At 41.4% G+C, this 70,847-nt stretch overlaps 4 protein-coding genes across 5 annotated transcripts; 3 read left to right on the plus strand and 1 right to left on the minus strand.

The window, feature by feature from the left end:
- The first annotated feature begins 10,064 nt into the window (after positions 1 to 10,064).
- On the plus strand, positions 10,065 to 19,124 carry LOC311496010 (neuroepithelial cell-transforming gene 1 protein-like). Its single transcript, XM_084555731.1, has 12 exons — positions 10,065 to 10,426; positions 11,705 to 11,771; positions 12,022 to 12,081; positions 13,454 to 13,561; positions 13,647 to 13,814; positions 13,926 to 13,988; positions 14,088 to 14,184; positions 14,284 to 14,360; positions 15,101 to 15,358; positions 15,472 to 15,642; positions 15,750 to 15,936; positions 17,600 to 19,124. The coding sequence occupies exons 1-12, from the start codon at positions 10,281 to 10,283 to the stop codon at positions 17,926 to 17,928; spliced, it is 1,731 nt and encodes a 576-aa protein (XP_084411857.1). The 5' UTR covers positions 10,065 to 10,280; the 3' UTR covers positions 17,929 to 19,124.
- A 3,758-nt stretch (positions 19,125 to 22,882) lies between these two features.
- On the minus strand, positions 22,883 to 27,171 carry LOC311496058 (ankyrin repeat and SOCS box protein 13-like). The gene is made up of 6 exons (XM_084555797.1): positions 26,945 to 27,171; positions 26,071 to 26,270; positions 25,813 to 25,963; positions 25,089 to 25,223; positions 24,513 to 24,704; positions 22,883 to 24,428 (listed from the first exon to the last, which is right to left on the minus strand). The coding sequence occupies exons 1-6, from the start codon at positions 26,985 to 26,987 to the stop codon at positions 24,280 to 24,282; spliced, it is 870 nt and encodes a 289-aa protein (XP_084411923.1). The 5' UTR covers positions 26,988 to 27,171; the 3' UTR covers positions 22,883 to 24,279.
- A 2,144-nt stretch (positions 27,172 to 29,315) lies between these two features.
- On the plus strand, positions 29,316 to 48,209 carry tasor2 (transcription activation suppressor family member 2). Of its 2 annotated transcripts, none has more exons than XM_084555267.1 (22): positions 29,316 to 31,292; positions 31,602 to 31,750; positions 31,928 to 32,023; positions 32,107 to 32,179; positions 33,499 to 33,590; positions 33,686 to 33,823; positions 34,103 to 34,236; positions 34,338 to 34,354; positions 34,506 to 34,605; positions 34,696 to 34,790; positions 34,903 to 35,009; positions 35,298 to 35,370; positions 35,460 to 35,531; positions 35,659 to 37,872; positions 38,529 to 39,282; positions 39,441 to 39,915; positions 41,035 to 44,895; positions 45,250 to 45,372; positions 45,460 to 45,613; positions 45,710 to 45,815; positions 46,655 to 46,836; positions 47,052 to 48,209. In XM_084555267.1, the coding sequence occupies exons 1-22, from the start codon at positions 31,259 to 31,261 to the stop codon at positions 47,135 to 47,137; spliced, it is 9,135 nt and encodes a 3,044-aa protein (XP_084411393.1). In that variant the 5' UTR covers positions 29,316 to 31,258; the 3' UTR covers positions 47,138 to 48,209. The 2 variants fall into 2 exon arrangements, with proteins under 2 accessions (XP_084411393.1, XP_084411394.1); XM_084555268.1 differs by having other exon boundaries at positions 38,967 to 39,282.
- Positions 48,210 to 57,669: 9,460 nt separating this feature from the next.
- taf3 (TAF3 RNA polymerase II, TATA box binding protein (TBP)-associated facto) lies at positions 57,670 to 64,528 on the plus strand. The gene is made up of 7 exons (XM_084555841.1): positions 57,670 to 58,038; positions 58,487 to 58,729; positions 59,497 to 61,340; positions 61,416 to 61,498; positions 61,892 to 62,165; positions 62,298 to 62,404; positions 63,566 to 64,528. The coding sequence occupies exons 1-7, from the start codon at positions 57,873 to 57,875 to the stop codon at positions 63,678 to 63,680; spliced, it is 2,832 nt and encodes a 943-aa protein (XP_084411967.1). The 5' UTR covers positions 57,670 to 57,872; the 3' UTR covers positions 63,681 to 64,528.
- The last annotated feature ends 6,319 nt before the right edge of the window (positions 64,529 to 70,847 follow it).

Here is a 70,847-nt window from a genome sequence, read left to right on the forward strand (position 1 = left end):
AAATGCTATTTAGATGAAAGATGAGAAAATATAATAACAAGATTTATAAAGCTGTTAAATGAGTAACTGAGCAAAGCTTAATACATACAACAGTAATTTACTAGCATTGTTAGCAGGTTTAGCGCTATGTACAGGAAGATATATTTTACATCTCAGTGGTCACAGAATAGCCACAATAAACAGAGTACCAGCTGATGACGGCCCAACAGGGCATCTAAAGGATGAATACAAGATGATGTGACAGTAACAGTTGCTATAGCAACATAACGTTCAACAAAAGCCAACAGAGATTATCAGACTAAAGTGACATTTTGTTTTCACTTTATCACTCAGTTCTGTTGGCTGAATGGATTTAATTTGTCCTGTTTGAACTGCTGAGTCCATACTCTATATCGCTCTACTACTGCAGATAGGATGTCATGCTTACAATAATAACTGGAACACTGTATTGCCGCAGTATGTGTCCATGTTCTTAGCATCCTCTCATCTCACAGCATTTAGATTTCTCTGAAGGACACAGGCCTTTGGAACTGGGAGGTGATGAATGGATGAATATAGGTGGAGAGCGTATTATAATAGAAAAAATAATGTAACATCAAGAAAAGGAGGCGTGTACGTGTAGTTGTGTTTGTGGCCAGTATCTCATTCCACAAAGAAAACCCATCTCTGTAACCTGGACACCTACTCAGTGTTCTCAGAAACACCAAAAAACATAAAGACTGCTGGCTGCTTTATTGTCTTCATCAGTGTCACATCACAGCTCTTCGCTGGATCCTTGTTAGAAAATTAAGGATTTATTGCTCCATTGAAGGGAATCTATTCATCTCTTTTGCTGTTGACACGGGAAGCGTACATATGGCTTTGCTAAAAAAACAACAAGAGCTGCACGCACGTTGATTTAATCGCAGTTTAGACGGCTGAAAGATCCAAGTGTCAGTCCCTTCAGAGCGTCACATACAGTATGTGTTCAGATATCTTGTATTTAGCTACATTTGGAAGGCGCTGAGTTTGTCGTTATGCAATCCTGTCCTTTCTTTGGCGGTGCTATAGTGATTGTTACCAAGGACGTAGCGATCTGAAGCGCGCAGACTACTCGATTAGAACTGTTGCATAACTGTTTTTTGTGTGTGTTTTCTCTTGCTGCCTTGCCCACCGGACCCAAGGGTGACTGTGGCGCCTGATGGTATATAACCTCAACAGTCTCACAGGATACAGGTCATGTACACAGTAGGTGCAACAGATTCCACTTGTTACACACAGAGACATACAGATGCCATGCATCTGTTTTTCCAACATCTTGTCTTACAGGTAGTGCTTAAATAGACATTTCAAATTACATCCTATTTTCTTCATACGGGGAAGAAAGAGTATGTTTCTGACCTGTCTTCCCACCCTGTCTGTACCAACATCTTGCATTCGTCCATGCAGTCAGTGCTCAGTGACCACCTTTCCCAGTCCCATCCAACCACCCATCAGTTCTTTCTGCCCGCCACCCAAGACCCTAGCTGGCTGCCTCTCCCATCTGCTCATACGCTTCATATCATACATGACCTTCTTAATAAAAGAAAATATCATAACATAAATGAATGAATGAAAATAAACCTGTAAGCCAAATCTAGTTTTAAACGTGCTGTCACAGCTTTTGACCATGTGGGGGCAGCAGAAACAACTACAAACAAAATACTGACTAAACTTCAGCTGTTGAGGCTGTAGCGATATCACATTATTGCTAATTAAACGTCCAGCAGAGGCAGAGAAACATTTTGCAATTTGAAGTTATTGTTTTTTTGGTCAACTGAAGTCTGAAGTCTAACATTGTCTCCTTTTAGGTCCTTTTCGGTCCGTTTCGGCCCGGGTCTCCACCAGCTCCTCTTTAGTTGCTAAATGCTAAATGCTAAATGCTGCTAAATGCTCCGCTAGTTTCACCAGCTAATTAGCGCTACAAACGACCCCTTTCACACCCGCTGTTTTGACCATTTCGACGTTATTGATGCGGTTCTTGTCCAAAGATAAATTGAAAAATTAACACCACTTTCAAGTCTGTAAAGTAATGCTAATCTTTGCTTAGCCTTATGCTACTTCCTGCAGTCTGCTCATTGTGTGCAACATCACTGTGATGACAAGACTGTGAGCTGCCTAAAAAAATGATCTAGCTTGTTTGCCCAAGTGGTTTCCACTAATGAAACTGTTTTATTTCTATGTGAACTTTAGACACATTTTAGGCTAGATGTTCCTCTCTGTTCCATGCTAAGCTAAAATACTGTTGTGTTTCATTTCTGTTTCATTTAATTTGGTAGAGTTGCAGTTAACTTATTTAACTGATTTACTTGTTGTAAGGCTATTTACTGTCTACTTCTTCAATGCTAAGTCAGAGCTGATCATGGAAATAGCAACTTTTATTTCAGACTTTTTCAAGTAAGTACCTCTTATTCATAGAAGATGATATTGTTCATTTTGGCCTAGAGTTGTTTAGCTACTACCGTTTGAATTTGAGAATGTTTTCTTGAGTTGGAAATTTCAAAAACAGCCCACGGTTTACAGGGTTTACTCAAAACAACAACTTCAACAACAGTTTTTCAAAATGCGCTGCTTTAATTTCACTTCTTCTTTATGGTTTCCAAACAGATTCAAAAGCAAACACACTTTCAATGCTGTTTGGTTTTTCGATACAGCCCACATTGTGTGCAAGTAATACTGTGTAATTATGTGTTCAGCACGCTAGGTCATGACTGCGAGAGCTGCAGTGAAACAGCCTCAGTACATGTCATGTCTCCGTGGTTTACTTAGAACAGAGAGAGAAGAAGAAGGAAGAACATCGGGTTGAAGAGAGGAGGGAGGTTTTCAGTCTTTCTGAGTCTAAAGCAAAGTTGTCCTCCTCTGACGCAGCTGCTGAAGATTAGGGATTGTAAAGGATGGTCAGGATGCTGGATTGCGAGTGAAAGGCGACCGAGGGAGCAACAGGAAAGATTCCTTGCGATGTTGTGGCTTCAGAATCACATACAGCTGGATGGATGGAGGTTGAAGTTAAAAGCAGAGCGAGTTATAGCAGGTGAACGCGCTCTCTTCGAGGATGCTGGATGGCTAACAGCTGGATCAGAGTGCCGCTGTTGTTACAGTGATGGGGAGGAGGGTTTTTGCGGTGAGATTGGGGTGAGAGGTTGATGTGACTCAGCCCAACAGCCACTTCCTTTGGCATCTTCAGGATGGACAGATGAAAGCTGGAGAGGGAGCGAGTCATCGTGTGGCCAGCTTACTCACCATACAGGAACTGGTACTGGGAAAGGAAGCACGTGCTCGGTGAAGGGGGCTGGGCTTATGCGTGCATGTCTATGAGTGGACCATGCGTTTGGTCTCTGACAGAGGAACAATTATTCCGCTTCCCGTAACACCAGAGGAATGTGGGGTGAGATTCCTGCTCTGTGAGTCGTGCCCTCTCACCTGCCACCTCCATACGGATACAATTTCATCCGTCCCCTTTCCCCCTCAGCCGGGGAATTTCCCACTTGGTGTGGTTACACTCATGGAGGAAGTTACGGAGCCTTGTTTGTTTAAGCCACATTGTTCTGTTAATAAAGGGATTCTTCATTTTATGGTTACTTTCACAAAATTATGGCTCTGTTTCTCAACCTATTTGGTTATTTTGAAGGAAATCAGGAGTCTAATTGGCTCTAAAATGAGGCAAACCTCAGAAAAAAAAACATTTTAGAGTTGGTCATACACAAATGTGTAGCAAATAAATCAAGAGGATTACGTGGGTTATGTGTGTAAATAGAGTAATTGCTTGTTGGTGCTGGGGAGAGTAAAGATGCTTTGTCATGCTGGGTACGTAATGTTTGTGTGTGAGTGAGCTCTTAGGCAGCAGCTAGTGTAAATTATATTTGCTGCACGGGTAATTATCTTGTGGGAACATGTTTCTAAAGTGTGCAAAACATTCATATCTTCGCTGTTTGCACCCTCCACAACTTACTGTAAATATAAGTATGAATACAGAGCCGTCTGTCTGCATGTGTGTGTCTGTGTATGTGTGTGTGGGAGCTCATGTTGACTCACGGTTACAGTAATGGCTCTGGCAGAGCAGTGGATGAACAACTCACGCTGACAGTAAAGAGCAGAGAGAGAGAGAGAGAGAGAGAGAAGGAGAGAGAGAGAGAGAGAGAGCAAAAGAAAGAGGCAAGAGGGCTGAGCTCTCAGTGGCATCTCCATCTCATAACTCCTCTGCCGCTCAGTGTGTTCACATAAACACACACACAGAGAGGAGACAGCCCTGAGGACTACAGCACCTGCAGAACACCATAACACAGGACACTTCAGAGCAGCACTGGACAGGACTGTCTGGGCGTTTACTCGGAGCAGCAAGTGTAAAATGTCGCCAGGGAGGAAATAATGCATCGCACGGTAGGCGTCGAGGCATTCGCAACAGGTCTGTGTTTGTTTTTATCACTAATGTCCATTTTATTTGTTATTCTGTAATATGAAGACAAATGTGTCGTTTCACCACAAGCATTTTATGTGTTGTCTTTGTGCTACTTTGCATAATGCTTTGGGATGTTACAGAAAATGACGTAGCAGTTTCACTTTCAGTGTATTTTTGAACCACAGTCGGTGACCTGTAGACATGCTCAGGAGCCGCTGATATCTTCAGACAGGTTTGAAGCTTCGCACGCATTTTGTTTCATGAATGGCAGTAACTGGACAGCTCTGACACAAACAAGATGACCAAGCCAAAGTCAAGGGAAGGATATTAATCAGCACTCTGCCCAGGAAGAAAACCAGAAAAGAGTTTATTTTTTTTCTCTAAATTACTACTCAGTAACCTCAAATACAGAGAGTATTATCAGTCACTGTCACTCCCCTTGTACTCACTGAAGAATGTGAAACCGCTTGAAACCGTGACTGATCGTTGGTACTTCAAGGCCAATCCTTTCTATACTGAAAGATCCTGTTATATATGTGTGTCTGTACAGGACTTTCTCTTTTATCTGAATGCTGCATATGTGAGTGCCAGGTGACCACACCTGGAAACTGTCCTACATCAGCACAGGTGTATATATAGCTACAGAACGCTTTCCCTGCAAACCTCATTCTGCCATTTAAATCCTGCGTCTGATGAAGTCTTCCTTTGTCTGCACAGTCGCTGTTCTCAGGAAAGGCAGTAAAAGTCCCGACTAATTAACAGCACACTGGCGAGTCACTAAAATCTCTGGTTACTCATCCTCCGACATCAAATACAGTGACACTTATTTCCATATTCCAGATACCTGCCTGTTTGTAATTGATGATCACCGCTGTGTTTTAAAAAGCCATGGAAATGCTGTAATGACTCATCCGTCACAAGAGTTACTGTCTTGACACATGACACGCATCCCAAGTGTTTAGATCATAGTCACCAGTTAGGGATGTGTTTCCACCATCCGGTCTACTGGCATTATCAGGACTCTGACCCCAGCAAGATACCATAGATTCCTCTTGTACGTCTCTCTCACCTCCTTAAAATACTGTTCTGATATTCTGGGAATAATGCTTATGTGCCATCTGGCCGAGAGTTTTATGAGAAGATCAGTGCCACACTCCTATGCCGCTCATACCTAAATGTGAAGCTACAGCCTCTTAGCTGAGCCTGGAGACAGTTCTGACTCCGTCTATAGGAAACAGAAATCCACCTACAAGCGCTGCTAAATTGACAACTTGCCAATTTAAACAGATGCTTTATGCTTCCTCTTATCTATAGTATCCCTTACTGTTTTAATGGCCAGCTAAGCTAACCACTCTCTGGCAGATTGAGTGGTATCAATCTTGGTTTTCATGAAGAGTGCCTATAAAAAGGATTTTCAGATTATAACCATAGTGCTTTACTTGTGTCTGACTCACATTGGCCTCATCTGAGCTTCAAACTGATCAAATTCATCAGTCACTACTTCAGGGACCTAAAAATGAGATCTCGTTTGGTGGGGTCAGCAAGCCTCCGTGTCTCCTCCCTCCTCCATCTCTCTACCTTGGAAGCACATGATTGCACGTATTGTTGGGATTATACCTTCCGCCGCCATTAAAGATAATAGCTCTGCGTGCCCCACGTGTGAACTCACTTAACCATGCTTTCAATCTGATGACGACGTGAGGCAGTGACTGGAAGCCTCCACCTTCAGGAGGAGCTAAGGGGCTCGTGAAGCAAAGCCTTCACCGACTCATGCTTTACATTTCCCAGTGACGATGAACTGACTCACTTCTGCTTTAAGTGTTCAAAGTTGATGACAATGGGTAAAAATATTGGAGCGACAAGAGATAACTGATGACTACCCCATGTCTTTCCCCGCTCTCATTTAGCCGTGACTCTGTCATCAACCCAGTTTGGTGATGCAGACCAATCTAAACCCAGAGGAGGGTGGGGTTTAATTTCCTCTCTCTCCTAACTCATCCAGTTACTAATCCTTTCCTTAAATGAAAACAAGCATTATCTTTCCCTGCATCTTGGCGTCTGTGCTCTTTAATACATTTATTCAGTGAGATTTAGGGTAGATGGGAAGGGGAAGAGGTGTGATGAACTGTGTGTCACATGACAAACCCCTTTTAGCTCCAGTTTAAGTGAAGCCATCTGGGAACAAACATTACTCAGAGCTCCAACGGTGGAAAACAGTATTGTTAGACCTGCTAGACCTCCCTGATACCTTTATGGTGCATATTTTATGTCACCATAGAGGCTCAAATGTGATTATTCAACTGTACCAGAACTGGCTATTCATAGATGACAGTGATGTCCTAATTCTGTGTTTTCAAAAGTATAGGCAAACTTGAACGGAGAGCTACTACTGCATCAGCTAATACTCAGTTTGTTGTTTTGTTCATCATCTCTTAATAAAGGAAAGGTTAAACATTTTGGGAAACAAACACATTCACTTTTTTTGCTAAAAGTTGAAAATGAGAAGATTGGAGCTACGGACAGGAAGCATTTAGCTTAGCTTAGCATATAGACTGCTAGCATGAGGAATAAAGCAACCCTGGCCTTAACTGTCCTATGATGTCGTACCTCTAAAGCTCACTAAATGAAGACTTTATATGTCTTTCCATATATACTAGTTTGTTTAATCCACAGAAAAACCAAAGTGTTTAGATGGTAGTTTGCATGTTTACTTAGCATTAAATAAAATAGAGGTTGGATATTGCTAGTTGTCCTCAGTCCCTGTTGATAGCCAGTTGATAGCTTATTTTGGCTTAACATAAAGGCTACAATGTGAAAACAACTAGGTGGCTTTGCCCATTCGTAACAGATATATCTTATTTGTTATAGCTGTACTAAAGTTAAAGGTGTGTTGTGCAGTTTGTTGTGTCAGGCAAAGTGGTTTATTGTGCAGCTATTAAATAACCCGTTGAACCAGCGTTACTCTCTCCATTTAGCAGCCACACCTTGCATGTTATTTTTACTCTTTGGTTTTTATATGAATTAAACATATGAGATACACCATGGCAAACTGTTAAATGCATAGGTGTGTGGGTTTTTTTGTTTGTTTTATTTTATATGGAGCCAGGCTAGTAGTTTGTGTGCATCAGTCATTATGCTAAGCTAGTTAAACGGCTGCCAGCTTCAATCATATTTTGAATCATATTTATAGAGTCATATTTATAGAGTCTTCTTTTCTAGCTCACTTCATAAAAAGATTATTTCTTATTTGTACAGGATGATGTTGGTCGAAGCCTGATCTGATTTTGCTATTTGTTGTGATTATCTTAGCCAGGTGGAGTGAAGGTGACACTGGGAGTTTCCTCCAAGCCTTGCAGACACGGCCTCTCTAAAAATATCCTTTTGAACTTCACCAGGTGTAATATTAAATTTCTTGCACTACTGGATGACTGGCTCGCTACGTAACCACACCCTCTGCCGTTCATGTGCAGAAGCTGTCGAGCAGCGAGGGGAGCAACACCTGCATCGGCTTAGCTACACAAAGCATGCTGTCCATATGCCACAATAACATATATCTCTGTTTCTGTATCCATTATGTGTCACACAGCAGGTTTTAGACAAATCAGAGGACTTGTTGAGTAAAGAACTGCACTCAGAAACTGATTTCATCTGGTGACGTAGATGTTCGTACCCAGTCTCTAGCACCATATGAAATCAGTGTTCTGGGAGGTGGACCATCAGCATGTACAGACTCTGTACATGAATAAACTGAAATACGATGCCTAAAAGTAGGTCACATTTGTATAAATTACTGTATGCTCCCGCTTCATTCACTAACAGCTCCCAGCTGCTGTTCTGCTTCTTGTTATGTCTTTTTCCCTCCCTGTATCTCTCTGTGTTTCTTCTCAAGCATACGTCTCTAAGAATTGTTTTTTACTCATCTATATATTCTGTTTCCATGAGTCTCATAGTTGAGATTCATAGAAAACAAAATGTGAATGAAACCATGAGGAATGTTATATTTGGTTTTTGATGTGCCCATAATAAACGTTACAGAGCTTGTCACAGTTTATGTGTAGGAGACTTTTCACCAGAATAAAGCACGGAAAAGCTGCATGTCTCCTGTATTTCAGTGTGTTTGTACTCTTTCATCTGTCACAGAGCTGAGTGCATCATCTCATCAGGTTTCAGGTGAACTCAAGGTTTCTTAGCTCATTTTGAAATCAGTGAAAAACACTGGTGACATGTTGGGAATATATTACAGAAAAATGGAAACAGAAATTCAGTTAAGTCACGTAAAGCTCAAAAACAAAAGAAAAGCAGGAGAAAAATTAAACACGGGGTTACCATTAGGCAGTTAAGCATTCAGCAGACAATAATCTGCTTTAAACCCAAACTGCACAGAGTTACAGTAGATGTATATCATCCCACAGGACAGTTTGTTTTCGTTTTGAGCGTGCCAATCCTTAATTAGCACATCTTTCTATATACTTCTAACTGTGGATTCATCGCACAAAGTGTGAGTCATGAGCCCGAAGGAATAGTGCATGTCCTCATGTCCACAAGGAGCCATTTTAAGTCTCCTCCTCATCCTGATTTAAAGAAGACACTACAGCAGTGATGTCAGGCTTCATAGATCATGACACCGACATGCATCAAAGTGGAACGGATGGCCACGCTGAGGTGATGATGGGCTCATGAAGGACGGAGCTATAGGACTGAAGGATCTCATCACGTCCTGTGTGATTGATGGTCAGATCGTCCTATAGGGAAGGGTAAAACAGGCCATCACCGTGCCTATATAATCTAATCTTGAGTCTTATATGGAGGTAAAATGATTGTTTATTACATACCATTAGCCTTCTTATAAGATGATATATTATTCTGATGAAAAGCCCAAAGTTGGAGGCCATTGTTGGCTTTTCAATTCAGTAAAATAAAGGAAGGAATACTGGTCTAATATTGGTATGGTCATAAGAAAAAATATGATATTGCATCCTTTACAATATTCAAATGAGACATTTTGTATACTGCTGTTATAGTATATTAGTTCTGTCCCTCTGCAATCCTTCAGGGTATTATATGAAAACAAACAGGGTCCCCGAGGTAAAATAAACAAATAAATAAATAAATGCTGTCCTCCAACTCTCTGTACTCTTTTTATTCGTTTTTACTAAGGTGCTGTCTGCAGAATGCACATCACATCTGAATTATAGCCTGATGAAATCTACATTGACACCTACAAGACACCTGCATGAAAGGATTATATTTAAAACTCAATAGGTTTTGAGTATAAAAAAAAAAAATCGTTGTTTTTTTTTAGCAAAAACAAGTCATATTATTATTTATGATTATATTAAATATAGAAAATGTCGCAAAAAAAAAAGCTGAAACCTGAGGAATATTTATTGATTGATTGATAATTATTATAATTCTTTACGGATTCTTTCCATTTATCTATGTATTTATTTATTTATTGCAATTTCACAACAGCTGTTTCACCGTTCTGTAGTTATTTTTTGGCACTGAGTTGCTTTAAAAAGGTTTAATGGAGGCCAGTGGTGTGTAATTCCCTGAGACCATGCTGGTTTCCATTATTCTCCTCTTGTTAGAGACATCGTTCTTCTTCTTCAAGGTCTTTTCTTTGACTAGCCCCGCCCACACCCTGCTCGTGGGGAGCGCAGCTCTGAGCTCTTTCCTGATTGGTCCATTTCCAAGAATCCGCCATATTCAAACTTCCGCCGTAGTGTGTGTTCTGTTGTCATCGAGCTCCAGCTTTCTTTGTACACATCGAGACAGTTTTCATACCCCTGGCTTGTTTATTTCTTTCTCTAAGTTACTACTGCATATCGGTGTAACAATTTTTTAATACGAAGTCCGTCTCAAAATGGAGGAAAATGAAGAAGTTGGCGGAATGGCGGTAGAAAACAAACCGAAGAAGCTTCGCAGGATCTCATCGCGGACATCTACTACCAGTATTATCAGCGCTGCGGAGCCTTCTCCACGAACACTGAGGAGAAACAACTCCAAAAAGTACGTACACGTGGAACAATAATAAAATAATGTTTTGTTTGATATACCCCTGTGATATAATTTAGGTATAATACCCACTTTACCTTTATGATTACCTGGTTAGTCGACAGTGACGGAAGGGGCTGGTATTGTAACTGGCAAGTGTTGCCTTCAGGTGCACCTCGGAAGTCATAAGTTCGGATGTTGTGACCGCAATTTGTCATGCAATTAGAAACCTGCGTGTGGTGTGGTTAGTGTAAGTTAGATACAATGATACATTTTATCCTGTGAGAGGTTATGTGTTTTTTTCTTTTATGTTGCGATAAGCAAGACAAATTAAGTTTTTCTCTGGTAGACAATAAAGTTGTGTACCAAACGTTTCACTATACACTCTACACTCACTATACCTTTAGTGTCTACAGTCTTTATATACAGTCTATGTAGACAATCTGCTAGAGCAATAGATTTCTGTATTTTCTTAAATGCATCTTAAAGTAAACAATCTGTGTAGCAACACACACACACACAAACTATTCCTTTTTGTTCCCTAAAGATACTTTATTGGTTTAACATAGTCAGATGTTCAAACATGTGCACCTGTATTTGTACTTGCAGACTTGTGGATGCAGATATGGATGAAAAAAATTATATGTGTCTTGAGTTCCCAGAATGTAGTGACTAAGAATTACAGTGCCAAAAAAAATGGAGGAATGTTTTATCTTACATAGATTAATTCTAATTGTTACTCCGTTAAAACCGTTGAAAAACACATCTGAATGGCTTACACTTGCAGAAAAATGCTACTTCAGCAGTACAACTTGTACTCCTTCACATTATGAGCACAAGGAGGAGGTTGTGTTTCTGTCTGTGCGGCTGACCTTGGCCTTGACAGCACCCTCTGGGTGTCAAAACACTCTGTAGCTTCATTGTTTTGACACCATCATTAACTTTTTTTTTTCTTCCCTGCAGCAGGACAGAACAGTGTAGCTCCTTATATGGTTTTAAATATTAACATCCCTCTGTCATCCCACAGCATTTGAAATATAACGGTGACGGGAAGAAGCGTGTCATGAAAATGGCCTCCATTTTACTAACAATTTGTACTTCATCTAGAAATGATTGGAGTAAGAGGATTAAAAAAAAGATTTAATGTCTGCATGCCTTCTTCTTTTGAGTAAATTTGACTGACTACTAGACTAAATTAGCAGACTAGAATACAACAAGCTGCCGCCGTGTGATGAAACTGATATAAACAACTGGTGTTCCAAGGCTGAAACTGATTTGTCTCATTTCCTGTAGACCTCCTCTACAGAGAGTCAGCTCCTTCACCTTTCTCACTCCAGGGACTCCGTGGGACTTCACTCTAGTGAGTTAATGTTAAAAACACAACACCATCATGTTTGACTGCAGTGATCACGTCCTCATACAGTCATCTCTTTGTTATCTATGGCTGTCATGAGCCACACATGTGACTTCTGTGTTCTCTAATAAACATAGTTTAATGAGTTTTAGGCTCTGGTCGTCACACTTATATAAGAGATGTTGCTGTATATGTGTTGTTGGAGCTTTCATCAGGCTTTTGAAAGTAGCACGTGTGTTTTGTTATGTTGCTGCAGAAGAGAAAGCGCAAAGAGAAGGACGATGACACCATCAGTCTGTCCAGCTTCGACCTCAAGGTGAGAGTCCAGGCAGCTCACGTCTAGTGAGCACCCTTGAAAGGATCGTCATAGTAAACTTTAATCCCTCTGCATGACTCAGGGTAATCCTGCTATCCCTTAAACTGGCACACCCAGCATGTGTCTGAGGAAATAATGATGACAGTCAGCCACGTTGTCCATCAGCTATAATATTTAAGACAAGAATAAATTGAGGAAAGATCTTCAGTCATAACTGGAGGGCTTTCTTTTAATTTCCTATAAAACAGATGAAACATCAGCAAGGCATTACAATATCACATTAGATGAGATGGTAAAATAAAGCTGCAGCAAAAACTATTCGATCCTGCTGAGTATGTCAAGCTTTACAATCTGTTTTGGTAATATAACCATGCTTTTGTTAATACATTTAATAATGATTACTTTCTAGTATATACAGAAACTACTGAACAGTCTTTCTGTTTATTCTGTTTTTTAAGCTGAGTCATAAGTGTGGCACCACAAGATAAATGAGTGTCCTCAAAAGCAAAAAGAAGAAATTATTTTATCATACCAAAATAGCAGTCATTTTAAAAAAAAAAAAAAGATTTTCAGGACATCTTCAAGAAGCACGGTTGTGAGCGTATGCCAAGTACAGTAAACCTTTCTGTACGCAGAAGAAAGTAAAAAAATCCTTTCTGCAAAAGAAAGACCTGATTAAGGCAGGAACAATTACCTCAGTACGGACTGTAGGAAAAAATAAAAATAAAATAAGGTCCTTATGCCTTAAATTGTTGCTGTACCCTGAGCCAAAAGTACATAAAGGTGGACCCAGAAGAACAACACCATCCCAGCAGTTGAGCATAATGGGGTTCATCCTATTCCCTCCAGGAACTAGTAAACTACAACATCCAACTGGCGTCTTGGTTTCTTTAAAATACCAAAGTAAAGAAAAATGTGTTGGTTTCTGTGTTTAAACTGAAGCTTAGTAATCATCTGACCTTCTAGCAAGTCAGTGACTCTCAGATTTCACATTTAAATCCCACTGAAAATTCTGGTGGGATTCAAAGAAAGCAGTAGCAGCATGGAAACCAAAAGATATCTGTGAGTTGGGAGCTTTTGCTCATGCACAATGGCCAAAAATACTGTCAAGAAACATTTATTGCAGGTCATGAAGGTCAGATGCACACCATACTAGTGCTGTTAGTATACTCACCATTATATTTTTATATAACAAGATATGCAGTATTAAAGTTAAAGTTCCCAAAGCCTTAGTATGTGTTATAATGAAAGTTTATTCACATCGTTTTCCTGGTTGAAGGTGTTGAATAATTTTGTATAGTGTAGGAACTGTACTGAAAATATAGTATTATTCAGTAGAGCGGAAGTGAAGAAAGTTTGTTCTATTTTACAGGAGCCCAGTAACAAACGTGTCCGACCACTGGCCAAAGTTTCATCCCTCGTCAATCTGATGTCTCCTTCAAAGAATGGAGCAGTGCGGCGCTTCGGCCAGACCATCCAGGTAAACGCTGTACTGTTGTGAAGCTTGTCCAACAAATGAGTAGAATCTGAGTTTGACCGTGATTTTTAATTTTTTTTTCCTCCAGTCGATGTCATTACGTGGTGATTCCAAGTCACCCGGGACGTCCCTCAAAGCCAGCAGCAAGGCTACAGGTCCGACTCCCACTAAACGCAGAAACAGCACGCTGTGGTCGGAGACGCTGGACGTCCATCAGAAGAGCACGTTCTCCACCAAAGAGATCAAGAGACAAGAGGTTGTGCAGCTCAGTTCTTCTCAAGTAAAGAGCAGCATCTTAACAATGCACAGGGCAGAATAAAGTAACCTCTCCTGCTGGTTTCTCTTGTGCTTCACTGTTACTCTCCAGGCGATCCATGAACTTTATAGAGGAGAGCAGGATCTAATCGAAGATCTTCAACTTGCACGAAAGGTTAGGAAATTAAATCTAAATTAGAAAGAGAATTCAAACATTTATCCTCCCTTAATCAACTTTGTTTGGCAACCACGCTCCTGCTTGTCTCCCGTCTAGGCGTACCACGACCCGATGCTCAAGCTCTTCATCATGACAGAGGAGGAACTAGCTCACATTTTTGGTGACCTGGATGCGTACATCCCCTTACATGAGGGTGAGCCGTCAACAAATAATTTTAGAAGTTCTCTATTAATTCCTCATTATATCTTCCAATGAGTGTGTTTGACCATGTGTCTATTTTTTTAATCTGCAGATTTACTGATGAAACTGATGGAGGGAACTGGCCCCGATGGAACAATCGGTCAGATCGGACAGATAGTAACAGACTGGGTATGTTTACGCTAACAGCTGACTGACGTATGCTGAGACGTTGATGCTGTGTATTCACATGTATCCTCTGTGGTCCAGTCAAAAGCATGTGATCATAGTTCAGCGCTCTGGATGCAAATAAAATGCAAATCATTTGGGATACAGTAGGATGTTGTGCAAACAATGCTTGTAACGAACCATGAATAGTATTGTTTGTTGTGTGCGGGCATGGTAACATGACAGAAAATGTTTAAAGTAAGTCTTGCACACCAAGTTCATTAAGTTGTTATTAACTTATCTATGCCCTGATGATAGATATCATAGAGACCCACACAAAGCTCTGATTAAAAGACAAACCTTACACACAGTAATGTCACTGCTGTGCTGTTTGCAGTTAGTCAGGTCCCTGATTATTACTGAGGAAACAAGTTAACTCTGCATGGTGACTCTTCACATAACAACATTACAACATAAACCACATGCAGGTACTATTTTTATTACAGAATCACACATACTAATAACGCCTACTAATTATTTCATTTGTTATGACTAGTAAAAGCTAAAATTAGTATTACACCGTTACAATAATCCCACTTTTAGTTCATTACAGTACGGACAAAATCGCACACAGAGACATGTTATGACTAACTTCAGCAACTATTTAAGACATTTTAAAGTTAGTTTTAAGTCTCGTTTGTTTTGACGAATCAGAGAATTTTCCTCCGTGTTGAATCCGTGTGTGTATCGCCGTGTCTTCTCAGCTGCCTGGTTTGAACGCTTACAAAAACTACTGCAGCAACCAGCTTGCAGCCAAAGCCCTGCTGGACCAGAAGAAGCAGGACCGACGGGTGCAGGACTTCCTGCAGCGCTGTCTGGAGTCCCCCTTCAGCAGGAAGTTGGACTTGTGGAGCTTCCTCGACATCCCTCGTTCACGGCTGGTGAAATACCCGCTGCTGCTGCGAGAGATTCTCAAACACACTCCTCCTGATCACCCAGATGTAACCAACCTGGAGAGGGCCGTACGTTATACACTTCACATGGCCGATGCAGAAAACATGGATTCGTTGAATTTAATGCGCGTTGATTTCACTTATTTATTTGTTGGCACTTTGCTCTTTGTTTTATTATCCAGATCATTATTATTCAGGAGATCCTGACTGATATTGATGTGAGGAAAGGGGAGTCTGAGTGCCAGTATTACATCGACAAACTGGTGTTTCTGTATGATAAGCAGCGGGACCCCCTCATTGATAACTGTAAGATCCTGCTATGTCACGGTGAGCTGCGGAGCAAGAGTGGCTTGGTGAGAATTTTGTTTTTCCTCCTTATTATTACCATCCTCTCGCAGCTACATTTCTATCTACATGCTGTTTCTGGTATTTCACATTCTCTATGAATGTACTGTTTCAGAGGCTACACGTGTTCCTGTTTTCTGAGCTGCTGGTTCTGACCCGACCGGTGACTCGTAACGACAAGAGCTCCTTCCAGGTGTATCGCCAGCCGATCCCAGTCCGGGACTTGGCTCTAGAGGACCTGCAAGACGGAGAGATCCGCATGGGGGGGTCCTTCAGAGGAGCTTTCACCAATGGAGAGAAAGGTGAGCTGAGTTGCATCGCACCCCACCTGCTGGATAAATGTCTGCAGTGGCTCATTATTGCTCTGGCATTTTCTCTGAGATTATTCCACCCGTTAATTCACAGAAGTTGTTGTTTCATTCATCCAGGATGGTTTACAAACATTGTCAGTTTCAGCTTATCAGACGTGAAGATTTGCCAGTTTTGCCAGTGCAAACAGAAAGTCATTTTGTTTTTCTAACTGTTTGTCTGACCTAATTAGAGGTGAGACTGTTCGCTGACCTTTACATTTATTTATTTATTTTTTATAAATGATTTAAAGAATCCACAGATGATAGTGTAAACTACAAATGTTCTTGCTGCCTTCATGTGGAAGTTAACATAATTATGGTATGGCTTTGTTCTACCCATCTTTTGAATTTCCAGTGTTTTTTCAAAGTAGCCAGAGCCATGTGTGGGAGGGATAATGAAGTAAAACAAAGCTTGCACACCTTATGTTTGCTCCACCATTAGCGTTGCTGTTGCACAGAGTGGCCCAACCAAAGTAAACACAGCACAATCAGCGGCAATTCAATTTCACTGACAAGGGCGTGTGCTTATTCCTGTTAATGCAGCTGTAGTGAATTTGTACTTTTAGGAACGACCCCTTGGCTTCAGGTAAAGATATTTTCACATAATATATGCATAGTAAAGATCGGTCACTTGGGGAAAGCAGAAATATGGACGAACCCTGTGTGATGTCACCCCAAGCGATTGTACAGACCTGTTTTGAAGCTTATTTTGGTGGTTCTGGTCATCGCCATCCTCCTCAAGAAAACTGGTCAAAGAGGTGAAGCATGAGTGGAGCTGAGTCAGACAGCTGATGGTCTAAGTGGCCCCGCTCTTATTTATTTCATCTACGTATAACAAAAAAATAGCCATAGAGACGAAAACAGATTTTTGTGCCAGGCCGTTTTAACTTGTGTGTCAGTGGGGATTGCTATTAACACAACACTGACACACAGTATAATGACTTAAGAAGGTTTTTAAGATGAACATGTTGGCAAACAGCGAATTATTGACTCATCAAACAGACAAACCAACATTATCACTCATTCAGAAACCTGTTTCTTGTGACTTGGCAAACTGTCAGTCCAATGTACACCTTATTTTACTTCTGGTTTGGTCTCAGTGTTGGAAATATCTAACTCTTTAGATGCTTAATGTTCATTGTGATCTCCAGCTAGCTGTAAGCTGTGTCTGTCTGTTTGATACTGCACAAGTAATGTACAATGGGATTACTAAAGCTTTTTCACAGAATACTTTGCCTGCTCTGCAGAAAACAGCGTTTATGAGAGCAGTAAGCATGAACCGATATCTGTGTAAAGATACAGGCTGTAAAACCATAACAGCGAGGACACTAAAATGCTCTGTAGAGCATGTCGACATGCCGAGTCTTGTCATAATTCTCTGTAGACTACCTCTTTTATATTTCCTGACAAGCAAATCTCTTGTGCCGAAGGAATAATTTAAATAAAAACATATCTACAGAATTTATGGTGGGGTATCAGATTTAGGATTATTGCTGTATAATCCTGAAGACGTGTGTACAAATATTTTCGAAGGAAGTGTCATTAAGCATATTTCTAGATTGTGCAGCCTTTTACCATTCCTGACTGTTCCTTTGCCCTCTTTGTGTCTGTCTAGCTAAGAATGTTTTCCGTCTGAGTTCACTGGACCCCTCCCATGGCCAGTCCCACACCCTGCACGTCAGTGACGTCTACCACAAGCAGCAGTGGCTCAACTGCCTTCGCACTGCCATGACTCAACAGCAGGGGGCTCCAGCTAGAGTTCAGCAGGACGTCATCCGAGCAAAGAGGCGCTCCTCTTCTATCTCAGCCACGATCTGTGATGAAGAGACAGATGAGAACTGTCCCCCTGTCTCTGGCCCTAAACTCAGGCCTCAGACACTCTCCAAAACTAGACTGGACCACAAGTTACAAGAATCAGTAAAGAGGAAGGAAACTGGAGTATAGATGTTGAGCCATGTTTCCTCTCAGACAGACATTTGCTTTCAGCATGTATCCTGTTTAATCAAGTGTGTCTATGAGTAAATTTTCCCTCAACCTCTGCTGTTCTTGCTCTTTTGCTTTTGTCTCTGTAGCTGCACTGAAAAACCTTCCCAGCCATTTCCGTCCAAATGTCTGTCAAGTCTTTAAATCATGCAATTAGTTTATAAAAAAAAGTGATGTGTGCCATTATGACTGATATAAATGTTTACATCTGCTAAATGTGTGTGGATTGGAATTAGGTTTTTCTGTGGTATAAAGCAAGTTAAAACAGCTTTATAGCGCTTCACCTTTTTTTTTCATTCTGTGGTTTATGCGTTAAAACTTTAAGTGTTGAGCTGTAATCTGTACATGAGCAGCTATACTATAGGCAACATGTGTGAAGCTGTCTGTTGTGCTATCTGTGTGAAGATAAGGGACCAAGAAACTTGGTGAAATGTTTCTGCTGTCCACAGGAAGCCTGTGGTTGATACAAGTCTAAAGATGTTTTGAGCTTAGATACAAGATAACGAGAAGAACGTGACATGAACATTGAGATAAAGTAAAAACATTTCTTAGGAAAAAAGTGAATATAAGTGTATTCGTTAGAAATGTGTTAATTGCAAAAAATAAAATGTTTAGCTTTGTACTTGTAGAGTCCTGAGTGTGTCTGACTGTGACGTGTTTTTTTTTTTATTCAATTGCAACACACCAGCAGCCATTTGTACTTTGGCCTCTCAGTCACTTCCTTTTATTGTTGACCGAGCTGGTTAATAGATAGTGTTGCAACAGGTGTGTTGCAACATGCATAGCAAACAGGCTGTAGAAAACTCAGAAGAGTGCTTCTTCTCACATATAGTGTTCAAAAATAACAACCTTAAAGTAGTTCTGCAAATATTAATTTCAGAATGTAACAACTGTAAAAACAGTGCCCTCTAAAAAGGCCTTGATTGCGGTTTCTATTTGAAATACCATCTTGATCTATCAAAGCCCATTTTGGCCAATTTTTCTGTTTAGAAAATTTTCATGAATGAGCTTAATATCTGTTGTTATATCTGTTTGTTACTTGTTTTCACACACACAAAAAAAAACCCTGATGATTGTTTGTTTTTGACATGTCACAGTGGCGTACTTTCATTCCAGATGAGTAAAGGAGATGCACTTGATACTATTATGTGTCCATGTAGTAAAATAAAGAAAATGACAACAGAATTTCCTTTGTATTTTGAGAGTAGTGTAGAAACCATCGCTATAAGAAGAAGTATGTTCTGGACACACTGTCCTGAAGAGTCATAAACTTCACATCATCACAATGAAGACTTCCTCTTTTGTTCCGCTGTACAGCTCTTCTCTCTCTGGACAGTTTGACTCCACTCTACTCGCCAGTGATCTAAAACAAAAGCTCCTGGACTTGTTTGAAGAAGCCACTTGGATGAGTGGTGAAACATCTCCAATAAAACTCAAATAAGTCCATTTGGCTTCATTTAAGCTTTGTTTTAAATATAATGAACTGGATGACTCATTCACTAAATGGTAACCTTGGTGTTCAACAAACTTCTATAATAAAGTTTTAAAGCCTTTGAGCCTGGAGTTACCGTATAATGGCCGTTGTAATTCTCTGCATGTTCCTGATGTCTGATGTTAGTGCTGCCACAGCTCTAGCAGCATACCTTTCACTTCCACTAATAAACACAGGGGCCTCTTGCAACGTGTCAATTGTTGAACCGGCAGTATTTATAGCGGGTGATACATCGCTAATATTACCAGCTTCACCACAACCATAGTGAAACTATCCATCTCAACATTTAGTAAAAGGCTGTTTGAGAGGCCCGTGCCATGCAGTCTTTTTGGAGGACATATAAAGTATGTAAAAACCAATAGGTATGCCGACCTTACATCTGCGGTTTGATTCTCATTCTCATTGGTCTTCGGTGGCTCTCCTGAGGTGGAAAAAAACTGATACTCCTGAAAACACAATCCTACAAGAACACCTGCTTCCCCTGCAGCCGACAGCTGTTGTGGTTCAGGTAGGATCAGATGACAAGCCAGGGGGAACTGAAGATGTTTTCGATTTTGAACACCTTCAAAGAATGTGGCTGGCTTCTTCTTCACCAGTTAATCCCTCACTGTGAAGCCTTTATATTAGCCTAATATTTAAGCAAATGGCCACCGTAGCGCAAACAATTTCTCCACTGTGGATGGTGCTAAGTGGTATCTTTTAAAATCTTTACAGATGTGTATTAATAGGCATAAATATAAGGAACCAAAACAGGAACCAAAGCCTGGTTAACTGCCATGTTTGGATTCAACAACAAATCATTAAATGTGAGTTCAGAGTTTCTGTGACTCTTTAATATATTCCTCATTGTAGCTTCTTGGCATAATTTCAATCAGAGCCATACTACCTTATGAATATATCAGCTTCTTGTGTTAATTACTAGTCTGCTTACTATTTTTGGAGAACCTTGTTAAAATAAAATGAATAAAAGTATCATTTGTAGGAACAACTCAATATTTCTTTCACTAACAGTGCCTGGAAGTGAAGACCACGATCTCGTTGTTCAGTAGGAACCTGTGTTTCAGGTTGTTGTAGTCCGACCGGTCGGACAGGAAATAGCCCCCTGCCCGCGGTAAGCTAGCAACTGTGGCGTAACCATGGGTGTAACCGCTGTAGCTGAGCATACTTTTCGTGTAAAATGACCACACTCGTTTCATTTATATTTGCAAGACTTGTACATATATATATATTTTTTTTCTTCTGGGGAAGTTTTGCTGTTACGTTTGACATTATTTCACTTCCTGTTTACTCTGTTGGTTGCTAACGTCACAAGGACGGTTGTCACGCGCTCAGGCAGTTGCTAGGATTCAGATTTCAACAAAGAAATGTTTATTTTATATTTGTTAACTCTGAATTCAGCAAACATTCGCTTCCATAAAGTTTATGTCCCAATAACGGATGTTTTTATTTATCTGTATGTACTGATGCTTCTCTTGTAGAAGCTGATTCTTACTCCTCGTGCTACTTTTAGAGCCTGTTTAAACTGATTACTGTGATCACACTTTGTGATGCAACACTTTCTTATCATATCATGTTAACAATCAATATCAAACACTGTAGATCTGATGCCTGTCGAGCTCTGTAGCAGTGTACCGTGTTCAGTCATGTTTTTGTTCTAGTCAGGTGGAATAAATTCTTTTACTGTCTGAGCATAGGCGGGCCTCAGTTTCATTTCAGGCCATGGGAGCAGGTTGCGTTTATCTAATCTTTCGTGAAGTTGTTTCCCTCTCTTAAGTACTACCATGGTATCTCTAGACAAGGACAACAGGGATGTCTTTCGTTCTGTGGTTTTCAGTTGTAGTCGTTTGTCCTACTGCCTAACGGGAATCTCAAAGGATTGTTGTCTAGGCAAGTACACAGCTTTGACAGACCATCAAATTCATTGGCGCTCATCTTGAGCTGGTTAAGTCAGAAAAAAACAAAACAAATAAAAATACTTCCTGTAAACGATCAGTGAGATGTCATTGTGGGAGCTGGCCCAGATATTTTTTTTTCTGAAAATGTGTTACAGTCCTGGTTACCAAAGATTGACACTACATTTAAATTTATATAATTTATCGGTTCATGTGTGGATCCTGGACGGCTCACAGCTAAGGACCACACTAATGTGTCAGTATTCAACCAACATGATTCCAAATACAGTGGTGGACAAAAGGTTTTGGACACCTTTAAATTTTTACACAGTATCAAATACTTTCATGAAACATTCGTGGAAAAATCTTTTTTGTGTTTCAGAAGGTGTGGCTGCATTAGACAGACACAAACAAATACAAATTATATATTTTTTGTTTATTGTTTACAAGAAAAACTAGCAAAGTTCTCAACATTGTTGGTATCAAAGTCAACAAATAACAGAGAATATGTTCAAAACTGAACCAAAAAATAAATAAACCATCTCATCGTCAAATTAATATTTAATAGTCCTGCCATTAGCATTCAGTAGAGCTCTAATCCTGGCTGGCATGTTTCTCACAAGCCTATCACAATGTTGTCCCATTCTTCTTGAATTACTGCCTTTAATTCTTCTAAATTCTTTGGTTTACGTTTTGGAACAGACCTTTTGATAATCCACCACAGATTTTCAATGAGGCTCATGTTTTCCTGGCTGTCCGGTTCTTGTGGGCTCGGGGCCCAACGACGCCGGGCTAACATCTGTCTCTCATTGATCAGGGGCTTCTTGACAGCCTTGTAGGACCTTAAGCCATGATCTAAAAGTCGGCCAGTTTGGTTTGACCACTGCTGCTAAAGCTCCTGCGATGTCCTTCCCTGCACACCCAGATCAGGGTGTGGTCATTTTTTGCTGAAGAAACCCTTAGACGCCAAGATCTTGATTTGTCTTCCAAGCTGTTGGTTTGTCTATATTTCTGCAGAGTGTGTGCAACTGCTAAAGGACTGCATCTGCTCTTCCTGGCTATCTGGCAGTAGCTGTACCCTTCCTGGCTGAGAATGTATCTTCAGGTGTGTTTCCCACGTTAGGTTCCTTGTTTTAGCCATTTTTGTCTCTGAAGAACTTTCAGATGTGCTGGATTTATATAGACGCAAAGCACTGCAATAAAGATTGTGTCTTTTAATAAAAAGCACAACCTTCATTAGTGGATCACTGGTCAGTGGCAAGACCCAATACTCAAAATTTCTTATAGTATTTCTATGGAACCAATCAATATTAAGGTTTTAATGGATTTTTTTTTTTTTAGCATTTGTTTAGTATTTTGTCTGTGACTGTACTAAAAGAAATTGCACTTGACTACCTCTGATTCTTAATGCAATATTTCACAAATGCATGGGGTGTCCGAAAACATTTTTTCACTACTGTATATCTGCACACACATAGATAGATAGGTAGATGGATAGATGGATAGATAGATGTAGTGCTTCATATATTCGTATATTTGTGATATGTTTTTGCATTTATTTCCATGCCGTTTGTCTTTGTCTTTTGGAGAAATAGCAACAAACAAAACAAGACAATTTTGAAATGTAATGCCCCAAATAGAACACACACCACCATATTATGTTTAAAATAGTCTGTAGTGGTCTATTTATTTACAGAAACGTAACGGAGGTAGAACCATTTGGAATATTTACAAATGTACATTAAAAATAAATAGTTACAGAATATATATATATATATACAAATACATACAATGATATAATAAGCAAAACTACATGTTTCCACAAGGTTCAATAAAGTACTGCAGGGTCTATGATGAAACCTTTGCACATAGTAATGGTGAGCAAGCCAAGCTTATGTACTGATATTTCAAGCTCCAGGAAGCAACATATACAGTATGGTCTGACAGTAACACTGGCTCAAATGGTTCCAAGAGTATTAATTGTTAAGGTGGTGTACATCCACACAGATGTGTTGTGCGTAATTCGACCTCAGCTCAGGTTGAAGCTATGCTGGAAAGTACATGAGATCACCAGACTCCTAAATGTACTAAAAAGGACATGAAAGGTGGAACTGGGCCCAACAGTCTGCACACACCCACACCGTCCCGAAAGAGGATCTGAATCAGCCAAAATAAAGACTTCTCTTGTGTCGGTTTAACCATTGGTGTGCAGGCAAGTTATTTGATCTTCACAATGAGCAGTCATTTTTCTTTCCAAAACTATGCTCAACCTACCAAGCACCAAACTCCAGAGTTAAAATAAACGACTGGCTGGTGAATACATTTTTCTCGGTAGTTGGTGTACCAAATCACATGTAAAAGGCAAATGAATATTGGGCTTAATACTAATCATGGATTGTTTCTGCCAAATGTATTGAAAACTGATGCTACACATCTCAGGTCTGTCTTTAGGTTCTCTAATGATCAAAAATCTCTGAGTGAAGCATGAAGCAAACAAGAAAAAGGAGCCGCTTTCAGTTTGCATGTGCCGAGTTCCCACTAGCAGCGGCAAAGCAACAAGCTACATTTCATTTTCAATGGAAGCCGGTGATACGAAATATCAGACTTATGCCCTACACTTGCTACGTGATGGGTGTGCTGCATATCAAAGCTGAGCCGGTTTAAAATGACTCCAGTGACGTGTCAACCAATCAAATGCATTTGTTGCTCTATAAAACCTTTAAACGGATATTGTCACCAACAAGTTTTGTAACTTTTGACGTTCTTAGTGTGAACACAGCATGAGGTAAATAGCCCAAGTATTTAAGCTAATTAAATGTCTGGCAGTGTTAAGACTTCTGTGCAACATTCTGTCATATGAAGAACAGGACCAGCTGCATCAAACCTTCTAAGAGCTGCATCCAAGTTTGTCATGCTGTGGCTAAGTGATTAAATTTCAATAACTGGAGGTGGAACGTAAGAAAGAAAGCTTATGATGCGAGTGGGCAAGTCAAGCTGGGAAACGACTTCACATGCTCTTCTGCCGAGAGTCCGTCTCACAGCCACTCTGCTGATCTGCTGCAAACTGAGGGGGGTATCTAAGGAAGATCAAAAGTTATATTTAACTGGTGCTCTCACACACTGACAGAGACAGGAAGCAGACGTCATGCCAACACACTTACTCTCATAGAACTCAAGGCAGAGGTAAGAGGGAGAGCCCAGACTGGTGTAGTGGATGGGTTTTTTGTTCAGGTTGTCCCTGGCGTACACATTACCTCCAAACTCCACAAGTAAGTCGATCAAATCAGTGTTCTTTACTTTGGCTGCATGATGCAGAGCTGTCTCATGGATCTTGGCAGCATTCACATTTGCCCCTTCAAAACGAAAGACAAAACTGTATGAGAATCATAATCCCTTTATAAAAGGAACAAAATATCTGAAATAGATATAAAAATATGAGAGATGACATGCAACCAGCGGTTAGCTCTCAATGAATAATTGTAAATTTTTAAACAGTGTAGATGAGCTGGGAGATAAATAAATAAATTCAGGTGTGTAAAATAGATTACTATTAATTTATTATATACAACTGCACCATGATGTTTTATGATATGTAAATGTGCTAACTGCTGCCTAGATAAAATGGAAATGTTTTAAATTGTTTCCTGGTCTTCAAACATTAGGTTCAATGATGTTTTAAACACCTCTACAATGGTAATGTCACAATGGCAGAGTGGCATATCCATGTACTGACCCACCTGCATTGAGGAGGACTTTGGCGCAATCATAGTGTTGCCTGGCACAGGCTACATGTAGCGGTGTCCCGTAGTGGCAGTCATGTGCTTCCATGAAAGCTCCTCGATCAATCATGAGCTGCACACAGTCTGAATTACCTGTTACAAAAGACGGGTACTCATTAAGAATCAGAATCAGAATCAGCTTTAATGGCCGAGTATGTACACATACAAGGAATTTGACTCCGGCAACTTTGCTCTCGTCCGTTTATTAAAACTCTGCAACAGTATATTTGAGAAATTCCAGTTAGTACTGATATTAGTAGTTCCTCCTCGTGTTCATTCACATGTGGCTAAATGGAGTTTCATCATTCACAAACCACAAACTTTCTTCTTACTGGTCATTACAGTTGTGACATTGAGGATATTTCAATGCTTTTGCAAGGCAATTGTTTTTTTTATTTCATTGCTTTGTTTTTAAAATGAATAGTCAGGAGCTCAAAGTCAGATCCACTCTTGAAGTCTGCTGTTCAAGACCTTTTAACTGGTTTTCAACTGATTACAACGTGAGTCACAAGGTCAAGGTAGTTCAGGTCTGTCTTAATCATTTATCTGTTAACTTTTTTTCCTTTTTTTTTTTTTGCTGTGTGCAGCCAGGTCTGGACACGCAGTACTCTCTGAATAAAGACACTTGCGTGGACAGATATGTCTCAAAGTACATTCTTATGCACTGAATAGCAACACGCACCTCCCATGCATGCCTCGTGAAGTGGGGAGAAGGTAAACAGTGGAGGATTGACTGCTGCTCCGTACTCCAACAATAGCTTGACACATTCCAGGCTACCGGCCGCACAGGCATCGCACAGTGGGGTGCTACCATCAATGTTGCGCGCATCCACCTGTAGGACAGAGCCATTGTGATGCCACACAATCACCAGCACGATGATCGCTTCCTAATGAGGAAACGCCGCCAGCTTGGCTTGATCCTCACAACGAAACAGCTCACCTGCGCTCCAGCATCCAGCAGCAGCCTGACGCACTGGGTCTGTCCGTGTATACACGCCTCATGCAGGGGCGTGATGGAGTTCACAGCCACAATATTCACTGCTGCACCCTCCTCAATCAGCTGCTTCAGTTGGAGGGCCCTGCCGTGTGCAGCAGCCTCATGCACTGCTGACCGGTCTGTCCAGAATCCGAGGCCATGAGCTGTGGACATATGAAGCCAAACAAGACTGAGCCCTTCTATTCAAGATGTCTGTAGTGTTGATTTATGATGAAACAAAGCCTCTGTTGAGCTTTTGTCATTCCTACTGTAGCTGAAATATGGTGTTTACCATCAATCACAAAATGAGAGTCGTATTTAAGTAGATTACAAAACAAAGAACTACATTTCAGTAGTTACAAGATGCTACTGAAGGCGTTGTTTAACACTACAGTTGGAAACGTAACAAAACCTGAGACAGTGGTGACCACAATATGAATGACACAGAAGGCAGAACAATGCTGAAGGCACATACACAGTATGATCCAGATCATTTTAATAGCACTCGGTGTGTGTTTTATGCATATATTCGATGTTCTGTAACAAAAAACTTAAAGCATATCACATTTGCTGGACCAATGCAGTTGCACAACATGTATTCCACTTCCTGCTGGCCTCATTAACGAGCTTACACTCTACTGTCATCCTCTCAAATTAACCACTTTAAGGAAGCATGCCAGCTAAACCTAGCTAGTAGCAACATGCAATTAGAAGGTAGTCTCCACGAAATGAGGGCTAATAACAACTAGTTACTGTATCGACCATGCCCGTCCAGTCATTTACTTTATTTAAACTGCTGTCCTGAGTCAGTGTTGCTCACCAGCTGTAAGCTCCTTACCGATTTCTCCAAACAAGGACGGTCTGGCCCGAGTGATCTCCATTTCATGTTCCCGTTTTCTGCTCCGTAAACCGCGTAGATTCAGCCAAACGTGTAGTTAATTTGGAATAAAACGGGTGAATATTGAAAGGGCTGCATTGTTAATATTAAATCACGGCCGGATAGTCGTGCTGATTTGACAATGACAGCAGCAACGGTTCGGCTCCAGTAAACAATGGCGTGGGATTCTGGGAAATGTAGGCGACTGACAATAACTGTTTAATAGTCGTTTAATTTAAAGCTAAGTAATTAAGAAATATAACTGAGCAATACTAAACGCGATATGCATGTTTATTTGGTTAATCAGCAATGTAAAATCATAAAATTAATTTATTTAGCATTTACAAAGTTAGCACTTACTAAGCTAGCACTAGGTGTGCGTTCATGTGATGTTGGGAAAAATCGGAAAACGGGTTTCGCACCCGGAAAATTCGCGGGAAAGCCACAACTGAGTTGAAACAACAATTCCTACATAATTTTACAGCACAGTACATAATACATTTGTCATTGGTTCAGTGATGTGTTCAGCTAGCTAGCTAATAAATTCAGATGGATTTTGCTAACCTAAACTCGTCAAAGTGCGCAGGTAAGCCCATTTTGTCTTTGTGTGTGTGAAAAGCTAACATAGCTGACTTGAGCTAGCATGACACTTGCTAATTTATGATGTTTGGTAAGGGTTGTACTGGTATGATAAAAAAATGATAACTGTGGCTAGTTTGTAATTCTTGGATTTGATAGCGTTTATGGTTGCTCCTGGTGCATCCAGTCATGTACTGACATTGCTAATCAGATAGTTTTCCACCCATAGAAACAAAAATGGGAACAGCTTGCCCACATGCTTTGAATTAATGAGTTTATCAACACTCACTCTGATAGCCATAGAACAAGGAGATCAATTACAGACAACCATATGGTGAATTTTAACACCTTGTCTAAGAGTTGACTGAGTTGTCAGCCGATTGAAGCAAAGGTCAATTTAAATTATTCTTCCAGAAGGTTGATAATACTATCCCCAGAGCACAGACCCCCTGTGTCCCATCTCTCAACCTATACCAATATGTCAGTGCTGTCAGTATATACATCAATGTATTTTTTTGCACTAATTGAATTGATCCAGTCCCAAATAATAAGATTTCATCGCTTGGGTAGAGCTCTTTTTGGAAAAAAGTCGACAACAAATGTGGAAACCTAAAAATAGTTACAACAACATTTCTCCCACATTATAAGTTCCTCTCAACAGGAGACTCCGAACAGAACAATTGCATTCCATTCTCAGTTGGAGCACGTATGGTAAAGGACGTGTTTGATTGTTGGTCCTGAAATCCGCTGGAGACACTCCCCGAGTTTAAAGGATACCTGTTTACTCCTATCACTTTACTTGGTTTCCGTGCAGTGAGTCCTGCCCATGTGATTGGTTGCCTGAAAAGGAGCGACAACACCAGTATTCATTGTGAAATATGAAACCTAGTTCTTTCACTAGGTGTTTTTTCTACCAACTTCCAAAGACCTTTGAGTCTGCTGTCCGTCAATGGATGTTCTTTTGCTAGGTCATTCCTCGATTCTTTGAACCAATAAATGAAATCTGCCATCTCGCTCACTCGCACTGCACCCATATATGTTGATCCTGTAGCAATCATTGTGCTGAGTTCCGGGTGATTTCTGAAGCGTTATTATGCATTAAAATATGCAACTTGCACCTTCTGTTTCTTGTGTAGGTTTCAAAATTGAGCTTTGGAACGATGCTTGAGCTTTTCTCTGAGCTCAGTTCGACTGTCTTTGCCATCTTTAGGATACTAACCAGTTAGATCATAATTCATAATCAATGTTTAAAGGCAGTTTGAGTTTCTTAATATTGAGATGAAGGTGGTTGCTCTTGTACCAGCCTCAGAAACTTTTGACTGTGTGTCTATAATCCTTTAGTAAAATCAAAGGCAACTGGACTAGAAAACAAGAGTTTTCTTGAGAATGTTTCACCATTTTTTAGATACACCTTAACCTGGATGAATGAGAATCTTCTCAGTCATATGCACTCTTCCTCTTTGTCATCTGTGTTCATAGTGCTGGAGGTTTGGCTTGGATTAGCGAGTCAAATCTGTTGAAAAACTGGTTTACCCGTTAGTGCTTGCATTTGTTTCTTCAACAGTTTGCTTAGACCTCTTCATTCAGGCAGCACTCCTCATTACGCCTAACACTCCACCCTTTTCATGGTGGAAGAAGGGGAGATGGTTGACTCCAGGCTGGACTGATCAGACAACGCTGAGGCCCATAGGAAAGGACAGGGCAAGCATTTTTTCTAAGGAGGGTCCTTTCATGTGTGCACTAGGCTGCCTTGGGTATGCTTCTAGTCTGTAGTGACCATTATTATCTTCTTAGCTGTGTGGTGCTTGTGAGGTGCAACCGGAACTTGTGGTGCAAACAGATAAAGGCTGACTCCTCAGAGGTGAGGAAGGAAGTGGAGAGTGAGGAGGCAGTGACAGAAGAGAAGATGAGAAGGAAGCTAAAAACCACTATGGACGACCCCTCTCATCCTCTCTAAATTTTTTAGAGGACTCTTTATTGCCAAGAGGTATCAGATGCCTTAACGCCAGATCACGCAGTACCTCCAACCTTCTCTGACTGTGACTCACAAACACCCCTCACAGTCTATAGTCTTACTATAGATACTGAACATATTTGAATTTTGATAATATAAATACCATATATAAAATAAGATGTTCTTTTATTGGTCCCTCTTGAAATAAAAAAACAAAACAAAAAAATGGCACAATCAAGGACAAAATGACCACAGATATAAACATCAAAAGTACTGCAAAATAAGACAAATGATCCATGAAAGTCCTCTTCTTTTTATTCAACCGGACCTCAAAGAAACTGTTCTATCTCTTTAGCACTGGCAGAAAGTGAGTCCCAGATCTTGTCCCTTGTGATGTTGCAGGTCACATATTTGATGATCCTCCATTTAGGTACCACATAAACAGGTCCGTGGACTGTTGACTGAATTGCAGTTATACATATACATTCTACCACAACCACACTCTGCTGTCAAACTGGTTTGAGTTAAACACTGAAGTGTTTTTGCTATTAAGGCTAGACTACTGACTTAAAGGAGACCGTCTAAATAATACAAACTTAAACTTTAAACATATACCATAACGTCCATAAAAATAAGATTTAGTGCAGGGCTGTAATACTAGAATACATTCATTTTCATGTGTTTTGGCAAGTTATATAGGCTACACATATGTTTTTACTATTCCTACTATAATACATATTCTGTCTCTATCAGTTACATCGTATCTTGTTTTGACCACAACTTATATGGTTATATGTATGTTTCTCCCTCAGAGTTAACTCCCTGTGCTGATGCCTGTTGTCTTTTATCTCACCTCTTATCTTATTCAGATACAGGCCACATTTTTAGTTTTCACAATGGTTAGGTTATTGTCTCGTGTGCTCGTTTTTGATCTGTTTTAGCTTGTTTATTTGTATTGCACTGGTGCTGTAATGTGGCCAGGCCGGGGCATGTTCTGTTCTTCATTCCGAGAAACTGACTTCCGTGGAAAAAAAAATCCTGAATGTTAATAGGTTTTCAGCTCCGATCCCGACTCCCCCTACGGTCCGAATAGTTGCACCAAACTACACAAAACTGTGCTGTGCTGCTAAACCTGCGGTGTAACCTTTCAAGCAGGCTGTAATATGTTACGGTAGAAATATACGTTTACCGTTACTAGTTAGGTTACAGTCATTAATCATTACTTTATGATCATGGGAAGGACGGGAAAAAAAAAACAAAAAAACAGGACACGCAGGAGAAGTGAGCCGCAGGCGCACACCCGGCGTAGCTTCAACAACTGACTCACCACCTCCTCCACCACAGTTTGGTGTAGACTTTCAAAATGGATGCTTTAGCCTCGATAGGTTTCTGTTTCTTTTTCGGTACCGACTAAACATGCGCCTCTAACCCACCAGAGGAAACACGCTGTAGACTGAGGAGCCCTTGTAATGATTTAAAAGACGCGTTGTTTGACGAAAAAACTAAGTGAATTTACGTGGATTTGTTCGCCTGCTACATGTTTGCTTCGTGTTATTTTCTGACTTCCTGGTTGTCGCACTAATATGTCTGTAGAAGCTGCGGCGACAGCTCAAGTGACTTTGGCAGGATTTTTGGACACAGGATACATGGCATTTCACAATTATGTCGTCGATCTAATGTTCAAAACCAGAGACAATTGTTTCCAGCGACGGGCAAAGGGAGAACGACAGATTTCATAAGCGATGGAAAGTGGAAATGGTTCTGCCTCGGGTAAAGGTGATGAGCTTTTCTCTCTTCTCGTGTGGCTTTCCTTCTCCATGTTAAAGACACGCGATCGGGGACTTCTCTTGCCTAGAATACTTGGGATATTAATCTACTAATGTTACGCGATGAGGCGAAAAAGTACGCGTACACTTACACGTCGCCCAGAAGGACACACTGTCCCAGGATTGAGAAATACCTCGGAGATTTTTTTTCTTTTTTTTTTTTTCCTGGTTGAAATCCAAAACGCAGTTTGCTGTAATTTTCCAGTGACGCCTGTATTTGTGTATTCATGATTATATATTTATTTTTATCCACTTTTAGGTGTTTTAATACCTGTGTCAGACTCCTCGGACGTCTTTCAAAGCTCTATTTTAGCTCCTCTTCAGAGTGCGTACTTGTATGAAGAATCAAAGCAGTCTTTCAGATACAAGTCCGCTGTGTTGGTAAAGAATCCCGTACTGGAAGAAAAGGTCAGTACTAAAACTATTCCACATGTCCCCCCCCTATTTAAAAGTTATTTATTTAGCTCAGAATCATAACATTTAAATTATCTTAATGGCCTAGATGTTAGAAAACTTATGCTCCTAATATGTTGAACACATGCCAAGTTTCAAATTCACTTCTCATTAATTTCTCTTTCATATCAGTATAATGCTTTCCGAGCAAAGCTGAGAAAAGTAGGATACTCAAATGAGGATCTGCAGGAATCCTATGGGTTTTTGTTGTTTGATGATATCAGCAAGGTACGGACCGAACACACTGACACACCTAAGAAAAATACATGTGAAAATCCTCAAGTCTTGCTGACATGTTTATTTGTTTAAAGGCAAAATCACTTGGAGAAACTGGAGTGCTCGCTGGGAACAGCACTTGTACAACTCTGGGAGATCCTTCAAAGGGTAAATTCCCCTCTTAACCTGACACTATATCAAACAGTAATGAGCTCTGCGTCATTTTAGTATGCACTTCTAAGACCTATAGAAAACACAGTCAAGATTAGTTTACAACTATTGTATTTACATAAGCTTAGCTCACTTGTTAATAGATTTAGAATAAAGTTGTTACCTTTATGGCCTGTGCATGCAGTCAAAAGTATTTTTAGTGCAGGTTAAGCTGAAGAATATCCCGTGTTCAGTGTCTGCTGCTACTATTCATCTGAAAGTGAAAGCAAATATAAGAGCTCAATAAATGTATAGAAGTGAAAGTGGAACGATTTCTGCTGTGAAACAGAAACTAAAAAGTATAAGTGATATAAGTCGTACGTTTTCAGATTATGCAGAGTGTTGGATACAGAGAGACTTATTCATAAAGACTGATTTAAACTTATAACTTCAAATTTGAAATGTTGCTTCCTGTAGATTTGCTGTTTTAAATTTCTGACTACTCTAAGCTGTGATAAATGATTATCAGGTATAAACTTTGGTCTGTCTTGTGTAGTGGTTACCTGTGAACTGGAGGATAAAATGGCACCGGGGCTGCAAAAGAAAACAAGAGCCTCACTGTGTCACATGTAATCGACTGCACCCGTGTCGCTCTGGAATAATCTCGGTTTTACTTAACAACCGTTCCTGTTTTGATCTCTGTGATTTCTGTGCAGACTTGCATTGGGGTTGTGAAAGTTTTTACTTTATTTTTTTTTTCATAAACTTTCTTTGAAAAGAAACGTTAATTCTCAGTATCGGGACTGTTTCTTTCACTGCCGGTGAGGAAGTGGGAAAGGAACCAGAGTTGTCAAACCAGTTTTAGGCTGTTTCTGAAGGCCCATTTGCACTCTTTGTTTTGTGAAGGTCGCTCATTTTAAAGCATTTTGTAACTCCTTCATATTTTTATGTATTTAAAATAATTTGATTAAATCATTTACTTTTAGGATACTTTTACCACAAAACTAAGTATAATCACAAGTTTCTTTGAAACTTCACTGTTCACTATGTACAGACTTTGTTTTATTTCAACATAAAAAAAGGAATGTCTGGATTGTGGCCTACAAAAACAAACATTTTGAACAGAGTAGACATTGTTTGAAGTTCATGTTCACCTTAGGTCATTGTGGTTCTTAAATGAGATGTGTCCTTGATGGCTGTGACGCATTTTTCCTTCCTAGGTGTGGTCATTGTAGTTTTTTTTTATGAGGTGTTCAATTCTTTATAAATCACCCTCCCTGTATGTACTTTTACTTGAAAGCAAAAACTAAGTGAAAACTTTTTTTTTGTTTAAAAAGGTGTTTACATATCGATGTATGCAGACTGTTTGGATCTAAATCGCTGGTATCATGGGAAATCTGGATACATTGCCATTATCAGGCTCACAAAGGTACTGAAATAGAAATTGTAAAAATATCTAAATGAAGTATTGCTGCTGCTGTCACTGGTGTGAATACAATCTTTGTTTTTTTGTGTTACAAACAGGGTAAAGTTAAAAAGGTTTTAGAGAACTACACCCAGAATTTCCTTGAACCCACTGTGGGGTTTGACTGCCATGTGTCTGAACAGTTGCCTTCAGTATCTGACAAAACCAGCTCCTTTCTTGCCTTTGAGAGAACCCAGGTGAGATGATGTCAGCAGTGATTTCACTTTGTAGGTCTATTAGTTAATTGTTGTGATTGTTCTGATAATGGTTGGACAGTATCCTCACTAATAAGTTTTCACTTGTCTCTATTACTTGTCTATTGCAATATACAACTATCGATATACAACATAGGGATTCCTTTCTGTGTGTAGATATGTCCTAGTGTGCAATATTGTTGAGCACCTTAATTCATGAGTGCACAAACAAGAAGGCAAAGATGCCAGGCAGCTCAAGTTTCTTTTGTTTTGGTCTTACAGTATTACGTGTATGAGCTGCTAGATGATGGAAGCAATAGAACATCCCAGTCTCCCAGTGCTGCTTGTCCATTTGCTATTGTTTCTTTTTCATACACGGATACCAAATCAACACTTGTAGTCCCACAGGAGAAAAGGTACGGCATTTTTACTGCAATAGACGTCTTCTTTTTTTTAAAACCTTTATGGTGTTTTCTGTAGTCATATTAATTCATTGTTTCCCAATTTCTCCTTTCAGTGAGGTGAAAGCATTGGGTAAGTAACATGAAATCAATAGCAAGCGCAGAAGGTTTTTTGTTTTTATATATATATATATATATATGTATACTCGATGTGTTTATCAGAAATGTCCAATAATAGGCTTCTGTAAACATGCTAATTGTAGATTTTATTTAATTTTTTTCAGTTTGTCATTACTTGCCTTGGAGGGGTCAGCTTCAGATAGGCACTCAGTTCTACAGTGTGGGACTTAGGTCTACAACAGGGGCCTTAATCCCTGTAAAATTGTGAGTTAAATGTGCACATAGAAAATACACTTTGTATTCAATTGTTAATTTATATAACTAATTTTCTCATTTTCTCTGTTTACGTTTTAGGCCGCCAGTGGTGAAAGTTAACCAAGCTTTTTCCATGCTAGATCTGCGACAGCTGTTGCCAAAGGCTGTTTTTGAAACCCGTTTTAGTGGTGAAGGTGCGTTTATAACATGTCAGATATGAAATCTATCATGGAACAATTACATTTTCAAGGAAAGTTTCAAGATAATGTCCTGGATAAAATAATATATTTTTCTACTGTTTTTCAGCTTTTCTGGATGGTTTCTACTGCAGTCTGTGTGAGTTAGTTCCTTCTGAGGCAGAAGACAAAAGCTCACTCACACTGCTTCTGCAGGAGATCAAGGAGAAAGATCTTGTGAGTTTGTAAGGCTTAGGCATTCATTACATAAAGTGGCCTTAAGTATTCAATTTATACTGATAGGAAAGACAAGGAACCAAGAAAACCCATGTCCTTCAACAAGAGCGACCAGATGTTTATTATTATTATCAAAGTACTTAAGTCAATTAATGACAAGTCTCACAATCAGTTGTCTAATAACTATGAATGGCATTGGAAATTTGTTATCCAATGCAGAGAACAGTGGGTTCTCTTCTATGAAGTTTGCTTGCATAATAATGTGTGGTCCAAAAACCTTTTACACAGGTTCTTGTTACTCCACTGAATGATGGTGGATTTCTTATCCTGTTGCACTCCTGTCATTTCCTCACATATGATGGTAAGATATGAAGATTATGACATTATGACTGGCAAAATTCTGTCTTTGATGTAGACAACTACATATAACCCTGTTGTTTTTTTCACCAGATACTGGGTCCAGTGCAGCTGAGGTCCTGCAGGGCTTGTTTGTGTTTCCAGATTCTCGAGTTGTAGTGAGAGGTGATTATAGCATTTGTGGTCAATGATTTTGTCCCGCTCAGTAGCACCAATTTGTGCATATTTAACAATAATAAATAACAAATCAAGAGCAGCCACTAAACAAGTATTATTTCTTGGTTTATCACAGACATAAAATTTGGATACAGAAACTCCTCCCTGTCATCTGAAATCCTTCGGCTTCTACCGGTAATAACTTACGCAGAAGGTGAAGTTGAGAAAACACCAATCGATCCAAGTGAGGACCTGTGTGAAGCGTTGATGCAACATATGCAGAGTTATGCAGCGCTGATAAATCCTGGGTTGGCAATAAGTCCATCAAGGGAAGTCAACTGCTTTCCATATCAGTATGATGTGCCAGATGCCTACAAAGACCTCTATTCTTCTCCTGAGTGGACTAACAGAGCATGGCAGAGCATTAAGACATACCTGAGCAAACCTGCCTCCTTTCAACTGCCTATATCCAAGGCTTCAGAAATCCTGGCCGCTGGACAAGAGGAGCAAAGAGAGGACTTTGATGATTGTGTCTATATCTGTCTGTCATCTCCTGAGACACCCACTAATTCTGCTGGCATGGGGTTAGAAGACCGGCTATCAGACCAGAAATCCCCCGAAACTGTTGAGACATCTGTGGACAGTGGTATATCAATTGCTAAAGCACAAGTTGATTTAACAGCAATGTCTCAAAATGTTGTACCAGATGATTTGCAAGCTGGCCATGCTACCAAAGACAGTGAAAAATGCAGTGAACTTTCTGAACTGAACAAATCTGATGATATGGGGCTAGATAATCTCCTCACTCCTCCTACATCAGAAGATCTTCCCACAGAGCTGATTGTCAGCATCACTTCAGCAGAGCGAAGTGTCACTGATGAGACTCTAAGCGTTGCCGGTACTGTGTCAGCAACAAAGCATAATGACTTTCCGTTATCTGGTTTTTCAACCATAGCTAAATTACAAACGGGGGAACTGACCTCACTTGGTACCGAGACTGATATAACTAAAAGGGCTGCAGATTGCCCCGAGGTCACCAATCTCACACAAACAAAACAGAAAAAACTGCAGAGGGGCATTGCTAAAGGACAGAAAAAGTTATCTAAAGCTTTTGTTGAGGCTCCCACTTCACAGACAGTCAAAACATCAGGAGAGGTTGACAACTTAAACAGTCAGAAGGATGCACAGGCCAAGGCATCATCTGATCATCAGCAGTTGAGTAATCCTTCAAAAGTATATTGGAGAAAAATAAAACGGCGTAAGCGCATATTTGGAAAACTATCATCGAAAAATAAAAAAGTAAGGTCTGTTGCTGCTGTTGGTGTGGCTATTGCAAAGGAGATCAAATCAGAGCCTGGAAAACAGAACTTGGAAACCCCCGTTTTAGTGGAACTTGAAGCTTGTCCTCTGAGAAAGAAAACAGAGCGCTGGGACCTAAAGCCAGTTATCAGTGAATGCGGAAGAATATTGGTTCCTCATGGCTCCGTAGATGTTGGTGATCAGATTAAGTCTTTAAAGGAAAAGTTCCAGTCTACAAAAGATGAACAGTGCCCTGAAAATATGTTGCTCCATGCCCATTCAAATACTCTTGACACAATAGCAATGGAGCAAGAGTCTAGCAGTACCCCAGAGACAACGGTGGATGAAACGGAGGCGAAATCCAGTGATGATGGGACCCATCCTCAGAATGTCGTTGTCGGTCATGTTAATCCTGAACAGACTATTTTGGAACATTCAGGCTGTAATGGTTCACTGCCTGAACCACTGCTGTCATCAATGGCTATAGAGAGTGTGCCACAGAGTAATGGACCTTCTAATGACTTACACTCTGTTCCCTCACAAGCAGTTCAGGAAAAACCCTCTGAAGTTCTTTCAAGAGGAAAAGGTCCAACAAAGTGTGAATTCATGTTGACTAAACTAAAATCTATTCTTTTAAGAAAAAAGAGAAAAGTGGATATCATTGGCCAAGAAGAAACGACTGATAATACTGTCCAAGAAACTGAACCTTGTTTGAAGAAGGGCAAAGTGGACTCCGATACTGAGACTTTTAATAAAGCAACTGTCGAGAGCACCAATGCTGGTGTCAAGGAAGTTTCAGAGATGCTGTCAGTCGACCCTCTTTTTGCATATGCCCTAGGGTTGACCCCTAAAGTGAGTACAGTTAATGCACAGAAAACTGAAGATCAGAATACACAGCAAAAGGAAGAGTCAACAGAGGAAGAAAAACAAATCAGTTTAGACAAGCAACTTCAAATCCCACAAAGGCCTCTATCAATTTTCCCAAGACGGGGAAGGATTAAAACACTTAAAAAGCATCAAGGCATCTCTGCAGACAATGTTAAAAAGAAATGTAAGTCATATTTAAATATTATGAGATATGGAATACTTCTTCTTTTCTTTGTGCATGACATTGAAACTAACTGACCATTTTGGCTCTGTCACTCCTTGAGCTGTCCTCAGCATGTTACCACAACGCTTTGATAAATCTTTACTGGCTCTTGGTGTGCTTTTGCTCTTTACTTGCTTGTGCTGTATTGGTGTTATTTCTGCATCTGGGCATTGGATTATTCACTTAATAAACTAACGCTTAAGTCTGAAACAATAATACAGTGATCAGCCACATTAAAACCACTTGCTTATTATTGTGAATATTCCCTCATGCCTCCAAAACTGCTCTGACCTGTAGATCTGGCTTAGTCAAATTGGGATCTGGGGCCAGGTCAATGCCATGTCTCTTTGTTCCTCAAGCTTTTCCTGAACAGTTTTTGCAGTACCCTTCAGAATGTTCCCTTCAAAACATTGCATTGTAATGAGTGGATCAGTACTATTTCCTTCACATCAGTGGTTTTAATGTCGTGACAGATGTCTTTACAAATTCTAATCGTAAAACACTGGTATATTTCAACTGCTTTCAATGTGCTACTTGGTATGTTTCAAATGCTTTCCATGTGCTACTTTTTATTTTCATGCAGTTTCTCTTTTTTCTCCTCTGTTTTCTCTTCACAGGGTGGTTGCATTTTCAAACCCCAGCTTGTTTTGCCAGAGAAAATCTCAAATACAAAGACTGTACTAGCGATAATTCTGTCAGGAAGACTATTAAGGAAAAAATGAACAGTGCTTGCTCATCTACAGATGCTTTGAACTTACTTGCTGACTTGGCCCTCAGTGTCAATAATGACCAGGTTCCTCCACAACCAAACCCAGCAGTTGAGAGAAAACCAGAGACAGGTTTGAAGAAGTGTGACCTTACAAAAGGGCTTAGCAGTGCTGAACAAGAGTCAGTTCTTCATGCTCTGCTTAAACAGCCTACAACTAGATCCAATCAGCCTATTGAGTCTTCCTCACCAAGGCATCTTTTGGGAGACAGTGAATTGGTTGAGTTGGTATCTAAAGAACATGCTTATTCATTGCCCCCGTCTTCCTTTCTACTGTTGGGTTTGCCAGGTACACCCTTCCAGGTACCCCCTTTAAGTGGTTCTACCAGATTGCTGCACCATCACCAGACAATGTATGGCGATGGAATTAAAACACTACACACCTCTGTCAGTCAGGGAGACAGAGGTGAAATCAACGACACGACTCCAGAGTACCCCAAAAAACTCAAGGTGCGCAGGCGGAAGTTCAGATACTCCCGTACCTTTGTTAACAAGGAGGGATCTGTCCAAGTCACAAGACAATGGCAAGCCGACTATGACTTTAATTTTGACAGCAAGTTTACAAGTGATGCCAAAGAAAAAACTATCAACCGAGCTTTGCATGGGTATGTATATTGTGTCCTTTTTTATACCAAACATCGCAACATAAAGAAAGTTACATAGTTTCATTGCCATACTTGTTTATTGTGGTAACACTAACATTTAGCCCAGATCGCATAATCATCAGTGTGCCTAATTTTTGTACGTTTGAAATTTTCAACAGGCCATGGGATTTCTCCATTCAAGACACTAATGAGGAGGTGCGGCTCATCATCCACATGTGGATAGGACTCTTCTACAGCCGGTCAACAGACAGGTTCATTCATGTTGACTCGAACTTTACCTTCACATGTTCAGAGGAGAGTGGATCTTTGGAAATGACCAGGGGGATGCTATCAGGCCAAGCTAAGCCTGAGCTCATGGCCAACTGCTTTGCTTCTTTCCCAAATGTCATGGAGTCTTCAGACCCTTTCTTTCCAAAAGCTTTGGACCTTAGCAAAAAAGATCACATTGTACTGGACCAAGTCAGTCAGTCAGTGATTCTGGACTTTTCAAGAAAGTCCAAAGCAAAGACTGTTACTTCAAATCCAGAAGTCAACAGGCAAGAGACTTGTGTCTCCAGGGAGCAGAAAGAACCCAGCGAAAGATTGAATGGTCTAAAGTCACCACCAGAGCTGCAGGAGGCAAGCACATCTCAGGTTGGTTCTAATACTGCTACACCATTAAATATAAACTGTAGTGCACTGAATAGTTTCTGTTTTATTTTTAAGATGCATATCAACTTTTGGGCCACATTTATGTGCTTGTTATATAAAAAGGGGCTTCAACTAAAGAACCATTCTAGTAATAGTGTTAGCTGAAATGGACAAACTTCCTCACCATCTTGGATAGAATGCTATGGAATCTGATTACAGCAGATTCAGCGTAGTGAAGTTATCTGGCAGATGAGGGAGGGGTGTGACTTGTTCACTGCAAGATGCATAGATGCACGCATTCAATTTCAAGTTCGCTGCAGAGGACCTTGCTATAATGGAGTAACAAAAAAAAGATTACTTGCCTGTAAAGTAGATTATTTGGTAAAATAAACTCTTTCTTGACTGGCAAGGAAAGCTAGTTGGTGAAGTTCAATCTCCTGCCAAATCTTCGGTATTTCCGAATGTGAAATTGCGTATAATGATTGTGATTTTCAGTGGTCTAGTTCTGAATCGTTGTTTTCTCCTCAATTAGCCATGCACCATTTTCCCTTTTCAAAGAAGATGGAGTGTTCAGAGGGAGATGGAGTTGCAAACTGGCCAGTCATTGAGTAAATGTGTATCAGGCTTTACTGTCCCATGCAGCTGTGCAACTACCTGTTCATGTGGTGTATGCACTTTATCCACAGCCTCTTCACCTATTCCTGAACATTGTGCTAACCCAGCTTGACATCATTTATCTTGTCTCATGTTGCTTAATACACTGCCTGGCCAAAAAAGCCGCCACCAAAAAAAGGTCACACACTCTAATATTTCGCTTTTAGCTTTGATTACATCACGCATTTGCTGTGGCATTGTTTTTATAAGCTTCTGCAATGTCACAAGATTTATTTCCATCCAGTGTTGCCGTCATTTTCCACCAAGATCTTGTATTGATGATGAGAGAGTCTGACCACTGTGCAAAGCCTTCTCCAGTACATCCCAAAGGTTCTCAGTGGGGTTAAGGTCTGGACTCTGTGGTGGCCAGTCCATGTGTGAAAATGATGTCTCATTCTCCCTTAACCACTCTTGCACCATTTGTTTGATTCTAACTTATTTTTATATTGTTTACTCTTCAATTTTCAGTGTTACAGAGAGATGGTGCATTCCACAGAGACGAGTCTGATGCCTGACACTAGAAGCATCCCCGAAAATGAAAAAGCTGGCATTTCTTCTCAAAAAGCTGCCCACCTTGAACGCACAGATGCTCCATCTTTTAAAGGTGATGGAATAACCATTCTTTCACAAGAAGTCCAAGCTGAGTCGGAAAGTGTCTGTCCAGATTTGGAAAGTGTCCATGCTCAGCCGGAAAGTGTCCGTGCTGAGCAGGAAAGTATTCGCACAGACCCGGAAAGTGTCCACACGGTTAAGGAAAGTTTGTCTGCCAAGCTGAAAGGTCTCTGCACAGAGCTGGGAAGTATCTGCACTGAACCGGAAAGTATCCATGCTGAGCTGCAAAGTGTCGGTGCAGATCTGGAAAGTGTGGGTGCAAAGCAGGAAAGTGTTCGCGCTTCACCGGAAAATGTCTGTTCTGAGCAGGGAAGTGTCTATGCTGAGCAGGAAAGTATCCATACAGACCCGGAAAGTGTCCACACAGCTCAAGAAAGTTTCTCTGCCAAGCTGGAAGGTCTCTGCGCAGTGTCGAGAAGTACCTGCCCTGAACCGGAAAGTATCCATGCTGAGCTGCAAAGTTCCAGTGCAGATCTGGAAAGTGTGGGTGCAAAGCAGGAAAGTGTCCGCGCTTCACCGGAAAGTGTCTGTTCTGAACAGGGAAGTGTCTATGCTGAGCAGGAAAGTATCCACACAGACCCGGAAAGTGTCCACACAGCTCAGGAAAGTTTCTCTGCCAAGCTGGAAGATCTCTGTGCAAAGCCGGGAAGTATCTGCACTGAACTGGAAAGCATCCACACTGAGATGGAAATCGCCGGTGCAGATCTGGAAAGTGTCCGTGCTGAGCCGGATAGTGTCTATGCAGAACTGGAAAATATCTGCACAGATCCGAAAGGTGTCCACTCTATGCAGGAAAGTTTCTCTGTCAAGCTGGAAGGTGTCAATACAGAGCCGGAAAGTGTTGGTGCTGAGTTGGATAGTGTCTGCACTATGCCAAAAAGTATCTCTGATCTGGATACTGTATGCTTCAAGAAAGAAAATGTCTCCACCAAGCTGGAAAGTATCTCCATTGAGAAGGCAAGTGTCTCCATTGCGCAGGAAAGTGTCTTTCCTGAGCCGGAAAGTGCTGAACCAGAAAGTGCCAGTGTTAAACGGCAAGGTGTCTGCGGCGTGCAGGAAAGTAGCTGCACAGTGAAGGAAGCTGTCAGCACTGAGCGGGATAGTGTTGGTACTGAGCCGGAAACTAACTGCTCTCATCTAGAAGGTGCCTGTGTTGGGAAAGAAAGTATATGTGCTGAAGAGGAAGGTGTCCTCCCTGAGCCAGAAGGTGTACAGACTGAGCCAGAAGGTGTACAGACTGAACCGGAAGGTGTGTGCACATTGACGGAAACTGTCAGCACTGAGCGGGATAATGTTGGCACTCAGCCGGAAAGCATCTGCTCTCATCTGGAAGGTGCCTGTGTTGGACAAGAAAGTATACGTGCTGAGGAGGAAGGTGTCCTCCCTGAGCCAGAAGCTGTACAGACTGAACCGGAAGGTGTCTGCACATTGACGGAAACTGTCAGCACTGAGCGGGATAATGTTGATGCTCAGCCGGAAAACATTTGCTCTCATCTGGGAAGTGTCTATGTTGGGCAAGAAAGTAGATGTGCTGAGGAGGAAGTTGTCCTCCCTGAGCCAGAAGGTGTACAGACTGAACCGGAAGGTGTCTGCACATTGACGGAAACTGTCAGCACTGAGCGGGATAATGTTGATGCTCAGCCGGAAAGCATCTGCTCTCATCTGGGAAGTGTCTATGTTGGGCAAGAAAATAGATGTGCTGAGGAGGAAGTTGTCCTCCCTGAGCCAGAAGGTGTACAGACTGAACCGGAAGGTGTCTGCACATTGACGGAAACTGTCAGCACTGAGCCGGATAATGTTGATGCTCAGCCGGAAAGCATCTGCTCTCATCTGGGAAGTGTCTATGTTGGGCAAGAAAGTAGATGTGCTGAGGAGGAAGGAGTCCTCCCTGAGCCAGATGATGTCCACCCTGAAACGGAAGGTGTCTGCAAATTGACGGAAACTGTCAGCACTGAATGGGATAGTGTTGGCAATGAAAGCGTCAGCTCTCGTGTAGAGAGTGTATACACTGGGCTGGAAGGTGTATGTGCCAAGCCAGAGACTATTCAGACTGCACTAGAATTTGTCCAGGTGTTGCATGAATTCAACAAAGAAAACAGAGATGTGAAAGATGGCACTGAAAATTACAGAGATGATGATACTACAGAGATGAGTTTGGTGCCAAAAGATGGAATGGATTTGTCCAAGTCGGTGGCAGATAAAGTAGACTTTAAGGACATTCATACGTTGCCTTTTAAAAATAAAGTAGACAAAGTCCTTGGTGTTGAAATACAGCAAAAGAAAGCACAGCCAACAACTAGTCAGCACAATTTCGAAAGAACAGACGAACAAGAAACCTCTGTAGGGCAAGATTGCCATTTCAACAAATGGTTTTCCCTTACTGGATGTATGCAAGTGATTAAACCAAAGACAGATCAAGACAGACATAAAACAACATCACAATCCAATTCAAATCAGAGACCCGTCATGGCTGTGAAACCATCTAAGAGTGAGGAACTTCAAGCAGATTTCATTTATAGAGATCTACTCACTGAAAACTTTGTTGAATTGAAACCTACTAAAGCCCCTGTTGTCACAAATACCAGTCCCACTTCCATTCTCATGGAGAAGACAAAAGAAATTTCAAAAGAAATTTTTGTAGGACGAAGTGATGATAAGCAAAAGGCTAATGAACTTTCTTCCAAAAGAACATGGCTACCAAATTTACCTCATAGTAAATCAAACACGGATGGAGCTCAAGTACCCCTTTTAGATCCTTCATGTCAGTACCAGGGATGGGACACTTCAAAATTCAACATAATCCCATCCTCATCCTTATCTGTGCTCCCTTCTGAATCTACAAGTTGTCCTAAAGTTTTTGATAAAAATCAAGGTTTCTGGGCAGATAATGTTGTTGAGAAAACTGAGCAAACAACTAATTCTGAACAACTCACTGTTGAAATGGATGAGGAAGACTGGCCACATGAAACGACTTCAATAATGGGTCCCAAAGATAACGGCATTGCAGATGACAGTCACATCCTGGAACCACAAACCTCACTTGTATGTACAATCTTTAACACCAGTCGGAAGAGATCTTATCCGTTTCTGGAACAGCTTTCTCGCAGATGCCTACAAGATGATCTCACTCAGGCATCAGTGGAACAGGAGTGCCTCATCTTCTCAGAACAAATGAAACAGCTTTTGAAGAAGAATAAGAGGGGAGCCTCCCACCTACAAGACAATAAAAGCAATTCAAGGTTGTCTTGTGCTAGCCCTCTGACTATCCACTTCTCTGCTCTTGAAGAGCAGGAGGATTCACTGGATCACTGTGACATGTCGCTTGTTGGACAAAAAATTAAGGTAGACATGTCCGACAGGAAGGACCTGAGTGAGGAAACTCTCCTTTCCCAAGGACCTTCTCAAAGAACATGCAACCCACTGGAACATGCTGGGGTTTCTGGTGTGACAACAGAATGTGCCAGGCTGTACGAGGCAAAGATGCATGACGTTTGTTCTTTCAAAAAGGTGGCATCAAGATCTAAGGGATTCAGAAGGGATCGAAGTCACCCAAAGACAAAAACGAGTAATCATGTTGGCCTCTGTGATCAAATGAATAGAGAAATGGAAGCAACCTTTCGAAATAATCTGAATACAGTTGTGAAGAAATCCTGCAAAACAAAGTACAGATTCTACATGTTGGTGACGTCTGATGATGTCTTCTTTGATGACACCAAGGTAAGATGTGTTTTCATCATACTTTCAGTGTTGCATTCTCAATAACCACATGAATTAATTAAAGCAAACTGTTTTCATTCATGTCATGTATGTACACTGTACAAGGTTGTTGTTTGCCCATAAATACATGTAAGCTAATGGTCAGGATATACTGTATTCATAAGCCTACATCTACAATGTTTTACCTTATTTGCTGTTGTCAAATTTCAACCAAAAAATGCAGATATTCTGATTTTAGTCTGAACGTTAGCTTAAAGTTGAGCCTAAATCTTTTTTTGATGTTAAAGCAGTGTTGGACTTGCTAAAGGAAAATGGCGTTTAAAGGTTGAGTAATTTCTCTTTAATTGTCAAAAGGCACACTTAGAGGCAGAGGGCCATACCGCTGTGCAGCCATCTGATTTTTTCCTTGGTGAGGATAGTTCTTCAACTCTACTCATCATCCTAAGGAATGAAGACATTGCAGAGCACCTTTGTGAGGTAACAAATCAGCCAGTGAAAAAAGATCATGCCAGAGGTTTAACGATATATAAACAGGATTGAATGACTCGGCTCTATTCTCTTCAGATCCCTCATTTGCTTGAGCTGAAGAAGTCGCCCAGTGTGAAGTTCGTTGGAATTGACGAACCAGATGATGTTATGAATCTCACATACCAGGAGCTCTTCACACGGGGTGGCTTTATAATGTTTGACAGAGCAGTGCTGGAGTCCCTCAGTCTTTGTATGTACATGTTTAACTGCCAGCTTGTTTGAGATATTGACATAAAAGCAGGTAATTACATTTAACTCACTGCTTCAACCGCTCATGACTTTACAGGCAACATGAAAAAGATATATGAAATCTTGCAAGACTCAAGCACAATGGGGAAGTGGAAATGGATGTTGCATTATAGAGACAGTCGTCGGCTTAAAGAAAATGCAAGGTAGGGGTCTTGTCTTCGCTTCCCTGTTCTTACCTGTTCTTCCCTGTTCTCAGCAACCAGATCTTGGCACTGCAAGTGTGACCTTTTTGTAGTTCTGATTTTTATTAACTTTTCCAGTGGACAAATATAGTATGCCACACAAAAGCAGTTTACAGGAAATCAGTGGAAAAGTGATAGAACAAACAAACAATCAAACAAACCAATCTTGACACATGGAGTTACTACAAGTTAATATAAAGCTGGAGTCCAGGACTCTTGTCATATGTGGCTTCTTTTTGGTGCCACATGCAACTTTATGTTGCTGCACCACACACAAACTGCGCACTCCGGCCTGACATTGTGTAACTCGCATACCATAAAGTTAAAGCACAAACTGTACTCTTTATTTATGTGGCACAGGCTGGTGTTCTTGTGTTCTGTGAGTGTGGTGTGCTGTCTGGCAAAGGGCCTGGGTTTCGGCCAACTACTGCACCAGACAGAGAGTGGGTGAGAGCTATGCCAAACAGCTGGTCTTGGCACTGCTCTCACAAATACCAGAGGGTACCTTCAGAGTCAGTGCCTTGGTGTTGTTTTTGCAGAATGTACCAGAACCAACAGCATATTGCTGTTGTGGTCATAATGTGCTTGCATATCTGTGTATCCGAGATTATTAGTTTCTGTCAAGTTTATTTGTTTCAAGAAAATGGAAACTGGAACCAGATGTTATGAATCTTCTCTTTTTTATTTTCATTTGATAATCAGTATTTGGAAAAATTGTTTTTTTGTCTCGCAGATTGTAGATTCTGCGTATTCTGTCGAAATATTGTGTCTCAATATAAGCTTCCACCTCTCAAATCCAGGTTGAGTACAGAGGCGAAGGAGAAGAAGCGTTTTCTATACTGGGGCCAAGACACTGGAATACTGGATGTCTTGCCTTACCACGAGTGTGACGCGATGTCAAGAGATGAGCCGGACTATCGTTCATGTTTGGTCCGCTTGCAAGTCCAGAACATATCATCTCGTTATGCAATTTTTATAACCGGTGAGGCACTAATGTACTAATATCCATAATAACCGCTTCCTCCAACTCCCAATAAAGTGGTAATTTGTTGTCTTATGTGACTCAAAATAACGACAAGATGAAGTCTCCAGAACTTACATAGTGGTATGTTTGCATAGATCCTGAGTTATGCTGTAAAAGTTTTTGTCATTAATTATGTATGTTTCTGTTTTTTTGTTTTTTTTTTTTGTTTACAGATACGACAACAGACGGCACCTTTGAGAGAAATGGGATTTTAACAGTGACTTTGAACACTTTCCTGACAACGGCTCTAAACACATGACTTACAGTCTGACCACAAAAAAAGAAACTCACTAGATGTGAGGAGAAACTAGTACACCTAACAAATTCAGCAAACAGTTTTTTGTTCATGCTTAAAAATAGTTATCATTCAGTTAATGGATAGAGTGGCAGTAATGTCAATATGCTGGCAGCTATGCTGTAATATTTTTGTAATGTGTTTTTATTGTAAATATAATGATAAACCTGTTAAAAAGTGATTTTTTCCACATTGTGCGTATTTTGTTTGATTTCCTTATGAATCTTATTTTATGCATTTTATTTAATGGTACTAAAACTATTTACAATATACAGTGCTGCTTGAAAGTATTTGCACCCCTCAGAATTTGCCACATTTCTGCATAAAAGTGACAGTCCTGAAAGTAAAGAGAACCCAATTAAACAAATGAAACAGAAATATTATACTTTTGTATTTGTTTGTTCAGGAAAATTTCTCAGTATTGCATATCTTTGAGTTTCAAAAGTAAGTGCACCTCTAAGATAACAAATTAATTCCAAGGCCAAAGGTCAGTTTGTTCGGAAGTGTTTCCAATCAATGTAATGAGACTCAGGTGTCAGTCAGTGCTTCGTTTTGTTTAAAACAATCAGGGATATGTCAGTCGGATCTTCACAACGCATGTTTGTGTTTATGGTGGCGCAGACAAAGGAGCTTTCTGATGACCTCAGAAAAAGAGTTGTTGATTGGTTGCAAAGGTTACAAAACTATCTCTAAAGAGTTTAGAATCGACAAGTCCACAGTCATATTGTAAACAAAAGAAGGAGATTTAAGATGACTGTTACCCTCCACAGGAGTGATCACCCCAAGAGCAGAATGCACAATAGTCTGAGGTCAGAAAGGAATCTAGGGTATCTTGGGCAACTAAAGACCTCTTTTACATTGGCTGATAATAAATAAAATAATCTTTTAATGACACATCCATTGATGCATTCACAGTAGTGTGTACACTCAGAGAAGTGGGATGCTACTTGTGCAGCAACCGGGGAGCAAATTTAGGGTTAGGTGCTTTCTTAAGGCATCTCTCCCATGGACACAGGGCTAAGGTTCCACACAGTTCCCCTGCTACCTCTCGAGCGAGTATTCTACCATTTGAGCGAATCCCCCCCAAGCTGATGTCCATGAATCAACCATCAGGAGATCACTGGACAACCATGGTGAGCATGCCAGAGTGACGAGGTCAAAGCCTTTACAATAAGACCATTTCTGCCCATCTGCATCTTGCTAAACAACATGTGGACAAGCTAGAAGACTATTCAGAAAATGTTTTGTGGAGAGATGAGACAAAAGTAGAATTGTTTGACTTAAATGAGAGACGTCATGTTTGGAGATAATAAAACTGCATTCCAGTATCAGAATCTTATTCTGTGAAAAATGTGTAACAATAGAACAATGGTCTAAATTTAAAAAAAATTGTCATCGGAGTGGTAAAGAAAAATCACAAACCACCCTGAGATTTTGTTTAACAGTTGGTCCAAACCAGACACAAAGCAATTGGTATTGTTTAGATGATGATGATAATTTCTGTTTTGGAGTTGTAAAGACAACCAGAAAGGACATTAAGGAAGACATGTCATTATTAGTGGGTTTCTGAGGGAGGCATAGTTGAATGTCATCCACATAGCAATGGTAATGAATCTTGTAGTTACTAATATTTACTCAATGTGGAAGCACTTGAATGGAAATCAGTGGAGGGCCCAGAATGGATCCCTGTGGAACTCCTAATGTGAGTGGGGCACTTGAGGAAGATCTAATCGATATTCAGTTCATTTAGTGTATGCACACTCCTAAATTTACATACCTTGGCATATTTTATGAAACTTTATGAAATTTTTTGGAAATCATGATCATCCAAAAATTATTTATTTAGGGATAGTGGTCAGATGAAAGCATTTGTTATCACATTGCATATTATATATACTTGTGTATATATAGTGGGGAAAGCAAAAGAAACTTTGAACGGACCTGCAAGAAACAGGTGAACTTTAAAACGAAGAAGGATTGAAAAAAAATATCCAAATATGTGGCTATGTCAGTCAGTAAGGCTGATAACACTTAACAGTTCTTTGGATACGAAGAGAAGGGAACCCCACAAGAAACTTCAGCTGCAAGGCTCTGCAAAAAAAGGCACGTGGTGTGACTGCACAATACAAATGTACTTCTGTTAAGGCTGGTCAGGTGCATCTATTGCCTTTTTCCATCATACTGTGAGCAACTGTGATCTAATGTTATGCTTTAAATGGCATGAGTCTGTGAACAGCATGGTGCAGAGAAAGTAGTTGGTTACCTCCCTGAGACGCTCCTCCTTCCGGCGCCAGCGCGAGCAGGACGCCGATCCAGTAGCTCCGTCCGTGTCGTGTCGTTTTTAGTGCTTAAAGTGTGTTTTTTTCAACTTTTTTTCTTTTTTTAACTACACGTGCTGTGTAACTTATATATCCTATGGATACAATGTCTTTTTACCGGCAACACAGCGGTGGACAACTTGTTTATTCAAGGGAGAAGCTGCTTTTACTCCAAACAACGGGACGAGCCGGCATTGTTCACCCCATACCTGAGGAGCTGAGGAGGAGGCGACGAGGCCGCAGAGCCGGGACGAAGGTGAAGGCTAGGCTAGAGGCTAAGCGGTGGAAGTACAAGCCCTCGGTTCCTTCGATCATCATGGGGAATGTTAACTGTCTCACCAACAAGACGGACGAGCTGGCGGCCCTTGTGAGGACCGACAGGACATTCAGGGAGAGCAGTTTACTGTGTCTCTCTGAAACTTGGCTCACTCAGAACACACCGGACGCTAATGTGGATGTACCTGGATTCACGACGGTGAGAGCGGACAGGGACTGCAGGCGCAGCGGCAAACGCAAAGGTGGAGGACTCGCACTGTTTATTAACACCAGGTGGTGCAACCCGGGGCATGTTACGGTGAAGGAGATTGTGTGCAACAGAGACATCGAGTTGCTGGCGGTAGGTCTCAGACCGTATTACATGCCCAGAGAGTTCTCCCACGCCATTGTTGTTTGTGTTTACATCCCTCCGCGTGCACACGCCGAGACCGCGTGTGACGTCATCCACTCCACCGTAGCGGGACTGCAAACGCAACACCCAGACGCCTTCATCGCCATCTCTGGGGATTTTAATCATGTCACACTGGACTCCACACTACCAGACTTTCACCAGTTTGTAAGCTGCCCCACCAGGAAGAACAGGACGTTAGACCTCCTGTATGCCAACGTGAAGGAAGCTTACACTGCCACTCCTCTGCCACCACTGGGAAAGTCTGACCATAACCTGGTCCTGCTCACACCACACTACAAGGCAAAGATCCAGAGACAGTCCACAACCACACGCTCCTTCAGGAAGTGGTCTCCTGAGGCAGTGGAGGCTCTGAGGGACTGCTTTGAATCTACTGACTGGAACGTCCTGCAGGACGCACATGGTGAGGACATCGAGGGGGTCACCCACTGCACTACTGACTACCTGAACTTCTGTATGGATGTTGTGGTCCCCATTAGGACTGTACGCTGCTTCCCGAACAACAAGCCCTGGATCACCAGTGATGTCAAGGACATCCTTAACAGGAAGAAGAGGGCATTCAAGGATGGTGACCGAGACGAGCTGAAGCGTGTACAGGGGGAACTCAAGGTCCAGCTGAGAGAGGCAAAGGAGGAGTACAGAAGGAAGGTGGAACAGAAGCTGCAGCACAACAACATGAGGGAGGTCTGGGATGGCATGAAAACCATCACAGGCTGCAAGAAGAAGGGCAGCAGCACAGAAGAGGGGGATGCTGAGAGAGCAAACCAGCTGAACCTGTTTTTTAACAGATTTGATACTCCAGCTCCCACAGACAGTGACTGCCCACTCCACACCCCCATCACGTCCATCATCACCTCGGACTGCAGAGCTCTCCCACCTACCTCCCCCACAGACAGTTCAAACCACCTCCCCCTCCCCACCACCACCCCTACAGACAGTTCAACCCACCTCCCCCTCCCCACCACCACCACGGACAGTTCAACCCCCCTCCCCTTCACCATCACCAAGGATCAGGTGAGCAGAGAGCTGAGGAGGCTGCGCCCAAGGAAAGCAGCGGGCCCAGACAAAGTGTGTCCAAGGATGCTCAAGGCCTGCTCTGCTGAATTGGGGGAGCCGCTTCAGCATGTCTTCAACCTGAGCCTGCAGCTGGGGAGGGTCCCCGTGCTCTGGAAGACTTCATGTCTCATCCCGGTTCCCAAAACAAAACACCCCAGGGAGCCAGGTGACTTCAGACCAGTTGCATTAACATCCCACATCATGAAGACTTTTGAACGGCTGCTGCTCCATCTCCTCAGACCCCAGGTCCACCACGCACAGGATCCACTGCAGTTTGGATACCAGGAGAAGGTGGGCGTGGAGGATGCCATCCTCTATCTGTTACACAGGGCTTATTCTCATCTGGACAAGGAGAGCGGTGCTGTGAGAATCATGTTTTTTGATTTTTCCAGCGCCTTCAACACCATCCGGCCCTTCCTGCTGAGAGACAAGCTGACAGAGATGAGGGTGGACTCACACCTGGTGAGATGGATTACAGACTACCTCACAGAGAGACCACAGTACGTCAGACTGAAGGACTGCACGTCGGACACTGTGGTCAGCAGCACCGGAGCACCACAGGGGACTGTGCTCTCTCCCGTCCTCTTCACCTTGTACACATCTGACTTCCAGTACAACTCTGAGCTCTGCCACATGCAGAAATACTCAGATGACACTGCGATAGTTGGCTGTATCAAGGATGGACGGGTGGAGGAGTACAGGAGCCTGGTCGCGGACTTCATGAGGTGGTGCAGGTCCAACCATCTGCAGCTGAACACCTCCAAGACCAAGGAGATGGTGGTGGACTTCAGAAGGAAGAAATCACATCTCCAACCTGTGTCCATCAACGGGGTCGATGTGGAGGTGGTCAGGACCTACAAATATCTGGGGCTGCAGCTGGACGACAGGCTGGACTGGACTACAAACATGGACACACTCCACAGGAAAGGACAGAGCCGTCTGTACTTCCTGAGAAGGCTGGGGTCCTTCAACGTCTGCAAAAAACTGCTGCAGATGTTTTACCAGTCTGTGGTGGCCAGCGTCCTCTTCTATGCTGTGGTTTGCTGGGGAGGAAGCAGCAAGAAGAGGGACGCTGCTCGACTGGACAGACTGGTGAGGAGGGCTGGCTCAGTGGTGGGCACAGAGCTGGACTCTCTGGTGACAGTGGCAGAGAGAAGGACCCTGGACAAACTGCTGTCCATACTGGACAACGCCCACCACCCTCTGCACAACACCTTCATCAGGCAGAGGAGTGTGTTCAGTGGCAGGCTGCTGTCTCAATCCTGCTCCACCAACAGACTGAAAAACTCTTTCGTCCCCCTGGCCATCAGGCTGTACAACAGCTCTCAGTGATGGCAGGAGACACAATAGACAATGGACAAACCTTTTGCACCTACTTACCGGACACTCTCATTTACCATGTCTGTCTACCCCTGCTACATCTGGTGACTGTGATTTTCATTCATTTTCTCCCATTTGTAGCTCTCATATTTATAAAAAAAAAAAAAAAAAACCCTTCTACTTCTACTGGTCACTTTATATTTATATTTCTAACAGGTCACTTTATATTTTTAACATAGTTTATAGTTGTATAAACATTTTATTTCTAGTCACTTTCTATTTTTTATATAGCTTTTGTATTTTATGTTCAATGTTTGTAACTGCTATTTTATGTTCAATGTTTGTAACTGCTACTGGATGCTTGAATTTCCCTTGGGATTAATAAAGTATCTATCTATCTATCTATCTATCTCTGTAGCCTGTCGCTTACAGCTCTGCATCTAACAGATCACTGTAGCTGCTGGTTTTTGGCCCATTACTCCCATATTTCAAACTGATTCACATTCGGTCAAAATGACTATTGAATTGTAGACATATTTTTAATGAACAATAGCTGTAACTGATCAAAGTCAAACCTTGATTTACTAAAAATACTAAAGCGATGTCTCTCATTCTTTGTGTGTGTGTGTGTCTTTAAATCTTTAAACTCGTTATGATAAAAGCTGCTATCTGTTTTAGTTTGAAATGATCACACCTCACTCAGGTGGGAAATAATGTACGCATACTCCTGGTGTATTCACACAAATGTTAATATTAACATGTGCAAGAAAAATGCTTCGGAAGTATTTTTTATGCTCTCTTTTGATAACCCAGTCTATCTGTTTTGGAGTGGAGGACTTAAAAACAGTCATTTTGAAACACTATGTAGAAGTAATTTGTACTTGTGCAATGTATATTCCCTCATCTAGTTCAATTATATTATAAAGAGGGATTGGAGGTAGGGTGGAGAGAGAAATATATGATGAATGTACTGATTAAAGAAGTTTCAGTCTTACATTTTATTTCTTTGTCCTCGATTGACCTTGACCTGACTCAACTTTTATGCTGAAACTATGAGCGTGCTTTGTTTGTTTTAATGCGTCTTAATATTTCATTTATTGGCATAGCTGTTTTTAGGCATCTTTTTCTACAACTATGCAATTGTGATTTGTTTTATATTCAGCTCTCTATGCGAAATGTCTCCATGTTGCAACTGAAAAGGTTTGTTATCCAGCTTGTCACATGTATTCAACACTGCATCCAGACATGTTAGTTAAGGAATGCCCATTTTTGGGTTCATGTAAATGAGATGTCGGGCATCAAATTAGACAAATTTCAGGTATGATGTGCGGTGGCAGGCAAAGAACTGGATTAAGTAGTTTATTCTGACATTCTTCTGAACAGATCAGTTTATACAGTTGAAACCAGATGTTTACATACACTGTGTTAAAAGACACATTAACATTTTTTCCTCACTGTCTGAAGTTAAATCAGACTAAACCTCTCCTGTTTTAGGTCAGTTAGTTATTTCTATTTGCTAAATGCCACAATAATGAGAGAGAGAATTTCTTAGAGAATTTTTTATTACTTTCTTCAAAGTCAGAAGTTTACATACACAAAGATTACTATGTCTTTAAACAATGAAGGAAAGCCCTGATGATGATGTCATGGCTTTGGAAGATTCTGATAGGTTAACAGACAACATTTGAGTTAATTGGAGGCATACCTGTGGATGTATTTTAAGGCTACACCTCAAACACACTGCTTCCTTGTTTGACATAATGGGAAAATCAAAAGAAATCAGCCAAGATATCAGGAAGAGAATTATGGTGCTCCACAAGACTGGTTCATCCTTGGGGAGCAGAGCATTCAGCCGCTCTGCTCCCCGTCTCTGGAATTCACTACCACCCCAACTCAGAAATATTGATTCATTTCCCCATTTAAAATCACAACTCAAAACATATCTGTTTAAAACTGCCTATTCCATCTGATGACAATTGCTCTGCCTTTCTTTTTGTTTGTTGTTTTTATATATATATATATATAGATATATATATATATTTTATTCTTCTGCTGTTTTTTCTTATGAATGTTATTATTATCCTTGGGTACAATTTACAGATGCTTGAAGGTGCCACGTTCATCTGTTCAAACAATTATACACAAGTATAGACACCATGGGAATGTCCAGCCATCATACCGCTCAGGAAGGAGACGGGTTCTATGTCCCAGGAATGAACGTGTTTTGGTCCGAAACGTGCAAATCAACCCCAAACCAAAAGCTAAAGACCTTGTCAAGATGATGGCTGAAGCTGGTAAGAGAGTGTCATTCTCCACAGTGAAAGGAGTCCTGTACTGACATGGGCTGAAAGGCCACTCAGCAAGGAAGAAGCCATTACTCCAAAAGCAACATTAAAAAGCCAGATTACAGTTTGCAAATACACACAGGGACAAAGACCTTAATTTTTGGAGACATGTCCTGTGGTCTGATGAAACTAAAGTGGAACTGTTTGACCATAATGACCATCGTTACATTTGGGGGATAAAGGGGGAAGCTTGTAAGCCTGAGAACACCATCCCAACTGTGATGTATGGGGTAGGTAGCATCATGTTGTGGGGCTGTTTTGCCGCAGGAGGAACTGGTGCACTTCATAAAATAGACGGCATCATGAGGAAAGAACATTATGTGGAAATATTGAAGCAACATCTCAAGACATCAGCCAGGAAGCTAAAGCCTGGGCGCAAATGGATCTTCCAAATGGACAATGACCCTAAGCATACAGCCATAGTAGTTACAAAGTGGCTTAAGGACAACAAAATCAATGTTTTGGAGTGGCCATCACAAAGCCCCGATCTCAATCCCATAGAAAATTTGTGGGCAGATCTGAAAAGGCGTGTGCGAGCGAGGCGGCCTACAACCCTGACTCAGTTACACAAGTTCTGTCAGGAGGATTGGACCAGAATTCCAGCAGAGTATTTGCGAGAAGCTTGTGGAAGGATACCCAAAACGTTTGACCCAAGTCGTACAGTTTAAAGGCAATGCTAAGGAAATACTAAGGAAATGTATGTAAACTTCTGACTTTGAAGAAAGTAATAAAAAAATTCTCTAACAAATTCTCTCTCTCATTATTGTGGCATTTAGCAAATAGAAATCATGTTGGTTATCCTAACTGACCTAAAACAGGAGCGGTTTAGTCTGATTTAACTTCAGACAATGTGGAAAAAAGGTTTATGTGTCTTTTAACACAGTGTATGTAAACATCTGGTTTCAACTGTAGATTAGACGATCACAAAATATTCAGTTTAGGGTGTGTAACAAATCTTTACTATCTCTTGAAAATTTTAAGAGTATGAGAAATGGACAAAGCAGAATAAATCAGAAAAGTGGCCACTACAGTGTGATTGATTCATCGTGTACAGTTGTCCCATGATTTGATTTTCAAATGCACAAAGGCACAAAAAATGCTTTTGGATCTAAGACCTAACTAAGGCTCTTGATACTGCTGAACGCAACAGCTGTGTGGATTTTGATGTTACAGCTGGTTCAAAGTATTTCTTTTCATGGAGTTCCAACTGTAATTGCTGACGGTTACATATCGAGATATAATTAAAGGTGTCCCTCGAAGGCTTAATATTCAGGTAACTGCTTTTTACTCTCTATATAAATTACATTTATAGTACAGCTTAGAAGTGCATTGTAAATCTTTACAATGATGACACCATCTTCCATGCCATTGGCACCATTGCAAACAGATCTTCTCCAGGTAACAGACTGCGTTCAGTGACTGGCAGACCTCTCTGTTCTATACTGAAAGACAACAAATGATGTCTCCCTTTCTATCCACACTTTAAACCTTAGTACAAAGACTGGCATGATGTCATCATCATTATCATCATGCTAGATAGCAGGGGACATTCATTTGCCCACAACTTTCACTTTAATTGTTTTGATAACAGTTTTAACCACAGATGCTACTTGTGTGTGTGTAAAACCTAAAGTGAATGGACTCTGTTATTATGAATGTGTATATGCACTGTAGCTGGATTGTCGTGTACTGAGGTCTCTCCTGCAAATGTGATATGGATCTCAACTGGACTTCCTGACTGAATAAATAAAATGGAAATCCTGCAAGTCATTGTAATATGAAACCTTCATAAAATAATGACTTAACATCTCAAAATAACAAGTCCTTCTATAAAAAAAATAACTTATTTCAATATTATGAGAAACCAATGGAAAAACTGGCATCCACTGAATATGCAGTCATTAATAAACCAACTAACGAACCTGTGTACCTACTGTCAGATGCATGTTTATCTTGTTCCTCCTGCTGCTCTCTTCTCTTCCTCTCTCTTTTTTCTGTCGCTACCTGGCTGCCCTCAAGAAGATGGGTCCCCCCAAATGAGCTAGGTCTTTGCCCTGGGGGTTCAGGCTGGGTTCTGTAAAGCACCTTGAGACAATCTGTATTGTTACTGATGTTATAGAAATAAAACTGAATTGAAAGACATTATTTCAAGTTTCTCATAATGATGACTAGCTAGGTCTTTTTTCCACCACACTGGGGTAAATGGGTTTCTACGTAAGTGACACTAAAAGTCAGTAGATTTGTTTTTAATTAATAATCCAGCACCACCCAGTGTGTGCAGTTAAACCTGCAGGCACAGCGCACCGTGACTAAAGGTGGTAAAAATGAGCCTGGAAATAGAAGTATGTGTCCAAACGCAGCTGCCTGCTTAGTAATAAAAAATAAATAAAATCAAAAAATGGGTCAAACGTTAACATTACTCGCCGCACATGTATGTTTATTCACAAGAAAAGTGCCACACTCAAATTACTTGGACACCGGAAGTTGGAGTCAGTCGCTAGCGGTCTCTCAAGTGACTCAGCTTTGAGTCAAGTGAAAACTGAAACTGAACTTTAGTGTGTTATTTACGTTAAAATAATTCCTGAGTTAGTGTTCGGAGACTGTGCTTGTCTGTCATGACTACAGTGAATATTTTTAATGGTCTAAATTGCAGTGTTTGTGTAGCTACATGCTAGCTACACGCGTCCACACTGCGCATGTTCAGACGGAGATGAACCGCTCGAACACCGCAGAGCGCTGTAGGCTGACGCTCGCTTGTGCGCATGTGCGGTCTAGATTTCGGGGATGGGTCTATCGATAGAATCAAGATGGCGACTCTGGCAAAACCGCCAATATATTTACTGAAGTAGATGTCCAAATCTAACCGCGGTAGTGGGTTTTCCCAAGCCCCTCGGGGGTTCCGTGAAACATGAAGACCGGGAGCATGTTTTTGAAGAGGAATTGACCGGAATTAATACCTTAACTAAGTCAGCGAGATGTGCGAGAGCTATGCCCGCTCGCTGCTGCGTGTTTCGGTGGCGCAGATCTGCCAGGCTCTGGGCTGGGATGCGGTTCAGCTCACTGCGTGCGATCTGCTGTCCGATGTGTTGCATCGATACATCCAGCAGCTGGCCAGGGTCTGCCATCGGTACTCTGAGCTGTGTAAGTGCCTCGTTTAGTACTCTGATTACTTTTTAAACCGCAAAACTGAACTAGTCGATCACGTTGTTTTTGGGTCCTTCTGTTGCTGGCGCCCCCTAGCAAAAATAGATGTGTCAAAAAGTACAGTAGCTACAAAGCTAAGCATCTTCCGTATATAGTTATTACTGGGGGCATGCAGCTTTCCTGCTGTTTTTATCATTATGAGGAGCCGATAGTCACTTGTATTGGTTTCTCTAGTATTATATTATCGTTTAAATGATTATGTCTACCACTCTGATACCTGTTGAGCATCATTCTAGCCTCCACCAGACAGCCATGTTTGTGCAGCACAGTTACTAGATGCAGTCAAACTTTTGTTTCTTTTCTCAGCCTATAATCCACCTTAAATGTATACTTTAACAATGAGTAGACACAGATTTTCATGGATTGTTTTGATTCCACATTTCAGATGGGAGAACGGATCCAGTCCTGGATGATGTCAGCCAGGCCTTCAGACTGCTGGGAGTGAGTCTGAGTGAACTGGAGGACTATGTCCACAACCTGGAGCCTGTGGCCTTCACCCATCAAACGCCACTCTTCCCTGTTAGCAAAAATAATGTCATGCAGTTTCCCCAGCCTGGCGTCCGAGATGCAGAGGAAAGAAAGGATTACATTCCAGATTACATGCCACCCCTGGTCTCCCTACAGGAAGGTCAGTACATATAGTAGCTCTATGCGCATTACTCTGCATACTCAAAGGTTTCCTCGTGTTCTGATATAATTTGAGGTGCATAACACCTCATATATATGACACTTAAGAGTTGACAGCAAAATAGCTGATAAATATAAACACTAGTAAGTGCACTTTAGTAAGTGCATTTCCAAGAGAATTGATGTTGGTGTTGCCAGAAAGTATGACGTGTCGGTGGGTTGTATGTCAGTGAGCATAGACTAAATATTAGAAAAGTAATGTACAGTGTTGTTTAACGCCACAAACTACATCTTCTCTAAAACATTTTCAACAAAAACTGAAGAAAACCTCAATGAAAGAGGTAAAAATTAAGTAATTGGCATTAGACTTGGATTTCCTTGGATTCAAAAAGTATTTGCGCTGCTTCCCATTTTGTTATAGATTTAATTTTAAATGGATAAAATAGATGTCTTTTTCCACCAACATATGATCAGTAAAATGTGTTCAATAAAAACCAAAACCGAAACCAAGACCAGGACTGCAGCCAGTGATGCATGTGCATTCATGATTTAACGCTTCTGGTAGGGGGTCAGCTGGGATTGCAGTACACTGGTAGAAACCCTGGCGTACTTAATAATTTATTTTTGTAGCAGGGCAACTCTATTTGAATGGTTCATCAGAATAACGTCCTTATTTTTTTTACAGCAGGTGTTGGGGTTGTGAGAATGAATGCAACTTAACTGTAAACAGTGCATAACCAACTTCTTTTCTGTCCCTTTCGTCTCTAGAAGAGGAGGAGGAAGAGGTTCCAGCTGACATGGGCACCTCAGCTGAAGCTATGCAGGTGGCACTGGAGGAGGACGAGGAGGAAATAGAGGAAGATGAGACGGTTAATGATGAAAACCACCCTCTAAAGAGGCACCTGGATAGTCCTGACGCCGCTCTGGGCATGATGCCTACCTCCAAGAGACCACGCATGTACCCTGGCCTCAGCCCAGAATGGGGGGTTGAGCCCAGGGAGCCCCTTACCTCTCTCAACCCACAGCGTGTTCCCCCGGGCATTCTGCCTTCTCATGACAGCCTTGACCCTCTGTCACCTGAAACACCGTCTGGGACCCTGCCTTCCTTCAGACCTCAGCCAGTAATACCAAAACACTCTGATCAAAAAGGCCTCACTACTCCAGGGAGAAAGCCTAAGGTCTCATCCCCTGGCAGACAACGGACTAAGTCGCCTAAAGGGGTCATCCCTGTTCCGGTAGTCGGCAGCCCCATCCATTCTCCAAAGCCGTCTAAGGAAAGGAAGAAATCCCCAGGCAGGACGAAGAGTCCTAAAAGCCCCAAAAGCCCAAAGATGGCTTCAGCTAAAGTATCTCAACCTCAAAGCAAAACGGATAGTGTCCACAAACTACCACTGTTAGCTCTGAGTGAGAGAATGGGCAAAGAGAACATCCATATGCGTCAGAATATCGAGGATAGAGAGATGGCTGAGGGACCTTTCAAGAAACTAGAGCCCGATAACACAGCCATTGATGACTCCATTGATGCTGTGATTGCGAGGGCATGTGCTGAGCAGGAGCGGGAGCGGGAGCCTGATCCCTTCGCTTTCTCCTCAGGCTCTGATTCGGATAGCAATGGATTCTCCAGCCCCAGGAGACTGACCATCATGGAGCCGTCTACACCTAAAGTCCCGATTGGGGGCAGCAACTTGTTAAGAGACACTTCAACGCCCCTTCACCTGCCGCCGCCGCATGTCGGGCTAGGAAATTGGACTATGGATGATTCAATTAATGAGGTGATCCGGAAGGTCAACCAGGGCGGCCCATCGGCCCCTGCTCAAAACCAAGCAGACTATCTGTCATCAGGGTCGGCCTCACCACCTACACCTGAACCTCTGCTCAAAGTGTTTGAGGAGAAGAACAAGATGGTGCCATTAGTAGACGTCAAGAAGAAACTGAAGAAGGATTTGAAAAATAAGATGAAGAAGAAGGAGAAAGACAAGCCCAAAGACAAAGACCGGGAAAAGGATAAGAGCAAGCTCAAAGAGAAGAATAAGGATAAGAACAGGGAGAAAAACAAGGAGTTTTCCAAGGATGGCAAGATGCCCTGGAAAGAGTTTGGAGTCAAGGATGATGAACACTTTCTTCTGCGAGACTTCACGCTGCCTGAGGGCTCCCTCAAAATAAAATCAAGAGATGGAGACGCCCCTAAGAAGGAGAAGGAGAAACATAAAGACAAAAAGAAGGATAAAGAAAAAAGTAAAAAGGACAAAGACAAGAAAGAGAAGAGCAAAGAGAGGAGCAAGGAGGACAAGCAGAAGCAGTCTGCGTTATCCACCTTTTCTCTGGGTGACATCCCACCACTGTTCAGCCCCTCGACCTGCCTGCGCATCCCCTCCATGCTGCCTCCTTTGGCCCCGATCCTCCAGGATAAGGACGTGAAGAGCAAGGAGAAGGACAAGAAGAAAGACAAGAAGGAGAAGAAGAAAAAGAAAGACAAGGAGAAGGACAAGGAGCGAGAGAAGGCCAAAGAAAAGGAGAGGGAGAAAGAAGAGAAGCGGAAAGAAAAGGAGAGGGAAAAGGAGAAACGGGAAAAGGAGAAAGAGAAAGAAAAGGAGAGGATTCGACTGGAAAAGGTAACTTTAATTTTTGTCATGTTTATCATTATGTCTGTGGAAGTGAAATTAACCTCATCCTTGTTGCGTCCTCAGATAAAAACAGACACTCCAGCAGCCTTACCGTCTCCAGTCATCCCCAGACTGACCCTCAGAGTGGGAGCAGGCCAGGACAAAATGTAAGTATCGAATGGAGGTTTCTGTTCATATTTAACATCAACTCTTTGCATATTGAGTAACGTTCTTTTTTTCCCAGCACTTTGACCTCGTACTAGTTGAAGTTATCAAACCTTATTACTTTTGTGGACAGAGTGAAATCTGTCTGGGTTATTGCAGTAAGAAAAAAATTAGTTCCTGCTTTGAATCAAAATGGTTGCGTTAACGCATTATTCAGTTTTTGTACTTATCGAACTTTTGCCTCTTTTTTATTTTTTTGTAAACAATGTGCTCTAAAGTCCAAATGAAACACATTAAAACCCTTTAATATACATTATATGTCATTCATTTAGCTTACAAAGATAGACAGGATGTCCGTTCATACTGTTTTGTATCTTGTCTCTGTCCATCACCAGTGTTATCAGCAAGGTGGTTCCAAATTCAGAGCCCAAGACGCCAGCACCCAAGACCCCCGCTGCCAAGTCAGGACCTGGGAATCGTCCTCGGACGCCTCCGCCTCCCCCAATACTCTCCCCAATCGTGCCCACTCTGCCCCCGCCCCCCTCACCGCTCCCACCCGCTCCTCTCCCGTCGTCGTCTCTGCTCGCTCCGACTCCTATGCTTCCTCATGGCGCTTCCATCAAAACGCCGGTCCGCAGCGTGGTGACTGAGACTGTCAGTACTTACGTGGTGAGTGCTCATACTTTGAGGATGTTTGCATTGGGCAGCCTTCAACAAGAGTATCTGCCGTGTTTATGTAGTAGCTGTTTTGCCATTGAGTGGCGTGTTGATGACACCTTCTGTTGCCTGTTTTCATCCCAGATTCGGGACGAATGGGGAAATCAGATCTGGATTTGCCCTGGATGCAACAAACCTGATGACGGCAGTCCCATGATAGGATGTGACGACTGTGACGACTGGTATCACTGGTAAGAGAGTTTCTACGCTGTATCCTTCTTTGCTGACTTAAAGAACTTCTTTTCTCCATGTTGTTTATTCACAGTAAAATACAGTTTTTTTGCATTTATGTCTTGGGTGGGTGGACAGTACAGTTCATTATATTCATAATTTGGTACGTACTTCTTCAGGTTTGAAGCCACAGATTGTTAGGTTTTCGGAAAAGCAGGGTTATGTCCCACTGGCCATAATTCCTTGTCAAAATAATCGTGTTGACAGGTTGTCAAATTATTTGTTAATTATTTGTTACAAGATATCTTTATGTCAGTAATAGTTCATCCTTGTAATGTGCACATTTACTCATGTAAAATGGATAATAAAACCAAATCATCGCTCAGCTCTAGTATTTCATTTGTATTAGCTCCAAAACTTGCTATGGAACAGTTTTACATGTCTTCCACATGTGACAAGTCCTTATTCTTACTACATTTAACTTATCTTTTTGATTCTTTACACAACCACACACTAGTGAAGCTGCTTTAATCTGGTTCATATCGTTTGATCACACCACTGTTCCATCAAGAACAGCAGAACAAATTCAGAGGGGAACGACATAACTAATGTGCCTGGGAGTTTTAAGGTCCGTAATTCAGCAGTGATGTGTAGCATCTGACGGTTCATCATACAGTCACGTTAACGGTGCTTTTTTGTTACTCTGAAAGTACATAATGTGTAAAGTAATAAGCCAGCGCACAGTGAACCAAGGCTACAGTCCTTGTTGCAGTGGAACAGGTTCGATTCCAGCCTGCTCTCTTCGCTGTGTTGTCCCTTCTCTCTCGCCTCATTTCCTGTCTCTCTCTCCGCTGCCATCTACGGAAAAAAATCGAAATTCCTCCCAAAATTTTTTTTTTAAAGAAAGTACTTCTTTGTTTGAGTAACGATTCAAACTAATCATATTAGGAGCGTATGTCAGCTTTTCCACTGGCAGGCTGCTTGAGCGTCTTTAAGAAGAGTGAGTGCTCTCCTTCTATATGGGTAACAGCAACCTTTAAACTCATATGACAGGACATACCGAAGTGACAAATGTCTCTCACCGAACTGAACACGTGTGCGCTCATACCTCCAGTACAAATGTAAAAATAGCTGTGTTCTCACCATCTTGTCACTAACGTCTTCTTCTCTGGTCTGCTCAGGCCTTGTGTTGGAATCCTTACAGCGCCTCCCGAGGACCAATCGTGGTTCTGCGTCAAATGCTCCAACAAGAAGAAGGACAAAAAACACAAGAAAAAGAAACACAAACCACACTGAGACTATGCAAAAAGCACATATTTTGGACTTTTCTTGGACTAAAGCCATCAATGAACTCCCGTGGCACTGCTGTAAAATAAAAAAGAAAGTCAAAACAGTGGCTGATGCGAACTTCGGATTGATTTTTTCTTTTTTCTTTTTTTTTTTTTTATAATGTCAGCCATGATGCATCGTGAGCTGATAAGAAAAAAAGGCTTCAACCAGCACATATTCGGCCTTAGCTCTCCCGTGGGCTCTGTGGTTTTTCCACTATTCACCTAAAATCTGTTTGCTTGTCGTTCTTGATGTCCAGTTGTTGTAAATGCTGACAGCGGTGTCTGTTTATGGAGACCATGGCAGTGGGTCGCAAAACAGAACCGAGAGCAGCTCACATCTGTCGCCTTTATTTCTGTTCCTTTCCACAAAACAAGTGACCACTATCTCAAGCATCTCTCCTGTTTTCTGCGGTATCATCCAGATTTCATGTATATAATGAAGACGGCATCAGGCATGTATAAATTTGTATATACCAACTCCAGAGCCAAGTGCATTTTCTTCTTAGGATTCTGACCTGTTAAATCCATTTTCACATATTGGTTTTTAAAACATGATTTTCTGTAATTTCTGTACATTTTTTAATTTTAAAGTTTGTATCCTCCCCCCCTCCCATATGGATTAGTCCTGGAGTTATACTGTAGCTGTGCTTGTATTGTAATTCATTTCGCTGATATTTCAATATTAAAGTTGGACAGTCTGTGTACACACAGACTTTAAGATGTAAATCTTGTCAACATCGAAACTGTACCCTGATCTTCTGTCAAACGCCTCTGTGGATCTTTGTTTTCAAACCGCTCACGCTTCTCAAAATTTATCTCTTTTTTTTTTTTTTTTTTCCATTTGCTTTACAAAAATAGATTGAAAATATTTTAACAAACTCGGTTTCACATGGTGAATTATTTTGTTCCCGTGTGCAGCAGTCGGTCACAGATCACGTCCAGGATTCTTCCCTTGCAGCAGCAGTCTGTGCGATGCATTAGCCTAGATTTTTTAGGCTTCTCTGCTCAACTTTATATTCCTCACGTCACCTTTTCCGGGGGAGTTCTTGAAACTAACGTTGCACTATGAAAGCTTATCCAAGGGCTTTAGTGTGGATTGTGAGAAACTGACATCTTAGAGTGTGTCTAAAAAAAAAAAAAAGCAGATCTGGTGTTGCCTTTCCCCAAACGACCACACGGTGTCATTCTTCATGCACAGAAACTGACGTGCTGCTCCATGAGGTGTGGACACGACACAGCAGGCTCACATGAAACGTGTTCCACCACCTCGTGAATGTAAGAAATGTAACAGGTGTTTTTTAGCTGATACATGTGGAATCCGTACATTGAAGTAAAACCAGCTCGAGACGTTCACAAAGACACCCTGTAAGTGACTGAATGTAATTTACAGTGCCTCAGCAGCTAGTCAGACATGTCTCCAGAGAACAGAATGCGCTGTCAGGTAGTTATCAGTGAACTATACTTTTTATGAGACCTCAGCATGTCTGAACTCACTTTTTCCACTCTTTGAAGTGAAATGCACCAATGAAGGGTTTCCAGGAGGACAAGACGGTTAGAGCAGAAGGTTTCATTACCAGTCATAACGTTACATACTGAAAAAGCTCTACATAACAGTGTTTGTGCTGCATACATTTCTGGAAACAGTCAGAAAACCAGTGTTGGCTGACTTCAAAAGTCGAGTTGGTTGATATTATAGCTTGTCAGATGGCAATTTTAGTGCATTCGGTTACCCTAAAACAAAGGCAGCTGGATTTATTGTGTTGAAACTTAACAAGTCCAATTGCCATTGTTTTCACTTTATTTTTTTGAGTATACCATGACCTGGATGATTGAGAATCATCAAGGACAAGACATTTAGTCATTCATAAGCAAGTAATAGTACTTCAGAGAGGTGTGATGACCATCTGTTGAAGTTTAACATAAGGGGAAAATGCATGGACTACTTCCTTTTTTGTATTTTAATCATTGTGTTGACGCTTAAAGCCTAATCATGGTATCTTTTTGCAGTATCTGTTCTGCTTGGCATCAACACATATTCATTTGTTTAGATTGTTATTTAAAAGGAACTGTGCCACGCCTAATCACTAATTCATTCGGTTAATTTAGTAAGTACGGGTCCAGCGACAATCATTATAGTTACACTTTAAATAGAAATGATGCTCTCAGGTGCTTTGTACCCGATGGTTGTTATTTTGAGGACACAGAAAGCACACCTCAGTTTTACACCTGTGAATAATAACTTCACTTCCGTGAAGACCCAAACGGAAATCTACCCAGTGTCTTCTGATAACAGTACGTTAAAAGAGGAAGTGATGGAAAAAAAAAAAAGCGATGTGCAACCAGAGAAAGGGGAAGTAAAATGGCTCCTGCCCATGCAAAACAAGCTGACATTTCAATGCGGTGTAGCATTTTTATCATGCGAGATGTATTCACTCATGCAGGCAATCATGAAGCAGACCTGCAGAGCTGCAGACATCTGAATCTGTCACGGGACACTTGCAAATGATTTGCAAAAAGTTAAAGTCATACAGAAAGTGTTAGAAAATAAGAGTGCAGATGAATTTAAATTATAGTCAGCAATGCTAAAATGCAAACCCCTCTAACAGTTATGAGTGTCTTTCTCCCCCAGTCCCTCAAGTTGGTGTCAGGTCTTGTACATCAGCTTTGTTGCTGACATGTGACAGATCACAAAGTTTACTGCCCTATAAAGATAGAGCTGTGACACCATTTGACATAAAAAGAATGAAATCTTTAATTATTATTACATAAAATGATTTCACCTATCCAGACGCATCCACAATGCATCACAAACAAGACGTGATGCTTATGTAGTACAGTATGAGCAGCTTATTAACAGGTGACAAGTTTCAAATTGTTAATTTATACCTAACGTGAGTTTTGCTTCTTCAGTGTCAGAGCTAATATGAACAGTGCTGGGCATTAGCCTATGCTACAGTGCACAATGTTTGCTGAGCTGTAACAGTTTCAGTTTTAATCTACAAAAACACAGACAATATTTGTCACCCCGAGGGAGCTAACAAGTGGTTAAAAAGGGAAAGCTGGTGGTGGCTTTCACTGATCACAAGGCCACCTGCAGTGCCCTAAACATTCGCTGTTATTTGACTTATTACAGGCATGAGTGCGTTTTGTTTTTCGACTGCAGTCTTCCACTGAAACCCGCTAAGACTCCCTTTCTCATTAAGGTGGATGTCTACAGGATGTGGCTGTTTCTTAAAGCAATACATCTCTTTCACAAGCTCAGTGCAGTAAAAAAATGTATTTTATGTATAATTTCCGTGCAGTAGGAGTTCACTTCTGTAAGCTCTTTTCTGTCACGCACTATATTAACGTACTGTACGTTTTTAGTGCTGCTGGTAGATAAGAGCAGACTTTCAGTTATTCTGAGCGCTACGTGACGCCTGTGGGTCTGACAGTCATGCTAAGCAGCAGCACATCATAAGGAACTGGATTTCGACATCAGTGTTTAAAATATTCATGTCAGCAGAAAGAGAATGAAGAGGATTTTGCGCAATGATCAGAGGAAGTGGATCCCCTTCACGCTGGTCTCTTCGGCTGTGATGCAGCACACACTGACATGACCCTGTTTCAGACGACTTTCCTACTTAATGTCACGTTTCTCTAACGGGACACAACACCTATGGGAGGATGAGACCTAAATTCAATTCCTCTCGGGTTTTATGGAAAGAATACTGGGATAATTGACTTTCAAATTTTTAACCGGGTGTCGTAGTGTCTTTAAAACACTCACTGAGTCTGCTTTGAGAGAACATGTAAAGCTTCTTTTACTTATCTATATTCCAAACTATGGGGCTAACATAGTCAAATGAACTTTGTCCAATGCAAATTAAGATGGTAGCTGCCTTTGGATAATGCTCTGGAGTCAGCTGAAGGTTACAGCCTGTAGTATGTTTAAATGTAATGAGGAGAACCATCCCTCTGCAGACTTGCATTCAGGTAAATGTCATCTGTGCACATGTACAGTACATTGCGCTGTGGAGCACTGTAGTCAGGCACACAGGTGGGCCTGTGTCATCATAGTCCCAAGCAGCCAAATTAACTTTCAAACACTGCAGGTATTTCAGTCCCAGTGCAGACTGTGTTCAGCTTGAAAATGTGAACAGTGTGGGCTGAACTGTAATCTGTCCTTATTTAACAAGTGCTCGTGCTGCTTGCAGTATTTGCATATATTCCAGCAGGTGCTCTTTATCCCTATCTACTCAATAATAGTAATGGCATGAGGCTGTCAAAGAAAGCTCTCTGCCTGTCACCCCGTGGTTTATTATCAGCCATCAGATGGAGAGAGTGTGACACGTGCACCCTTCTCTCTGAATGGAGAATAGTTTTAATGTTTACCTGAAGCATTTACGGGTGTGCAATAATAAGCAGAAGGTTTCTTGATAAAATCTGACAGTCTGCTTGCTAAACTCATTTACCTTGTCTTGGCCATTATTTTAAGAGGTTTACTGATTCAAATGCATGCCAGCGTTGGCAGAAATATGCCACGAAACCCGGACTGGACTGGGAGGAGATCTTATTGCAACTGTGTGGATGTTTCCTCTAATCTCTCCATATCTGACAGTAGGAATAAATCATCCATGTCCAATGTTCTGAAGTTTTCCTAATATGGGTGTCAATTAGTTACAAGAGTGCTGCTGTGGACACATCTCTACAGCCTGCAAACTGGGCTGCCGCAGGCAGCACAATGCATTAGCGCACGATGAGCTGTCAGAGAGGATTATTTCAGCTACCACAGTCAGCGAAGGGGGTGGGCGCCGCTCTGCTGCACTAAACCAAGGAGAAAGAGTGGGTGGGAGACAGAAAAAGGGAGAGAAACACATTGAGGAAAGAGGGAAAGAGAAGAAAGTGTCCGTTGCACCGGGTGGATTTTTCCAGAGTACCGATGTTGGAACACTCTTCTGAGCTGGCCCTGGTGCAGAGTCTGTATGCCAACAGCATGCGCTGTCCCCCCTCTGCGACCGGGATCTCTGTCAGGAATGAAGACCTGCCTATGAGGTATGTTGGGGTTGGCCCCTTATTCAAATTTGGGCTAGCTTTTGTGGAGCAGCCTGTATTTGGACTGCCCCTTTGTCTGGGATGGATAATGTCATAGGATGTATTGTTTCCAGTTGAGGCGTTCTCCCATGCTGTGACTGAGCCTGTGGGCAGGGTAGTGTTCTGGTGTCCCTGTAGGTTTTTATAGGAATCCAGAAACCATGAGTTTGAATCTAATGAGTTTAGCATTTTACCTTCCCCAGAGAAAAAAGATAAAACTACGAGATAATGGTTTCATTTTAAAACAAAGAAAATATTGCTGTATCTATCTTCTACCTAATCTAATATTATAGCATTCCAAGATCATTAAATGTATTTCCCTCTTCTTTTTAAAGTTCCTGAAGGGCTCAGAGGCTTGCAGGAAATATAAATAATAAAAAAACAGATGAATGTGTCAGTGATGCAGGTGTTTATCTCGCATTGCACAAGCCACTGAAAAGGACAATCTACTGAAACCAGCCCAGGCCTAGTCACAATCAACTAAAGATATAAATTATCTTTAAAAGCACAAGAACAAACATTTACATGCATCACGGAATTTGCATGCATCTACTGAAACGTGCTCCCTGATAAGGCTGTGCTTTTGGTGCTCAGTACATCTTGACACCGTGCAGTTCCTCCACAAAGCATGATAAGATGAAGTTCGCTTTCTCCATTTTGAGAGCCCTTCAGCTGGTCGCCATTCGGCAAATGATTTCATAAAAGGCAGCGCTGAGGAAAAAGTGTGCGCTTTCGAGCTAAGGGTGACGTGTTCATAAACACACGACGTGGCCCATTCGGGTTTGAAGTTGACCTATTTTCACACTGTGCCTTTTGTCATGAAAAGGTGCAAATTTAAACGCTGGCTTATGTTGACGGGTGAGTGGGACTTCTGTTCCACTGCATGGGGCGAAAAAATTTGATGTAAACAACAAAAGCATGGTACATGTGGAAGATTATGATAGGATTACTGTCGTGATAATCTGAGATTAAGAATAGCAGGGTAGTATTAGAAGGTGCCAGCAACTAGGCATTGGCCTGTGGAGCCCACTCCAGCATACATCTCTTGGAAAAACTGAGGAGGACGAATACTGTACAGAAAACTGTACTGTATGTATGGTACATATGGAACAGGAGCTGCTCTTTACAAGAACCCTGCTCCTTTTATAGCAAATCTATACAATAAGATCCCCCGAGATCTAATTGTGTCATAGGAAATATGTGGATGCTGCAGATGGAATGGCATTATTGTATTTTCCCTCCATCTTAATGAAACCTGACTCTCTTGAGAGGTTTAGACTACCTTTTTATAGCAGCCCCTCAAGCTAAATGGTAATGCATGATGCATCGTGTGCCTGTCTGCATGTATGGCAAAATAGTTTGCATTATCACATTATGCATGCAAACCTCTTTTAGACACTGTTTAATAGAGCATACGCTGCACTGGTGCCAGGGTGCCTTGAAATTGCTATGGATACAAGGATTAAGTCGGATTTCATAAATGGGATGTTTCTTAACACTCGCCATGAATAACATTTTAGGATCGTGCAGCTGCTGGAGCAGTAATGAATGGTTTGATAATTAGGCTAGCTCCCCTCCCGTCTCTGCGCCGTGGCAAACAGTACTTGACAATGGCCCCCCTACCTTCCCCCCCCCCCCCCATGTGTGGAGGCCTCGCCCTGCAAGTCCAGAACAACAAAGGAAGATAGGCTCCCCCTCCCCCAGAGAAACAACAGCCCGGCACAAAGGGGACTATGACCTATGACCCTGGGGAAAACCAAAACCAGCAGCCAGCAAGACAAACTACAGATTTACTAGCTCACATTTTACTGGAAGATATTTATAGACCTCAGTGCAGTGGAAGACAATAAACAACCTGTGAATAATCATATTCATACGTGTAATTCAATGAAGAAAAGTCAGCTGCCTAATCCTGGGAAGATAATGGAAACATGATTACCTGGTTACTATATTTAAACACTTCAAATGGCTATAATTGGGATAATTAGATCTCTAACTGATCCACAGACTAACCTCCCTTCACCATAAGGCTCAGGTTCTTTTAACAGGCTACACCATG

This window comes from Chelon labrosus (assembly GCF_963514085.1).
Source record: "Chelon labrosus genome assembly, chromosome: 11".
NCBI classification, from domain to species: domain Eukaryota; kingdom Metazoa; phylum Chordata; class Actinopteri; order Mugiliformes; family Mugilidae; genus Chelon; species Chelon labrosus.

Bases quoted from the DNA above. Each gene is read 5' to 3' on its own strand.
- taf3 (XM_084555841.1), top strand. From the start codon at position 57,873: ATGTGCGAGAGCTATGCCCGCTCGCTGCTGCGTGTTTCGGTGGCGCAG. The intron at 58,730-59,496 runs GTCAGTACATAT...TTTCGTCTCTAG, and splicing joins CCTGGTCTCCCTACAGGAAG to AAGAGGAGGAGGAAGAGGTT. The intron at 62,166-62,297 runs GTGAGTGCTCAT...TTTTCATCCCAG, and splicing joins AGACTGTCAGTACTTACGTG to ATTCGGGACGAATGGGGAAA.
- LOC311496010 (XM_084555731.1), top strand. From the start codon at position 10,281: ATGGAGGAAAATGAAGAAGTTGGCGGAATGGCGGTAGAAAACAAACCG. The intron at 14,361-15,100 runs GTATGTTTACGC...GTGTCTTCTCAG, and splicing joins GACAGATAGTAACAGACTGG to CTGCCTGGTTTGAACGCTTA. The intron at 15,643-15,749 runs GTGAGAATTTTG...GTACTGTTTCAG, and splicing joins TGCGGAGCAAGAGTGGCTTG to AGGCTACACGTGTTCCTGTT.
- LOC311496058 (XM_084555797.1), bottom strand. From the start codon at position 26,987: ATGGAGATCACTCGGGCCAGACCGTCCTTGTTTGGAGAAATCG. The intron at 25,224-25,812 runs GTGCGTGTTGCT...CTTTTGTAACAG, and splicing joins TCACGAGGCATGCATGGGAG to GTAATTCAGACTGTGTGCAG. The intron at 24,429-24,512 runs GTAAGTGTGTTG...GATCTTCCTTAG, and splicing joins CTGCCTTGAGTTCTATGAGA to ATACCCCCCTCAGTTTGCAG.
- tasor2 (XM_084555267.1), top strand. From the start codon at position 31,259: ATGGAAAGTGGAAATGGTTCTGCCTCGGGTAAAG. The intron at 31,751-31,927 runs GTCAGTACTAAA...CTTTCATATCAG, and splicing joins ATCCCGTACTGGAAGAAAAG to TATAATGCTTTCCGAGCAAA. The intron at 45,373-45,459 runs GTAACAAATCAG...TATTCTCTTCAG, and splicing joins TTGCAGAGCACCTTTGTGAG to ATCCCTCATTTGCTTGAGCT.